Genomic DNA, 72,089 nt, shown 5'->3' on the forward strand with positions numbered 1-72,089 from the left:
AATGTGAGCAAACCGCCGTCTTCTGGTGATATTTATAAGGGACTTGCTCCTCCTCCTTTCCATCCACAGCCAATCAGCCCTACTGTCCCCACCCACCGCACTACCGACCCCGCCCACTGCTTGACTGACACAGTTGTCTGCTCTGCACCGCAATGTCCCACAGCATGGAGGCTTGTGTAGTGAATGCTGAGGGGGAATCGCATGACTGACAAGGTAAGTGACACATTGCTAGTCCCAACCCCCACCACCTCTGCCTCTTACTGATCCCCCCACACCTCCCACCACACATCTCATCCCTATTCCTCCCCCCCCCCCATCACCTCTACAACCGATAGGAATGAGATCTGTGGTTGGGGGGGGGATCAGTAAAAGGCAGAGGTGGTGGGGGTAGGATGACACCTCCGGTGTCACTAATCCCACCCCCTCACCACCTCCGCTGTCACTAATCCCACCCCCTCACCACCTCCGCTGTCACTAATCCCACCCCCCTCACCACCACCGCTGTCACTAATCCCACCCCCTTACCATCACCGCTGTCACTAATCCCACCCCCTCACCACCACCGCTGTCACTAATCCCACCCCCTTACCACCACCGCTGTCACTAATCCCACCCCCTCACCATCACCACTGTCACTAATCCCACCCCCTCACCACCTCCGCTGTCACTAATCCCACCCCCTCACCACCTCCGCTGTCACTAATCCCACCCCCCTCACCACCACCGCTGTCACTAATCCCACCCCCTTACCATCACCGCTGTCACTAATCCCACCCCCTCACCACCACCGCTGTCACTAATCCCACCCCCTTACCACCACCGCTGTCACTAATCCCACCCCCTCACCATCACCACTGTCACTAATCCCACCCCCTCACCACCACGGCTGTCACTAATCCCACCCCCTCACCACCGCTGTCACTAATCCCACCCCCTCACCACCACCGCTGTCACTAATCCCACCCCCTTACCACCACCGCTGTCACTAATCCCACCCCCTCACCACCTCCGCTGTCACTAATCCCACCCCCTTACCACCACCGCTGTCACTAATCCCACCCCCTTACCACCACCGCTGTCACTAATCCCACCCCCTTACCACCACCGCTGTCACTAATTCCACCCCCTGACCACCTCCGCTGTCACTAATCCCACCCCCCTCACCACCACCGCTGTCACTAATCCCACCCCCCTCACCACCACCGCTGTCACTAATCCCACCCCCTCACCATCACCGCTGTCACTAATCCCACCCCCTCACCACCACCGCTGTCACTAATCCCACCCCCTCACCATCACCGCTGTCACTAATCCCACCCCCCTCACCATCACCGCTGTCACTAATCCCACCCCCTCACCACCACCGCTGTCACTAATCCCACCCCCCTCACCACCACCGCTGTCACTAATCCCACCCCCTCACCATCACCGCTGTCACTAATCCCACCCCCTCACCACCACCGCTGTCACTAATCCCACCCCCCTCACCACCACCGCTGTCACTAATCCCACCCCCCTCACCATCACCGCTGTCACTAATCCCACCCCCTCACCACCACCGCTGTCACTAATCCCACCCCCTCACCACCACCGCTGTCACTAATCCCACCCCCTCACCACCACCGCTGTCACTAATCCCACCCCCTGACCACCATCGCTGTCACTAATCCCACCCTCTCACCACCACCGCTGTCACTGATCCCACCCCCCTCACCACTACCACAGATGTCAATGATCCCACCCCCCTCACCATCACCGCTGCCACTGATCCCATCCCACCACCGCTGCTGCCACTGATCTCATCACTCCCACCACCGCTGCCACTTATCCCATCCCATCACCACTGCTGCCACTGATCCATTTCACCACCACCGCTGCCACTGATCCCACCCCCTCACCACCACCGCTGCCACTGATCCCACCCCCTCACCACCACTGCTGCCACTGATCCCATCCCACCACCACCGCTGCCACTGATCCCATCCCACCACCACCGCTGCCACTGATCCCATCCCACCACCGCTCGCTGCCACTGATCCCATCCCACCACCACCGCTGCCACTGATCCCATCCCACCACCACTGCTGCCACTGATCCCATCCCACCACCACCGCTCGCTGCCACTGATCCCATCCCACCACCGCTCGCTGCCACTGATCCCATCCCACCACCACCGCTGCCACTGATCCCATCCCACCACCACCGCTGCCACTGATCCCATCCCACCACCACCGCTCGCTGCCACTGATCCCATCCCACCACCACCGCTCGCTGCCACTGATCCCATCCCACCACCACCGCTCGCTGCCACTGATCCCATCCCCTACCACCACCACTCATCCCATTCCATCTACCCCACCACTACTGCTGCCACTGATCCCATTCTCCCCAACTGCTGCCACTCATGCCATCCCTTTACCGCTGCCACCCCCCCCCCCCATTACTGCTGCCACTCATCCCATTTCATCCCCCCATCACTACCACAACCGCTGCGACTCATTCCTACCCCATGCTCCAGGGGGCCCATGCCTTACCCCTGTACACCTAGATAAGAGGGGCAGCATATAGAGGAAACAATCTCCCCTCCGCTGCAGGAAGAAAATGTAGGGGATCAGTTCCTCTGTATGCCGCCCCTTCTATCCAGATTTACGGGGTTGACGCATGGGGCTGGGTCGCCCCAGGGATCCAGCGGGGCCCTGAAGGTTCTAGTTACGCCTCTGATATCAACACAGAGAACTGTGTTCCTAAATAGCAGGAATACGGGATCTCTGTGTTGATACCATAGAGAACAACGGTCTGCTGTGTTTACAACAGCAGAACGCTTTTCTCTCTTTACGGGGGAGCGATCGCAGGTGCCCAGCGGCAATCATGGCCGCAGGCCGTGCACCTTGGCTCCCCCCCGCTGTGGAGTGGGCCTACAGGAGCGCTTCCGCGAACTGCCGTACAGGTATGGCGATTTGCAGGAACCTTCCGCCGTATAACTGCGGCGGCTGGTCGGCAAGTGGTTAAGTGGTTAAAAATGTGTGCCAAGGTGACAAGTCCTGCTGGAAAATGAAATCCGCATCTCCATAAAGCTGGTCAGCAGAGGGAAGAGGGTTCTCTAGAATTTCCTAGTAGAGGTCTGCGCTGACTTTGGACTTGATAAAACCCAGTGGACCAACACCAGCAGAAGACATGGCTCCCCAAATCATCACTGACTATGGCAAATTTTGCATTTTATTTGGAAATCAAGGTCCCAGAGTCTGGAGGAGAAGTGGAGAGGCACCAAATACAACTCGCAAGAGGTTCAGTGTGAAGTTTTCAGTCAGTGATGATTTGGGGAGCCATGTCATCTGCTGGTGTTGGTCCACTGTGTTTTTAGGGGATCGCCCCTGGTGTTAACCCCTTCCCTGCCAGTGTCATTAGCACAGTAACAGTGCATATTTTTAGCACTGATTATTGTAGTAATGTCACTGGTACCCTAAAAATGTCAAAAGTGTCCGTTAGGGGTCCGATCTGTCCGCCGCAATGTTGCAGTCCTGCTAAAAATCGCTGATCGCCTCCATTACTAGTAAACAAAAAATATAAAAAAATAAAAATGACATAAATTTATCCCATAGTTTGTAGATGCTATAACTTGAAACAAAATACATATTGGCCTAAAATGATGAAACAATTAGATTTTTATTTTTTTTTTTTTTTTATTGGATGTGTTTTTATAGCAGAAAGTAAAAAATATATTTTTTCTGAATTGTCGTTTTTTTTTTTTTGTTTTGTTTATAGCGCAAAAAATTTAAACCGCAGAGGAGATCAAATACCACCAAAAGAAAGCTTTATTTGTGGGATGAAAAGGCATCAGTTTTATTTGGGTACAGCGTCGCACAACCGCGCAATTGTCAGTTAAAATACCGCAGTGCCGTATCGCAAAAAATGTCCTGGTCATTAAGGGGGCAAATCCTTCCGGTCCAGAAGTGGTTAAGACTCAAGGGACACAGGTGGACCTCTGCCCCCGATCACACCAGTGTGACTTATGCTATTTGACAGTTCAAAATCACATGACAAGTCGCACCCCATTGCCGGCAATGGAACAATTTAGAGGCGGGTCTTTTGAAACCTGCGCTGCGCCGCGGCGGCCATCTTTAGTATCGGCATCTTTAACCTATTTTTGGCCGAAATGGAATAAGCCCATTTTCGGCCGAAATTTCGGTGCATCACTAATTTTTATGTAATGTGAAAGATAATGTTACGCTGAGTAAATAGATACCCAACATGTCATGCTTCAAAATTTTGCACGCTCGTGGAATTGCGTCAAACATTGGTACCCTAAAAATCCCTATAGGGGACACTTTAAAAATTTCTACAGGTTACCAGCTTAGAGTTACAAGGGAAGTCTAGGGCTCAAATTATTGCTCTTGCTGTGATGGTTTGAACACCGTTTACATGTGGGTGCGACTTGTGTATGCGTTCGCTTCTGCGTGTGAGATAACGGGGACGGGGCACTTTAATGTTTTTTTTTTTTTTTTTTATATTTTCCCCTATTTATTTTTGCTTTTTTTTTTAAACTGTCCTTTTAAGAAAAATGTTCTTATCACTTTTGTTCCTATTACAATGAATGTAAATATCCCTTGTAATAGAAATAAGCATGACAGGACCTCTTTCATGTGAGATCAGGGGTCAAAAAGACCTCAGATCTCACATCTACACTAAAAAAAAAAATATTTTTTTTTTATAATGAAAAACAATGGGATCTTTAAAGCCTTTGCTAGGAAGCGACGTACGTAAGACGTTGCTCCGGTCCTCCAAGGCCATAGAGTCGAGTGAGGGCCATCTTGCCCTCGTTCGAATTGCTGCCTGAGAGGACAGCGGACCGGATCGTTTTCCCCGCTACCGACGACTCCGGTAAGCTGGGAAAATGACAGGGAAGCGGCGGGGGTGCTCTCCGCCGCCCATAAAAGTGATCCAGCGGCGAATCCGCCAACAGGACAACCCTTATGTTAAAGCGGACGCCACCATTCAAAAAAAAAAATACCAGGGTTATGGCTGCTATTTGCTAAGTACAGACGTAAATAAACAGTTGGCGGTCCATAAGTGGTTAAGAGCTTATTCACACTTGATTTGGTCTCTGAAGAGTGATCTGCGTTCGAATCTCTCTTCAGACAGCACTGGACAGGCAGTGAGGAAGTGTTGTATCGCCTCCTTAAAACCCATTTAATCCCTTGAACCCCAATCTAGCATGCCATATGCGATTGCGGGGTGCTTGCAGAATGGACCCATTAGTTATTCCCACTTTCAACGTAGTTGGTGAAAGTTGAAAATAACTAAATCCCATCCTTGGTGTCAGTGGGATTAACTGAATCCTACCTTTGGTGTCAGTGAGGCTGAATAAATCTCGTTGTTGGTGTCAGTGGGATAAATAAATCCTGCCTTTGGTGTCAGTGAGGTTAAATGAATCCCACCTTTGGTGTCAGTAGGGTTAAATAAATCCCATTGTTGGTGTCAATGGGGTTAAATAAATAAACAAATCATCATTTATTAGTCAATTTCTCTCAGTTTAGAGAGATTTCTTCTCACTTCTGTTGTGCTTCTGGCACAGGAAGTGAAGGAAAGTCTCATCAGGACAAATCAAATAACTGGTTTGAACCATTCCTAAAGCTAGGGTGCTACCTGTGCATTTTTTAGCACATGTCCAGAAGAACAGAAATGCACACAGGGTAGGACTGGGCCAGGGGACAGGGGGGCAATTGCCCCCCGGGCTGCTCTAATGCATCATAAAAAGGCTGCACCGCTTCTGCCACAGACATGCCTAAAGGATTCTTGTTGAAGAGAAGTAAAAAGTCCCCCCTGCTGACCTACTGAGTGCGGGATGAAGACAAGGACAGAGCGCAGGCCTCCCCCCCCCCCCATCACGGATGGTGTAAACTATATCTGAGCAGAGGCCGGTTCCATACACCACTGGAGACTCTCCTTCTCCAGGCAGCCCCGTCCGAGCTTTCCCAGCTCCCCCCAATCAGCCTCCGCTGGCCAGAATGGGAACCCGGATTCTGCTGGTGGGTAGAGAGTACCTGGAGTGGAGCTTCAGCATGGAATGGGGGTCGGGAGGAGGCCGGGAAGAGGGAGAGTGGGGGGGGGACGGGTTGCTGCACCATGGGCCTCTGGTTTGTACTTGGGCCAAAAGTTGCCAGTCTGCCCCTGCATGCATGGCAATCGTTTTTACATGATTTTCTATGGATTCAAGTTTCCTGCAGTGCATTTATGGAAGAGGTCAGGGATGTTTTTTCATGCGATTTTGGCCCCCAGGACCTTAAAGGGAGCACATAAAAAACACATGTACATGACATTTTTTGGTGTGGTTTTGTGTTTAAAGCGGAGTACCACCCTAAAAAACTATTTTTCCACGTCTGCTAGCTTAGATGAACCTGAAAAGGAATTGGATAATTAAAATTTTTTTTTGTTTCACTTACCTTGTTTTTAATGAAAATATACTTACCTTCCTTCCTCTTCCTCCCTCTGCGGCCGCGGCCCATGATGTCACTTCCTCCTTGCATTGACTCCTGGGAGATGAGCATCATCAATCCCAGGAGTCAATACGCCTGCACCGGAGTCACTCGTCACTTCCAGTGCAGGCGCGTCATTCCCTGCTGAACAGCTTCTGGGCATGCCCAGAAGCTGTTCAGGGATGACGTGCCTGCACCGGGAGTGACGAGTAGGGAATTCTGGGACTCCGACATCACCGAAGAGGACACGCTCCGGCTTCAGCTGCCCACACCTGAGATGGCAGCGCTGGACAAGACATTTTCAAAGTAAGGGTTTCTTCTTACAGGTAAGTGAAACAGGGGACAGTTCAGAGGATATCGTTGCTTAAATGCACTAGCCCTGACAGTCCCGGGGGTATTTTTAACCTTTAGAATTTTTTTTAAAGGAAAAGGAATTGGCAGCACTCCAGGTTGAGTCAAAATCCAGATTTATTGACTGGACATCCAAATATGACAATTGTGACAAGGTAGACGCGTTTCACACACTGACTGTGTGCTTAATCATTACCAAATTTTTTAGCCCGGAACTTTGCTTTAACAACCAATCTCCTCCTCCTATAAAAAAAAAAAAAAAAACAGGCTACAAAAATGAAATCACCGCAGAGGTGATCAAATACCACCAAAAGAAAGCTCTATTTGTGGGGGGGAAGGCATCTATTGTATTTGGGTACAGCGTCGCACGAGCGCGGAATTGTCCGTTAAAGTAACGCAGTGCCGAATCACAAAAACATGGTCTGGTCACTAAGGGGGTAAAACCTTCTGGAGCTGAAAAGGTTAAATCGATCCCCCGCTGAGCAGAACGGCTCCGTCGGCGGATGCGGGCCATGTGAAAGGACCCTTACAAGCAATCATTTTTACTCAATGAAATTAATTAATTCAGTGTGCATTGTGATTAGCTGTGATTAGTCACAGCTAATCACATGGTACAGGTGTGCTGTGGTTGGCCCAGTCGGTGCCATGTGATAACTGTGACCAATCACAGCTAGCAACAAAATTGTACACAATGAATGGCATAAATCAAGGGCATCCATTGCTTACAATGGTCATGTGATCTGCTGTGATTGGTCACAGCAATCACATCATATCGGTAGCGGTCCGCTGGACACAGCCGGTAAAAGATCGCGCAGAGCGAGGTTGGTCCCAGGAGATCGTCATATGATGTTCACCTGGAAAGACAAATGTCCCACCCAGCCGTCATTTGTCTATAGTGCAGGAACTGGGTAATTTAAATACATGCATTGTATTAATAGCTTGTTGAATGGTTTCACTTGGCGGAGAGACCGAGAGTCATCCTTGTCTGCTTCACTGCACAGGTCAGAGCCCAAAATACTACAGACACAGCTCTGTATATATTTTGCATGTGTCCGGGGGGGGGGGGGGGCAGTGCCGGGGATGCTCTGTGTCCCCACTGAGGAGACTTTTCTGTCAGTAAATGTGCTCTGTGACCCCACTGAGGAGACTTCTGTCAGTAAATGTGCTCTGTGACCCTGCTGAGGAGACATTAGTCAGTAATCGAGCTCTGTGACCCCACTGAGGACTCTTTTCTGTCAGTAAACATGCTCTGACTGTGACCCCACTGAGGAGAATTTTCTGTCAGTAAATGTGTTTGGTGATCCCACTGAGGAGACTTTTCTGTCAGTAAATGTGCTCTGTAACCCCGCTGAGGAGACTTTTCTGTCAGTAAATGTGCTCTGTAACCCCGCTGAGGAGACTTTTCTGTCAGTAAATGTGCTTTATGACCCAACTGAGGAAACATTTCTGCCATAAATGTGCTCTGTGACCCCGCTGAGGAGACATTAGTAAATGAGCTCTGTGACCCCGCTAAGGAGACTTTTCTGGCAGTAAATGTGCTCTTTGACCCCACTGAGGAGACATTAGTCAGTAAATCTGCTCTATGATCCCGCTGAGGAGACTTTTCTATCAGTAAGTGTGCTCTGTGACCCCGCTGAGGAGACATTAGTCAGTAAATGTGCTCTGTGACCCCACTGAGGAGGCTTTATAGGCCATGAATTTGGTCTGTGACCTCGCTCCGCTGAGGAGACTTTTCTGTCAGTAAGTGTGCTCTGTAACCCCCGCTGAGGAGACTTTTCTGTCAATAAATGTGGTCAGTGACCCCGCTGAGGAGACATTAGTAAATGAGCTCTGTGACCCCGCTGAGGAGACTTTTCTGTGAGGAAATGTGCTCTGTGACCCCACTGAGGAGACTTTTCTGTCAGGAAATGTGCTGTGACCCCGCTAAGGAGACTTTTCTGGCAGTAAATGTGCTCTTTGACCCCACTGAGGAGACATTAGTCAGTAAATCTGCTCTATGATCCCGCTGAGGAGACTTTTCTATCAGTAAGTGTGCTCTGTGACCCCGCTGAGGAGACATTAGTCAGTAAATGTGCTCTGTGACCCAACTGAGAAGGCTTTATAGGCCACAAATTTGGTCTGTGACCCCGCTGAAGAGACTTTTCTGCTGAGAAGAACAAAATAGACCATGCCAAACATAAGTAAATATGCTAGTGGTCTAGAACATATAGTTTGTCTCAGATAGTAGGAGATCGAACAAATCGTAGTTCATATAGATATCCCGACATGTTTCGAAATCTGAGATGATTTCTTCTTCAGGGGAAGATCAGAGCAAAAATATTCTTCTACAAAAGCAATATACATGTATTAGTATTGTACATAAAGGCGTGTAAAGGCAGGCATCCCAATATTTTTGATAATATGGTGTATGTGCTCAGAGACTGCGAGAAGGAGTTTCCTGTCAGTAAATGTGGGGACACTTGTCAGGTGGGGGCAATGTTCATGGACCGGGCCTGCCCCCCAGCACTACACTGATTACAGATCACTAGATTGAAGTCAGCTTTTGTGAGGAGAGCAGAATTCTGGGTACACAGGACCTCACAGGGTGGGGGGGGGGAGAGATTATTTACTAAACAGACCTCTTCCCCTGGGGAAGACAATGACCAGAAAATCTTCTTTTTTTTTCTTTTGCAGATTTGTATTTCCTTTTCTATACAATGGTGAGGGATGTCAGGATTCCAATGCTGTGTCCAGAAAGGGAGGGACAGTCTCCTCCATACAGACATGGACAGTAGTAAAAACCTGATGGAGGTCTAACCCCTCACTATTGTATCTGAAACAAATAAAAAGGTCTATCAATATTGAAGATATAAGAACCAACCCAAATAACTTCTTCTCTATTGAGGCCCAGTAAGCCAAGGACTGTTCTACCTTCTAGGCTCCAGAACAATCTGTGCACTGTGGAGTCCCCTTCCTTTCAAGGACCAAAAGGTGAATATGTGTGTAGTAACCACACCAGGAACCTTCTCATTAGTCTTAGTGTTGTGGAATGATCTTATATTCAGTTCTTGTACTTCACAACTTATCTAGAATCTTCTGCCCATACACTGTGCATTCTCCTTCTCTTCCAGGGTTAGATCATCTTAAGTACAGCGAGGCTTCAACCATCATGGCTTCCATTCCATCTAGTTGTTCAATCATTGCAACCCACAGGATACCTACTACTACCGGCTACCGTTGTGCGTGAGTATCTTCCACCCGGTGAGTGCAGGGTATAGAAGACAATCCCACAGCATATTCTGAGTCTCATCATCCCTCTTTGGTCAATATTGGGGTGGCTTTATAGAAAGGCAGCCAAAACAATTTTTACCACCCCTACAAGATCTGCAATCCAAAGAGGCCTTCAGCCAACCAAAGAAGGCGGTTGATGGCAATTAAAACTCAAGAAGAACACTATGATAGAAAGAATTTTTTAAAGTGGAACCCCAGACAAAATCTTTTTTTTTTTTCTAGTTGTGTATACAGTGCTGAAGGGTTTGAACCGATGTCAGGTCTTTATCATTGTCTGTGTCTCCAGTCCCTGCAGGGGGTACTGTGATAGTGCAGATGACCTACAGGGGACACTGTGCTAGGATAGATGATCTATAGGGAGACACTGTGATAGGACAGATGATCTATAGGGGAACACTGTGATAGGACAGATGATCTATAGGGGAACACTGTGATAGGACAGATGCTCTATAGGGTGGACACTGTGATAGGATAGATGATCTATAGGGAGACACTGTGATAGGACAGATGATCTATAGGGGGACACTGTGATAGGACAGATGCTCTATAGGGGGGACACTGTGATAGGACAGATGATCTTCAGGGGATGACTGTGAGATGGCTGGAGGAAGATGTGGTTCAGCCCAACAGAATCTACTCATAACAAACATATTTCGTTTTTGGTGGAGTGGGACATCTCGTGGTGTCACCTCTCCTTTTTAGACAAATGTTGGCTCCGGCCTTGGATAGAGGTGAAGTATTTATTCTTTGTCTCCACCAGAACTTGTACTTTCTAAAGGAAAAAAACCTCAGTGTGCTCAGGCTTTGTTTATCCAATCAGGTACATCGAGTTATATAAGAAGACCAGAGGGGGAAGAGTCCACCCCAAACTGATACTTCAGATACTGGTGGAGTCTTCTGGGCCCGAGTCACCCAGAGCTTTCCTCTATATCTCAGAGATCCGAGCAACCAGATCTTCCCGTCCCAGTTCCTGGCTCTGATCAGCACAGGGATGGTAGGAACCCCTCATAAATGGACACCACAGTTGTACAGATCCAGGAACTCAGCACAGGGATGGTGGGAATCCTTCATAATGGGCACAGTAGGTGTACAGACCCAGGAATTCAGCACAGGGATGGTGGGAACCCCTCATAATGGGCACAAAAGGTGTACAGACCCGGGAACTCAGCACAGGGATGGTGGGAACCCCTCATAATCGGCACAGCAGGTGTACAAACCTGGGAACTTAGCACAGAGATAGTGGGAACCATTCATAATGGGCACGGCAGGTGTACATACCCGGGACACTATCAACAGGGATGGTGGGAACCTCTTATAATGGGCACAGCAGGTGTACAGACCTGGGAACTCAGCAGAGGGATGATGGGAACCCCTCATAATGGGCACAGCAGGTGTACAGACCCAGGAACTCAGCACAGGGATGGTAGGAACCCCTCATAATGGGCACAGCAGGTGTACAGACCCAGGAACTCAGCTATGTAGCCCCCTCTGTCCTGCATCTACTGAACATGGAGGAATCAGTTTTAGGTGGAGTGATCCTTTAATTTAAATACATAGATGGTATTAATAGCTCATGGAATGGTTCCACTTGGTGGCCTTGAGAAGCTCCGAAAAATGAGTTCCGCCATATAATCCTAACTATATACAGAGGCAGCCAAATCTCAGCCCTTAGCGGCTGCACTTTACTTCTCCTCCCACTCAGTGCAAGATTGTGGGTGCAATCAGATGCACTCTGAAGGTCTATGCGTGCGGTCAGATGCTCTCAGTGCAGGTCTATGTGTACAGTCAGATGCTCTCAGTGCAGGTCTATGTGTACAGTCAGATGCTCTCAGTGCAGGTCTATGTGTACAGTCAGATGCTCTCAGTGCAGGTCTATGCGTGCGGTCAGATGCTCTCAGTGCAGGTCTATGTGTGTGGGCAGATGCTGTCAGTGCAGGTCTATGTGTGCGGTCAGATGCTCTCAGTGCAGGTCTATGTGTACAGTCAGATGCTCTTAGTGCAGGTCTATGTGTGCGGTCAGATGCTCTCAGTGCAGGTCTATGTGTGTGGGCAGATGCTGTCAGTGCAGGTCTATGTGTGCGGTCAGATGCACTCAGTCATCAGGAAGGATGAACATTACATTACAGTAAAATACAGAAAGCCACTAAATAAAATTAATAAGTGCTTATAATATGATAACAGCAATATGGTACAGCAAGCATTTGATAATCAGATACACCAGATCAGGATAAAGGAAGCTCACTAATTCTCTAAGGAACCTCAATGCCACCCCACACATACAGTTGTGCTCATAAGTTTACATACCCTGGCAGAATTTTGGATTTCTTGGCCAATTTTCCGAGAATATGAATGATAACACAAACTTTTCTTTCACTCATGGTTAGTGTTTGGCTGAAGCCATTTATTATCAATCAACTGTGATTACTCTTTTTAAATCATATTGACAACACAAACTACCCAAATGACCCTGATCAAAAGTTTACATACCTCAGTTCCTAATACCGTGTTTTGCCCCCTTTAACGTAAATGACAGCTTGAAGTCTTTTGTGGTATTTGTGGATGAGGCTCTTTATCTTCTCAGATGGTAAAGCTGCCCATTCTTCCTGGCATAAAGCCTCCAGTTCCTGTAAATTCTTGGGCTGTCTTGCATGAACGGCACGTTTGAGATCTCCCCAGAGTGGCTCAATGATATTGAGGTCAGGAGACTGAGATGGCCACTCCAAAACCTTCACTTTATTCTGCTGTAGCCAATGACAGGTCGGCTTGGCTTTGTGTTTAGGATCATTGTCATGTTGGAATGTCCAAGTACGTCCCATGCACAGCTTCCAGGCTGATGAATGCAAATTTTCCTCACATACTGCATTCATCTTGCCATCAATTCTGACCACATTTCCTTTGCCTTTGTAGCTTGCACATCCCCAAAACATCAGCGATCCACCTCCGTGTTTCACAGTAGGAATGGTGTACCTTTCATCATAGGCCTTGTTGACTCCTCTCCAAATGTAGCCTTTATGGTTGTGGCCAAAAAGCTCAATTTTGGTCTCATCACTCCAAATGACTTTGTGCCAGAAGGTTTGAGGCTTGTCTCTGTGCTGTTCGGAGTATTGTAAGTGGGATACTTTGTGGCATTTGCGTAGTAATGGCTTTCTTCTGGCGACTCCACCATGCAGCCCATCTTTCTTCAAGTGCCTCCTTATTGTGCATTTTGAAACAGCCACACCACATGTTTTCAGGGAGTCCTGTATGTAGCAGAATTCCCAGCATAGATGCTGGCTGTGGGTCACCGGGTGCAACAAAAGTACCTTTGAACATGTTTCTCCAAGTGTGAGCACTGAGACAAGAACCAGTCCAGTATCTTTGGGTTTTTAGGTTTATTTAGGAACTTGGATGAGAGAAGGGATGAGTGGGATACTCCTACAACTGAACTATTCACAACTTGATGGGGACTCTCGATTAATGCTGCTTGACGCTGATAAGCACTGGCTTGACGCTGGCCGCATGCCGGTTATCGCTGACTTGAGGCTGTAACATCCCTTTCTGCTGCGGAAGTCCCTTTTAGCTTCCTGAGGTACTCTCGCCTGAGGTAGCTACTTGTACACCTTTACTGCACTGCTGAACACTTCAGGGCCCACACCGGCTCCCCCTTTCACTTCCCTATCTTAAGGGCTTTGAGCATTTGGCACCCCCTTTCACTGCCAATACTACTGGTTAGCTGGCTCCTTGATCCCCTTGACCTTCTAGAGTGGTCCCCTTTCCTGAAGACTTCTGCCCAGCAGCTCCACTCGGTCAGCAACGCTCTGGATCCCTCTCTGCAGCACAGCTCAACCTCTGGTCCCCTTAAGCCGACTGCCTGGACCACCTTCACTCTCTGACAGGAGGAGAGAGAGCCATCACCTCCTCCTGGGACTGATGCTTCTGCCAAAAGACACTCTGTCACATGCTCCCCACAGATTTATATCCAATCCCAGGGTGCATTGCGGTAGACCCCGCCCACTGAGACAGTCATAAACCCTGGTGTGCCATTGGCTAGCCACTTGCTGACTGCCGCACGACTATTTACGTCGGCAGTCAGCCCCTCACAGGCAGAGTGACGTAGATCTACGTTGCTAGCCTGTGAGGGTCTAGGGAGTGAGCGCGCGCCCTCGGAGTCGCGCTCCCGCGCGGTCACGGACCCCCCCCCCCCTACGCGTGTGACCGGCGGACCCGATATCCGCCGGTCACTCGGCGGTCGTCGGTGCAGAGGGAGAAAGGCAGGCGGCTGATGTAAACAAGCCGCCTGTCATTCTCCCCTGTGTAGAAACAGTGATCATAAGGTTCTACTATGTAGGACCGTTGATCATTGTTCCTAGACCTCAAGCCACAGCCAATCACAGTTAGAATCACGCCCCTAGGGACACACACCACCCCTCCCTCGCAAAAAAAGTTAACCCCTTCACTGCCAGTGTAATTTTACAGTAACAGTGCATATGTATAGCACTGATTACTGTAGAAATGTCACTGGTAACCCCAAAAGTGTCAAAAATGTCAGTCAAGGGTCCAATCTGTCAGCCGCAATGTCGCAGTACCGCAAAAAATATCGCAGATCGCCGCCATTACGCGTTAAAAAAAAAAACAACAAAAATCTTTCCCTTTGTTAGTAAACGCGATAACTTTTGCGCAAACCAATCAAAATACGCTTTTTGCTATTTTTTTTACCAAACATATGTAGCATAAAACAAATTGGCCGAAAATGTAAAAAAATTTTGATTTTTACCTTTTTTTGGGGAATTTCATATAAAAAAATATGAAAAATATTGCTATTTTTGCAAAATTGACGCTCTTTTTTTGTTTTTTTAGCGCATGATCAAAAAATCGCACAGGTGATCAAATACCACCAAAAGAAAGCTCTGTTTGTGGGAAAAAAAGGACGTCAAATTCGTTTAGGTACAGCGTCGCACGACCGCGCAATTGTCCGTTAAAGTCACGCAGTGCCGAATCGCAAAATAGGCCCTGGTCAGGAAGAGGGTAAAATCTTCCGGGGCTTAAGTGGTTAGGTTTCCTCCCTCATTGGACACAGTAGGGAGACTCCCTAGACCAGAGATTTGTGGATTTTTCTTTGCATCCCGAACAATTTTCCTGGCAGTTGGGGCTGAAATTTTAGTTGGTCTACCTGACCGTGGTTTGGTTTCAACAGAACCCCTCATTTTCCACTTCTTGATTAGAGTTTGAACACTGCTGATTGGCATTCTCGGTTCATTGGATATCTTTTTATATCCCTTTCCTGTTTTATACAGATCAACTAACTTTTCCCGCAGATCCTTTGACAATTCTTTTCCTTTCCCCATGACTCAGAATCCAGAAACGTCAGTGCAGCACTGGATGAAAGATGCAAGGGTCTGTCAGGAGTCCAGAAACTCATTCACCTTTTATACACACACACTAATTACAGGTAAACAGATCACAGGTGAGGATGGGTACCTTTAATAGTCATTCAAACCCCTTTGTTTCAACTTGTGAGCATATTATCAGGCCAAAATCACCAGGGTATGTAAACTTTTGATCAGGGTCATTTGGGTAGTTTCTGTTGTCATTATGATTTAAAAAGAGTAATCACAGTTGATTGATAATAAATGGCTTCAGCCAAACACTAACCATGAGCGAAAGAAACGTTTTTATGTTCTCATTCATATTCTCTGAAAGATGGCCAAGAAATCATAAATTCTGCCAGGGTGTGTAAACTTATGAGCACAACTGTAAGCCAAATCATTATTTTCTGGAGGACTCACCTTTGCCTGTATTTCTCCAGGAAGAAAATGGAAGACTATTTTTCACAGTGGGAGTAATAATCACACACAGCTCCTCATATCACTCATTCTATAGACACCAATACTGAAATATTAATACTTGTTCCTGACACATGACCCTTTCCTAATGTGTATCTATAGGAAGTGTTCCATGTTTGGATGGAGTGTGCAAGGGTTACATCCTCTGTCACGTTATTATTGCTGTCTGTTTGTGTGTCCCCAATGGGAAGATTCACCCTGTCTACTAATCCTGGTGACCAGTGTCTCCGGGACTAAAAGTGACGCCAAATGCACAATTCAGAAATGTCACCAGAACAGGGACAAATGGGGTAATCTTACAAAGGGGACATTGGCTCTGGTGACAACTGATTGGGAGGGGATTTCCTCTAACTTTCATTTCTTTTCCTCTCACTTCCTGTTGTGTTTCTGAAACAGGAAGTGAGAGGAATCCCCCCCCCCCCCCCCCAATGAGATGAAAAAACAAACCTGACAGGGGTTTAACCCTTCCCTGTGCAAAACACGTTTTGGCTTTAGGAAGATGTAAAACTGAACTCCATGCTTAGCAAATATTGTCTGCATACAAGGGCCCTGTGTGTTCTTCAATGAATCTTGGGGTGCTTTGTATATTGTGTCTCTGCTGTGGCGATTTCCCTTCACTTCCTGTCCTGGTGACATAACAGGAAGTGATAGAAAATCCTTTTAAAGGGAGGGGAAAATCCTCTCAACTGTCACCACAACGGGAAGTTTTCCCCTCGCCTCATGTTGTAATGTTGTCAGTAAAATGCTGAGTTTTCAATCACTTCCTGTCCAAGTGACACCAGGACAAATAGAGGTGAATCCTCAGAGCGCAGACACAGACAGCAATAAAAATGAATGGAAGGAAGAAGGAAATGCTGGATACACATGGCTCAGTCACTCCATCAGAAGCTGTGTGTGTAAATATATATATATATATATATATATATATATATATATATATATATATATATATACACACACACATATATACATACATACATACATACATACATACATACACTATATTCCCAAAAGTATTGGGACGCCTGACTTTACACGCACATGAACTTTAATGGCATCCCAGTCTTAGTCCGTAGGGTTCAATATTGAGTTGGCCCACCCTTTGCAGCTATAACAGCTTCAACTCCCCTGGGAAGGCTGTCCACAAGGTTTAGGAGTGTGTCTATGGGAATGTTTGACCATTCTTCCAGTAGCACGTTTGTGAAATAAGGCACTGATGTGGATGAGAAGGCCTGGCTCGCAGTCTCCGCTCTAATTTATACCAAAGTTGTTCTGTCGGGTTGAGGTCAGGACTCTGTGCAGGCCAGTCAAGTTCCTCCCTCCCAAACTCGCTCATCCATGTCTTTATGGACCTTGCTTTGTGCACTGGTCCAAATAATTTGGTGGAGGGGATTATGGTGTGGGGTTGTTTTTAGGGGTTGGGCTTGGCACCTTAATTCCAGAGAAGGGAACTCTTAAAGCGTCAGCATACCAAGACATTTTGGACCATTTCATGCTCCCAACTTTGTGGGAACAGTTTGGGAATGGCCCCTTCCTGTTCCAACATGACTGTGCACCAGTGCACAGAGCAAGGTTCATAAAGACATGGATGAGCGAGTTTAGGGTGGAGGAACTTGACTGGCCTGCACAGTCTTGACCTCAACCCGATAGAACACCTTTGGGATGAATTACAGCAAACTGTGAGCCAGGCCTTCTCATCCAACATCAGTGCCTGACCTCACAAATGCACTTCTAGAAGAATGGTCAAACAATCCCATAGACACACTCCTAAACCTTGTGGACCGCCTTCCAGAAGAGTTGAAGCTGTTATAGCTGCAAAGGGTGGTCCAACTCAATATTGAACCCTATGGACTAAGACTGGGATGCCATTAAGGTTCATGTGTGTGTAAAGGCAGGTGCAGACATCCCAAGTCTCCGGCATTTGGGCTGCGGCTCCCTGTCACCCGCAAGTGCCGCACTATATCTCGGCTGTCAGCCGCAGCAGCCCTTACTGTGAAGAACAGAGCTGATGCTCCCTGTATAGTTCCAGCTCCTGTCACTGGCGGAGTGATATCAAATGTACTCCACCTGTGACAGGAGCGATATAGGAAACATCGGCTCTGCTCTCTACTGCAGCCACATGCTTCCTCCAGCGCTACTCCTGTCACACTCCATTTTGTGTCTCAGAGGAGCCAGCAGTTCCTGCCAGCAGCTCTTGAGGAAGGGGCATGCATGTCCCGAACGTGAGCACCTCCCCGCTTCCGCCGGATCTGATGAAGGAGTAGCTGTGATGCCGCAAGGATACCAGGAAGTGCCAGAAGCCACTGATACAGCCGGAATCAAGGGCTGTCCTCACCACTCCAACCTCGTTCACAGCGGATCGGATGACACATGACTAAAAGCCTGTTTTCCACACATCTATCCATCAATTTTAACCATCTTCCCTGTCACTGCTGAAGAAAAGCAGGCCCAAACCATGATGCTGCCACCACCATGTTTGACATAACGTTTTGCATTGTTGCCAAAAAGTTTCATTTTGGTTTCATCTGACCAGAGCACCTTCTTCCACATGTTTGGTGTGTCTCCCAGGTGGCTTGTGGCAAACTTTAAACGACACTTTTTATGGATATCTTTAAGAAATGGCTTTTTTCTTGCCACTCTTCCATAAAGGCCAGATTTGTGCAGTATACGACTGATTGTTGTCCTATGGACAGAGTCTCCCACCTCAGCTGTAGATCTCTGCAGTTCATCCAGAGTGATCATGGGCCTCTTGGCTGCATCTCTGATCAGTCTTCTCCTTGTATGAGCTGAAAGTTTATAGGGACGGCCAAGTCTTTGTAGATTTGCAGTGGTCTGATACTCCTTCCATTTCAATATTTATTATCGCTTGCACAGTGCTCCTTGGGATGTTTAAAGCTTGGGAAATCTTTTTGTATCCAAATCCGGCTTTAAACTTCTCCACAACAGTATCTCGGACCTGCCTGGTGTGTTCCTTGTTCTTCATGATGCGCTCTGCGCTTTAAACGGACCTCTGAGACTATCACAGTGCAGGTGCATTTATACGGAGACTTGATTACACACAGGTGGATTCTATTTATCATCATTAGTCATTTAGGTCAACATTAGATCATTCAGAGATCCTCACTGAACTTCTGGAGAGAGTTTGCTGCACTGAAAGTAAAGGGGCTGAATAATTTTGCACGCCCAATTTTTCAGTTTTTTATTTGTTAACAAAGTTTGAAATATCCAATAAATTATTTTCCACTTCATGATTGTGTCCCACTTGTTGTTGATTCTTCACAAAAAATTACAGTTTTATATCTTTATGTTTGAAACCTGAAATGTGGCAAAATGTTGCAAAGTTCAAGAGGCCGAATACTTTCGCAAGGCACTGTATGTGAGTGCATTACTGTTTATGGAAATAAACGACTGTTTTAATACTACACTTAGGTGGCACTGCTCTGTTCTTCCCTCCTTCTTCCCGCCAGCAGTACCAGCCAGCAGTTCCCACCAGCAGTTCCCACCAGCAAAACCAGCCAGAAGTTCCTGCCTGTAGTACCAGCCAGCAGTACCAGCCCTGGAGGACAGCCAGCAGCAGCCACCAGCTATACTGACCTGGAGGACAGCAGCAGGCAGCAATACCTGCAGGAATCCTGAGGAAGAAGTGAAGATTGATGTCCATTGAGGTGCAGGTAAACCGCAGTGCAGCCTTAGGCCCCTATCACACGATCGGTCTGTGCATTAGTGTGTGTAAATTGTTGCAATATGTTTTTTAATACCTAGTTGTGTTCTGTCTTAATAAAATGTCATCTCCGTGTTCATACATGTATGAAGAAGGACATTTTCTGGCTGCCTAAGTCACATGTGCTAGGGGTGCAACTAGCCCCCAGCACATAATTGTAAATATCCCAGCATGTGCAGTGTTTCTGACTCCTACCACCATGACCACTGCAAATCACTGAAGTGGTCATGATGGTTCGAGTGTTCCTTTAATATCTCTCAGAAGAAGTATACTGATTCCATTTAATTTGATCGTCCTCTAGTTGTGTTAAATTGGTGGGGCGGGGGCGCGGCCTGCAACCTCCCTGCAATTAGATTTTGCAGGTTGGGATGTCTGCAGGTGTCCCAATACTTTTGGTGATAGTATATATATATATATATACACAGTTTATATAAAATAAATGATTGTAAACTGCTGTATAATCGCCTGTAATTCTGCTGCATTCAAATATACTCCACACCAACTGAAATTTCTTATCAGCCTGACAGCTGCTGTGCCTGAACTGGCTCCTGAATGAAATGCAGTACAGCCAGATGAGCCAAAGCCCCATCTTCCATGTAAGGATGAAGCCAAGGGTCCGGCCAGCAATGCGAGGGCTCCGTGCCTGTCATACACACCAACCGTGATGCTCACTTTAGGGCCCATTCAACGCATGCTAAAATACACGCCTTACCACAATGAGCGGAGCGTTGCGGTGCCAATCATTGTGAACAGCACCCCAATGCATAGCACAGTACAGCACAACGAGCCGCATCGCATGTACCATGCTTTGTGATACGCTGCGTCTTTAAAAAAAAGAGCATTGGCTCCCATTCATCATGAATGCAATAACTCAGCGAGATGCATAGGTGTGACTGGGCCTTAAAGGGGCGGGGTCAGGACACAGAATTACAGGCTCGGGAAATGTCATTACGCTCCGGTCTGGATGCAGAAGGAAAATTCATAGTCAGGTAATAGTTATTCTAGATGCTTGAAGGGAAGCGGTCTTTTCTTTTTCAACGGAGTTGCCCTTTAATTAAAGTGTCCATGTAGAGTCCTGAGATTTTTTTTTTCCTGTCCTGCCATTGGTCAGCGGCCATTCTTCTTCAGAATGGCCATGAGGCCTTTGGGCTTGATGGGTTTGGGGGACTCCTCTGACGGCTCGTAGTTGGCCAGGTTGTCTATGGTGATCTTCAAGTCTCCGAACGTCGGCCTCTTCTGCGGGTTGGCGTTCCAGCATTCCAGCATGACCTTGTAGATCTTTTCCGAGCAGTTCTCCGGAATGCTCATCCTTTTGCCTTTCTTGAGGTACTGAAGCAGTTCGGAGTTGGGGATACCTGTGGGGAAGAAAAGGGAGGTTGGTTAAGGGGCGGAGCCTAAGCAGTCAATATCCTTCCCTTCAGCAGATACATGAAGAGTGCCGATGTACGGAGCCTGAACTACTTTCCCACTTTCCTCACATGGATCACATTACTGACAATGCCTTCACTTGTCTTCTTCTCCAGAGGGAAAGCGCCATCTTTGTTCAGGCTTTCTCCAGGGTCACCATCTATTTCCCGGACTACAAATCTTTTCCCCTTTATGTCAATCCTCTTAATTGTGATACCTGTCTCCCAGTCCTGGGACAAGATCATCTAGAGCCCAAGGTGACCATGCCAAATTGCGCCCCCCCCCCCCCCCAAGATGTATGAGCATTATATGGCAGCAAAAATCCCCCCCCCCAAAAAAAAATGAAGCGCTAATCTGCATGCTTACCCCCTAACTCCCCCTGCTCCAAATATTAATCTAGATGGAAACAACTGCGCTAGTCCAAATATGTGTAAAAAGCAGCAACCTCAAGTGTGACCAACACCCCAAAAGTCCAATATTAATCTGCCCCCTTTCTGAAACCCCCCCCTTCCAGCACAAATCTTCTCCCCATTCACCAAATGCCCCCCCATCCAAAAAAAATCCCTCTCTTAGCACAAATCCTCCCCCCTTGCAAAAATCCCTGCTCTGTATCCCCTCATAGCACAAATCTCATCCCTAGTCATCCCTGCTAGCACAACCCCCCCCCCCAAAAAAAAAGGAATTTCCCCTCCCAGCACACAATTCACATCCCTAGTCATCCATACTAGAACAAATATCCCCCCCCCCAAGAACAATATAATAACTTCTCTCCTAGCACAATTCCCATCCCTATCTACCATATCACCTCTTATAGCACAAACACCCCCCTGATCCCTGCTCCTAGCACAAATCCCCTTGCTCCCAATCCAATCTCCTGATTTGTCCCTCTGTTCCTCTTTCCTTCTCATCTGTCCCTCATTTTGGTCTGATCCATATAGTTGTATATAAAATGCACTATTTTTCTTTGAAAAAGTGTTTCCCAGTGCTAAACATTTCATCCAATTTCTGAATTGCTGCATTTGTAAATTTTAAAAGCCAATATAAAGGAATAATAGTGGTGAGAAAAAGCACTTGTGGGTTTAGGTAATCTTTATTTTTATTCTCCTTTAAGGGGGAGTGGCAGGGTGTGTGTCCTATGCCTACATATTTTTGCTAATAGATGTCCCTCGTTCCCATCTCAAAAAGTTGGGAGTTATAAATATATCTGCAGTGTTTACTTATCTCTCTCCAAAGCTCTGAGTCCTGTGTTTTTCTGCTACTCCGTTCCTCTGTTATCAGCATGATAACTTCTGACAAGTTTTCCAACACACCAGATAAATGCAGCTGAAAATCTGTGTCGGGGAGGAAGCTTAGACCTAGATTAGCAGAGAGCTTGTCTTTTCACAGCACAGCTCTGCAAGTTCCGTCATTCCTCTGCCTATGTGGAAAGAGGGGGGGGGGGGGGGGGTGCTCACACACACACAGTGTATGCCCAGACTCAACACCCAGTGCTGGAACAGGAAGAAACATTTTCTAAATAGTATAGCAAGCTGAAAACAGCAGATATACAAATAAAACTTATGTAGGGAGACTTTTGTTCTATCTCTGTGTGTCATCTGAGGCTTTTCACTTCACTGGGTATATGTGAAGGTTTACATCCACTTTAACCACTTGATGGCCAGCCACTGATTCCCACGAATTGCCATACCTGTATGCGCCTCCATTCGCCAGCGGGGGAAGCTGATTCACGGGGCCGGCGGCCGCTATTGCTCCTGGGCACCCGCGATCACTCCACGTGGAGAGAGAATGGCGATCTGCTGTTGTAAGCGCAGCAAACCATTGTTCTCTCAGAGCTCCTGTGTTCCTCCTATTTAGGATCACAGGTCCCTGTGTTGATTCCATAAGCCCATCCACCACACAGTTAGAAAACACCCTCTATAGCAGTGATGGTGAACCTTGGCACCCCAGATGTATTGGAACTACATTTCCCTTGATGCTCATGCACTCTGCAGTGTAGATGAGCATCATGGGATATGCAGTTCCAAAACATCTGGGGGTGCCAAGGTTCACCATTACTGCCCTAGGCTCACATTTAACCCTCTGATCGCCCCTGGTGTTAACCCCTTCCCTGCCAGTGTCATTATAGTAACAGTGCATATTTTAGCACTGATTACTGTAGTAATTCTCTGATCCCCCCCTCCCCCCCAAAGTGTCAAAAATGTCAGGGGTCCAATCTGTCCACCACAATGTCACAGTCCCGCTAAAAATCGCAGATCGCCGCTATTACTAGTAAAAAAATAGATAAAAAAGACGCTTATTGGGATTTTTTTTTACCAAAAATACGTAGCAGAATACAAATTGGCCTAAAACTATGAAAAAAATTTGATTTTTTTTTTTTTGGGGGGAATGTTATATAGCAGAATGTAATTTTTTTTTTTCCCAGAATTGTCGCTTTTTTTTTCTTGCGTTTTATAGCGCAAAAAATAAAAAATCACACTGGTGATAAAATACCACCAAAAGAAAGCTCTATTTGTGGGGAACAAAGGACGTCAATTTTATTTGGCTACAGCGCCGCACGACCGCCCAATTGTCAGGTAAAGTAACGCATTGCCGAATCGCAAAAAATGGCCTGGTCATTAAGGGGGAAAATCTTCCGGTCCAGAAGTGGTTAATAACTACTTCAAATTAGCAGAATATATGGGGTGCTCCCAGGTTCACCCTCCCGGTGGTGGCGGTGGTGTGTTAGCAAAGCACAGGTTCACTCTGTTCCTCTTTCCTTCTCATCTGTCCCTCATTTTGGTCTGATCCATATAGCTGTATATAAAATGCACTATTTTTCTCTGAAAAAGTGTTTCCCAGTGCTAAACATTTCATCTAGTTTCTGAATTGCTGCATTTGTAAATTTCAAAAGCCAAAATAAAGGAATAATAGTGGTGAGAAAAAAGCACTCTGTGGGTTTAGGTAATCTTTATTTTTATTCTATAAGGGGGAGTGGCAGGGGGTGTGTCCTATGCCTACATATTTTTGCTAATAGGTGTCCCTCGTTCCCATCTCAAAAAGTTGTGAGGTATGTATATATCTGTAGTGTTTTCTTATCTCTCTCCAAAGCTCCTGTGTCCTGTGGCACAGAGTCCTGTGTCTTTCTGCTACTCCGTTCCTCTGTTATCAGCATGATAACTTCTGACAAGTTTTCCAACACACCAGATAAATGCAGCTGAAAATCTGTGTCGGGGAGGGAGCTTAGACCTAGATTAGCAGAGAGCTTGTCTATTCACAGCACAGCAAGTTTCTTCATTCCTCTGCCTATGTGGAAAGGGGGGGGGGGGGCTCACACACACACAGTGTATGCCCAGACTCCACACCCAGTGCTGGAACAGGAAGAAACATTTTCTAAACAGTATAGCAAGCTGAAAACAGCAGATATACAAATAAAACGTATGTAGGGAGTTTTGTTCTATCTCTGTGTGTCATCTGAGGCTTTTCACTTCACTAGGTATATGTGAAGGTTTACATCCACTGTAACCACTTGCCGACCAGCCAACGGCGGCAGGTTGGCAGGTTCCCATGAATCGCCATACCTGTATGCGCCTCCATTCGCCAGCGGGGAAGCTGATCCATGGGGCCGGCGGCCGCGATTGCTCCTGGGCACCCGCGATCACTCCTCGTGGAGAGAGAATGGCGATCTGCTGTTGTAAGCACAGCAAACCATTGCTCTCTCAGGAATCAATGCAGAGCTCCTGTGTTCCCCCTATTTAGGATCACAGGTCCCTGTGTTGATTCCATAAGCCCATCCCCCACACAGTTAGAAAATACCCCCTAGGACAGTGATGGTGAACCTTGGCACCCCAGATGTATCGGAACTACATTTCCCTTGATGCTCATGCACACTGCAGTGTAGATGAGCATCATGGGAAATGCAGTTCCAAAACATCTGGGGGTGCCAAGGTTCACCATCACTGCCCTAGGCTCACATTTAACCCTCTGATCGCCCCTGGTGTTAACCCCTTCCCTGCCAGTGTCGTTATTACAGTAACAGTGCATATTTTTAGCACTGATTACTGTAGTAATTCTCTGATCCCCCCCCCAAAGTGTCGAAAATGCCAGGGGTCCAATCTGTCCACCACAATGTCACAGTCCCGCTAAAAATCGCAGATCGCCGCCATTACTAGTAAAAAAAAAAAAGACATACACGCGATAACTTTTGCGCAAACCAAACAAAATACGCTTATTGGGATTTTTGTTACCAAAAATACGTAGCAAAATACAAATTGGCCTAAAACTATGAAAAAATTTTTTTTTTTTTTTTTTTTGGGAATGTTATATAGCAGAATGTAATTTTTTATTTTTTTTCCAGAATTGTCGCTTTTTTTTTCTTGTGTTTTATAGCGCAAAAAATAAAAAATCACACTGGTGATAAAATACCACCAAAAGAAAGCTCTATTTGTGGGGAACAAAGGACGTCAATTTTATTTGGCTACAGCGCCGCACGACCGCCCAATTGTCAGGTAAAGTAACGCATTGCCGAATCGCAAAAAATGGCCTGGTCATTAAGGGGGAAAATCTTCCGGTCCAGAAGTGGTTAATAACTACTTCAAATTAGCAGAATATATGGGGTGCTCCCAGGTTCACCCTCCCGATGGTGGCGGTGGTGTGTTAGCAAAGCACGGGTTCACTTTAAGGCTCTCTATTTACAATAGTACGACTCCAAAGTAGCACGACTTTGATGCAACTTTGGATGGGTGCAACTAAGCTGTGACTTTGGCTTCGACCAATGATAATGGAAGACCGTTGCACAACTGTTGCATGAATAACAATGAGGTATGACTTTCATGCGACTTTTGAGGGTTTACATTGCAGTCTATGGCACTCAAGTCGCATGACCAAAGTAGTGTATGAACTACTTTTGAAGTTGCTGCGAATTTAAGTCACACATATATGAATGGTTATCATTGGAAAACATCGGGTATGACTTGTCATGCAACTTTGATGTCTGAAGTCGCATAATAATTTACACAAGTGTGAATGGGGACTGATGAGGACCTAAAGTGAAAATGATGTCACCCCCAGACCTCTCGTTCATCCTAAATTTGACTATTGTTAGAGAACCCCCTACAGTCCTTGCGTGAGAGAAGCCACTGACCTTATACACATGAAGGCTGGTCATGTGACTGAATGTCGGGGCATTTAGTCATGTGATCTGTGATGATGGGAAGAGGGAGGTGGATAATTACCTGGATAGGGGTTCATCCCCCGGGACATGATCTCATGTAAAAGAACACCAAAGGACCAGACATCAGACTTTAGGGTGAAGCGTCCAAACTCCAGGGCCTCGGGGGCGGTCCACTTGTATGGGACCTCCTTAGAGTGGGACATATAGAAGTCATCCTTGAAGGAGAAAATACAGAAATATTTAGAGGGGGGCTTCAAACAGGATAAGGAGGTTATCAATTTTCTTATTTCAGCCAAACGTGACACCATCATAGGATCAGTTAGACGTGTGGTTTGTTTTATTACCATTTGAAATTCGGACAAATTTTTCGTCATTCAGAAATTTAAATGTATCCGAATTTTCGAATTACAATAGTAAACAAATTTAAACGAATCTTAAATAACAAAAACTAAATTCGTCTGAAATTCAAAATCGAAAAAGCAGGAATAGAATGGAATAGAAAAGAAAGGATTAGAATCAAATAGAATATAAAAGAAAAGTAAAAAGAATAGAAAAGATCGGAATAGACTAAAACAGAACAAAATAGAATAAAAGAATAAAATACAATAGAAAAATAGAAAATAAAATAGAATAGAAAAGAATAGAATAAAACAGAATAGAAAATAAAAGAATAGACTAAAACAGAATAGAAAATAAAAGAATAGACTAAAACAGAACAGAAATGAAAATAATAGAATAAAATAGAAATTATATAAATTGAAAAAATTTACTAAATAAATAGAAAAAAATGGAGTAAAACAGAACAAAATCAAATAGAAAATAAAAGCATAGAATACAATAGAAAATAATAGAATAGAAAATAAAATAGAATGGAAAAGAATAGACTAAAACAGAATAGAATAGAAAAGAAAATAATAGACTAAAATAGATTAGAAAATAAGGGAGGAGAATATAAACAAAAGAATAGAATAGAAAAGAAAATAATAGAATACAATAGATATTAAATAAATAAAAAAAATTGAATAAATAGAAAAGAATGGAGTAAAACAGAACAAAATCAAATAGAAAATAAAAGAATAGAACAGATTATAATGAAATAGAAAAGAAGAGAAGAGAAAAAAACAGAATGGAAAAGAATAAAGAAGAAAGAATATAACCGCCTTCTGAAATTCGATAGAAGAGATTAGAATAGAATAGGAAAAAAAACAATAGAATAGATTTCACAAGAATGGAATAGAATAAAATAGAAAGATTATAGCCATCTTCAGAATATCGAATAGAAAAAGAATAGAACAGAAAAAACAATAGAATAGAAAAAACAATAGAATAGAATAGCAAGTAGCCTTCTTTCTCACCGGGATAATCCTGGCTAAGCCAAAGTCGGCGACTTTGCAGATGTTGTTCTGGCCAATCAGCACATTTCGGGCGGCCAAGTCACGGTGGATACAATTCTTGGATTCTAGGTAATGCATTCCGTCTGTGACTTGTCCTGCGATATCCAGGAGGCCATCCAAGTTCACCTCATTCCCTTCACCATCTGAGGAAGGACAAAGAAGGTGAGTGATTGGCAGGAAAGATCGGAGACCTTCTGAAAAGGTGATACCAATAAAGCAACATGCCAATTGCCTGGCTGTTACGCCGGTCTCTTGGCTTCAATCGTTTCTGAGATAGTGACACCGGACGTGTATGCAGATATGCAGATAAAATGTGAGAGGAAGACATAACTCTTCATCTGCATACTGGCTCTGTGTTAGAGATTGTCACTTAAATATTTCTGTTAATTTTTATTATAAAATTATAACGAAAAAAACAATAAACACTCCCCCTACCCAAAAAAAACAGTAAAATATTAATGCAAAATTATAAAATAAATTGTTTCTGATGCTAAGATACAGTATAGTTCCACTTTAAAAAGCAAAAAACAATCATAGCAATAAAATACCCCCAACAATACAAAACAACAAAATGTCCCAAAAAAATAAATAAATAAACACCCAGAACAATTTAAAAAAAAAAACAAAACAAAAAAGAAAACACAAAATACCATTAGACCCCGTTCACACTGGGGCGACGCTACTTGCCGGGGCGCAGGTCGCGGTGCGCAGCCGGAGCGGCCGGCACGGACTTCATATCATTGAAGTCAATGCAGGTCGCTCCAGGTCGCCCCCAAAGAAGCTCCGGACCCTTTTTCTAAGTCGGAGCGACTTGTGTCGCTCCTATTAGAACGGGTCCACAGCTTCTCTATGCCAGGCGACCTGTCAGGCGACCAGTGTGAACGGGGTCTTAAAAAACAAAATAATAAGATACAAAAAAATAAATAAATAAAAATCCAAAATAAAAGCTCAAAACAATAAAATCTAAAAAAATAAAAATTATTTTTATTTAAAAAAAAAACACAAACCAAAAAATCGAAACAGTATTGTAAAAAATAAAAACAAACAAAACACTAAAAAAAAAAACAAAAAAAAAACACACACAAGCCAAAAAAGAAACAAAATGCAATGCAAAATAAACTTAAAAAAAATGATAAGATAAAAACCTCCCCCCCAAAACAAAAAATAAATAACATTAAAATAAAAAAATACAAAACAAAAATTTACCTGAGAAAAAATAAATAAAAAAACACCATAAAGAAAATTTGAGGTTCATTTTAAGGAACTTTTGATGAAGGCAGTGAAATTAATTTAGCCAAAATCTCTCGCTGGTGGAAAGTGATTACATTCCACAACACATGATCAGCACAGCAGAAAATCTAGTTTATTTTGTCAGCTCAGCATAGAGTACACTATAAGGCCTCTTTCACACGGAGCGGACCGTATTGCGATCTGCTCCGGCACTTTTTTTTTATGGACACGGGTGACACTTGTGTCATCCGGTCCGTATGTCCGCATATCATTCCATCCGTTTGCGGATGATATACGGACATAATGTATGTCTATGGGATTGCGGATGTCAGCTGATGACACCGCTGACATCCGATTTTGTGTCCTTTCCGTTTTTTAACCGGAAGAAAAAATAGGGTTCTGTTCCGTTCCAAAAAACGGAACAGAACTGAAAGGACGCAAATCGGATGTCAGCGGATGGTCATCCGCTGACATCCGCAATCCCATTGACATTTATTATGTCCGTATATCACCCGCAAACGGATGGGGTGATATACGGACTTACGGAACGCCCGTGTGAAAGAGGCCTATTACAAATGTATTCGGACACCTGCCTTTACACACACATGAACAGTCTCTGCTTTAGTTCATCCCAAAGGTGTTCTATCGGGATGAGGTCAGGACTCTGTGCAGGCCAGTCAAGTTCCTCCACCCCAAACTCACTCATCCATGTCTTTACGGACCATGCTTTATGCACTGGTGCGCAGTCATATGGTGAAACAGGAAGGGGTCATCCCCAAACTGTTCTCAGAAAGTTGGGAGCATGAAATTGTCCAAAATGTCCTGGTATACTGACACCTTAAGAGTTCCCTTCACTGGAACTAAGGCCAAGCCCAACCCCTGAAAAACAACCCCACACCATAATTCCCCCTCCACCAAATGATTTGGACCAGTGCACAAAGCAAGGTCTATAAAGATGAGCAAGTTTGGGGTGGAGGAACTTGACTGGCCTGCACAGAGCCCTGACCTCAACCCGATAGAACACCTTTAGGATGAGTTAAAGCGGAGACTGCGAGGCAGGTTGTCTCTCCAACATCTGTGCCTGACCTCACAAATACGCTTCTGGAAGAATGGTCAAAAATTCCCATAGACACACTCCTAAACCTTGTGGACAGCCTTCCTAGAAGAGTTGAAGCTGTTATAGCTGCAAAGGGTGGGCCAACTCAATATTGAACCCTACGGACTAATACTTTTGGTAATATAGTGTATGTGCTGCTAAAATGAACTACATGCAATGGGAAGGGCAGGGTTAACTTACTTGAACATGACAGGTTTAAGCTGGCTATACATGGATTGAAATTCAGTTGGTTCAGCAGGGACCGGTCAACTTCTGTACAACCAGCCTGTTGGGTTTTTCCCAAACGATTAGTGCCGCTGGCTGTAACTGTTACCACTGATCATTGTATTCTGACAGCAGGGAAGGCTCCTCACTATCAGAATACTTTTCCACAGCAGGAGGGATGCCCCCATCTATATCACATGTGTGGATGGGGGAATCAAGGAACCTTCAACCCACTAGGTATGGGCTGCCTTGGACATTGCTCACAGCTGACAACATTAAATCTGCCCATACACGTGGTAGTTTTCTGCCAATTCCAAGCCTGGTTCACCTTAGGTTTATCCAATACGTTTTCATTGTTGTACACACCAGAAAGTGAAGGTCCCACTCACCTCTTAGGAAGTCCAGGAGGTCCCCTTTAGTGAGGAGCTCCGTCACTATATAATACGGATCCCCCACGGAGCACACGGCATACAGGGAGAGCAGGTTCCGGTGCCGTAGCGTCTTCAGAAACGCGGTTTCCTTTCGGAAGATTTCACGGTTGGTCATATCTAAGGTGTGAGGGAAGAAGGCCGTGTTAGAATATTTCACGAAGGCCAAACATGAACATGATTGCACACTAAGGTTTGCAGGACACACACTGAACAACAAATGCAAAGCAAGGCTCAGCCAAAATGTTTTTTTTTTTTTTCTGTGTGGAATAGGGTGGGAAAAAGTTAGAACCCTCGCCACTGGGTACACGGGTCAAAGCAAAGACAATTACAACCATATTTTTCCTGTCACTGTGATGGAAAGTGAAGGGAATGCCACAATTTTACAGCGGTCATCAGAACAAGAATACATGGTAAATCTTCTAATGGGGACACTTGTTCTGTTGACAGCTGTAAGTGTAGACTTGGGACCCCTAAATAGGAAAAAAATGGACCCTAAAGCAAAAAATAGCTTTGAGTTCCACCAACATTAGTACATTTACAAGAATATCAGGTTCTCACAATTTTTTCATGTTCGAAAACTTTGACTAACGATGGTGAAGGAGAAGGTCTGCAGAGACATCACTAAGCACTGCCTACCATCTGGTGGTCAGAAGCTGCAGCAGTTAGGAACAAGTAAGCAGTTACTTTTGGTAGTACTGCCCTCTAATGGTCATTAGTATAAAGGACATCCTTCAAAAAAATTAGTGCCATCATACCAAGTCCCTCTATGTGGTCTCTAGTAAAGCTCAATACATATGCACAAGAAAAAACAAGCGCTCCAGGTTTAAGCTGGTAAGGATGGTAACTATATGCTAAACTAGAACCAGAAGTACTGCTCTACTGCAGGTGATAGGGGACAAGAGCAATCTGTGGACTAAATACAAAGGGATAATAAGTCCAGAAAATGTCCAACAGGTGAAGATCAAAGTAAAACCAGTTGCTGCTGTAAGGGCTGCTCCATAAAACACAGTGAAGTCGGTGCGGTGGGACAATGCAAGAGAAAACTGTTTGTTTTCTTTTCCAATACATATGCACAGATTGGCCTTTACTTTCCTGTGATTAAGCTCTGGTGGGCGGAGCGAAACATGTTGGGAGCGTGGCCTTGCTTGAGCCCAGGCTAAGAGTGCCACATACTGTGCATCCGGAAAGTATTCACAGTGCTTCACTTTTTCCACATTTTCTTATGTTACAGCCTTAATTTAAAATGGAATACATTCATTCTTTTCCTAAAAATTCTTCAAACAATACCCCATAATAATAATAACGTGAAAGAAGTTTGTTTGAAATCTTTGCAAACCTTTTTAAATATAAAAAATGAAAAAAATCCCATGTACATAAGTATCACAGCCTTTGCTCAATACTTTGTTGAAGCATCTTTGGCACCAATTACATCCTCAAGTCTTTTTGAGTATAATGTTTCAAGCTTGGCACACCTATTTTTGGGCAGTTTCTCCCATTCTTCTTTGCAGGGCCTATCAAGCTCCATCAGGTTGGATGGGGAGCATCAATGCACAGCCATTTTCAATTCTCTCCAGAGATGTTTAAGCGGGTTCGAGTCTGGGCTCTGGCTGGGCCACTCAAGGACATTCACAGAGTTGTCCCGTAGCCACTCCTTTGTTATCTTGGCTGTGTGCTTAGGGTTGTTGTCGTGTTGGAAGATGAACCTTCGCCCCAGTCTGGGGTCTAGAGTGCGCTGGAGCAGGTTTTCATCAAGGATGCCTCTGTACATTGCTGCATTCATCTTTCCCTCACTCCTGACTAGTCTCCCAGTTCACACAGCATGATGCTGCCACCACCATGCTTCACTGTAGGGATGGTATTGGCCAGGTGATGAGCGGTGCCTTTTTTCCTCCAGACATGATGCTTGCCATTCAGGACGAAGAGTTCAATCTGCGTTTCATCAGACCAGAGAATTTGGTTTCTCATGGTCTGAGAGTCCTTCAGATGCCTTTTGAGAAACTCCAGACTGGCTGCCATGTGCCTTTTACTAAGGAGTGGCTTCCATCTGGCCACTCTACAATACAGGTCTGATTGGTGGAGTGCTGCAGAGATGGTTGTTCTTCTGGGAGGTTCTCCTCTCTCCACAGAGAAACGCTGGAGCCCTGTCAGAGTGACCATCGGGTTCTTGGTCACCTCCCTGACTAAGGTCCTTCTCCCCCGATCGCTCAGTTTGGCCGGGCGACCTGCTCTAGGAAAAGTCATGGTGGTTCCAAACTTCTTCCATTTATGGATGATGGAAGCCACTGTGCTCATTGAGACCTTCAATGCTGCAGAATGTTTTCCGTCCCCTTCCCCAGATCTGTGCCTCCATACAATCCTGTTTCGGAGGTCTACAAACAATTCCTTGGACTTCATGGCTTGGTTTGTGCTCTGACATGCGCTATTAACTGTGGGACCTTATATAGACAGGTGTGTGCCTTTCCAAATCATGTCCAATAAACTGAATTTACCACAGGTGGACTCCAATCAAGTTGTAGAAACATCTCAAGGATGATGAGTGGAAACAGGATGCACCTGAGCTCAATTTTGAGTGCCATGGCAAAGGCTGTGAATACTTATGTACATGGGATTTTTTCATTTTTATGCAAAGGTTTCAAACAAACATCTTTCACATTGTCATTATGGGGTATTGTTTGTAGAATTTTGAGGAAAATAATAAACCTTATCTATTTTACAATAAGTCTGTAACATAGCAAATCGTGGAAAAAGTGAAGCGCGGTGAATACTTTCCGGATGCCCTGTACTTCTCCATTAGTGGATCTGCAGCGATGCGCGGCTTTAGGGACCTCTCCTTCACTACATGCTGTAGTAAAGCTCAATACATATGCACAGATTGGTTCTCACTTTCTGTACCAGTAACCACCCACCCAGACAGTGATGGGGAATCATCCACAGCAATAGAAACCAGATTGAGCTTGTCAAGTTGCTAAAAAGAATTGTTTTCTTGCTCTGTGCCCCTGTTGAAGAGATTTCCCGTATCTTTCTGTCTTTGTGGCACAACAGGAAGTGAGGGCAAATCTTCCAGCCAGCAATAAAACTATGACAGAGGTTCTAACTGTTACCCACGCAGTTAAAAAAAAGAGAAACATGATCTTTAGTTTCTCCAGATCTTAATCACCTACAGCTCCCATGTATAGAATTTGGATGCTAGCCTCTCTGGGACTCACGTCTTCTGACCCCCCCCTCTTTTTTTTTCCTACGTGCCCCCCTTTTTCTTTGCTTGGGTCCTGCTTGTCCTCCTTTATAGTACTCTTTTATACCTTGTCTCTTAATTTTCTATTGTTTTTTCAATGTGATCGTACTCTAGGCTTTGCCTATTTTTTGCCCGTTCTAAAAGGAATGGAAGGGAAACATTGCCAGTTATCTGTAGTCACCAGATAAATGTGGCCCACAACAAAAATGGCAGGCGCCGCTCAAGTCTCCACCAGGTCCTCTTGCATGACAAACTGCTAGGAGCGCTGACAAGGACAGAGCTTGTCCCAGCTCAAAGCATCTAGCAGGAAAAGGAAGTCCTAAAAGTCACCCATCACAGGAAAGTCCTATAAGGAGGTGCATGACAGCCTCAGCCCGGGCTCCAACCAGGCCACGCCCCCCTCCCCAACACATTTCACTCTGCCCCTGGAGCTTAATCATGAGGATTATTTAGGCTCCGGGGGCAGAGTGAAACGTGTTGGGGGGGGGGCGTGGCCTGGTTGGGCTGTCATACTCCTCCCTACAGGGTTTTGCTGTGATGTGCTACTTATAGGACTTCCTTTCCCCGCCAGATAGATGTGTGGTATTTTGGGGGGATCGGTTGACTCTCTCCATGAGGATAGAAGGATATTTTTAGAACTATAACTTGTTGGTGGAAATGGCCAATGCAGAATGGGTTTAGATTTTGAAACTCCTCAAGTCCAAGCAATGGACAGCAAAAAGCAAATGAGCATTCACTAGAGTAACTCCACCTTCTGGTAAGACCTACCAATGTTGAATTTTTATGCAAACACTTGAAGTTTTACCAGCCTTGGAGAATATCTCGACTCAACATCCTTTTGCCCCTTCCCATGATGGAGATAATGGCTAACAAGTCCATAGAGGGGGCTGGAGGCAGTCCTGTGTTCTTGAGAGGTGGGAGAGCCCGGGGTGCTGAGAGAACCTTATCCAGAAACCAGGAGTGGGGACTGTGCACTGAGTGGCTGCAATCATAGACTGAGTGTGCCTGAGGAGCCCACGGCTTGGGAGACCGAAGCTAAATATTCCCCATATCACAACCTTCATTATGCCCCCTTGATTGGCCAACTTAGAGTGAAAGGCTTGTTTGGCTTACCTTGCTTTATGGTTTTAATGGCCACTTTAATCTTCACCCGCCCCTTCCAGTAGCCTTCATAGACCTGCGCAAAATTTCCCGAACCTAGCTTCTTTCCAAGAATGAACTCTTCTCTGGGCCTCTCCCACTCATCTAAGGGTAGAGGATTCAGGTCGGTGGTCGTTGGCTCATCCTGCGCTCAGGAGATAAAGATATATAGAGTTACATGCAAAGTATAAAAAGGACGCGCCATTCTAAACTGTCTCTAATGGATTCCAGTGGCAAAATTCCCCTTAGAAGTATTCCAAAAAGCCTCAGTCTTCCTGCTGAAGCCACTCTAAAGACTATGACTATTTCAACATAACTATTTATACTACAGGCTAGCATAGTGTGTGTTGTTGGGGGCATGTAATTGGTCAAGGGTAGGCTGCCTAATGCCCCATACACACGTGCAGATTATCTGCAGACTTTTGTCTGCAGACTTACCAAAACCATATAATATGAGGTCAAACCTAAACACTTTCAATTTGTATGCAATCCGGCAGGCCCTTGCACTACATAGAAAAGGTAAGTCTGCAGACAAAAGTCTGCAGATAATCTGCACGTGTGTATGGGGCATAACACTTGGCTCCCCTCATGGGTTGGCCTTATATGTACTTTAGGTTTGTCATGTGACTCGTCACTTTGCAGAGGCCACTTCTGGGAAAGGCCTGCTGTGTCCTCACTATACTTTTTGTATCAGCTGTTTTATCACACCTTGATATTATTGTTATATTATCGCAATCGTTTATTTAGCCAGCACGGAAGAAGGCTGCAAGTCCTTGACTTTTGTTTGTCTTGGCTCGGGGAACTGTGTCTTGGCACTGATTGGTGCACCATGTCCTTGGCAATGGAATTTTCCTTTTAACTTCCTCCTTCATTTGCAACCTCCCTCCACCCCATTATACTGTATAAAGAGGACATGGTCAGGGGGTGAGTGTGTTTCTTGTGGGTTCTATTATGTTTTTTAGTAAAGTTTCATGGAGATCCTGAAGCAGATTAAGCTAATCTACGGTCTAAAACCTTCACTAACTAGGTGAATAATGTTAGTTATTCCCAGAGAGAGGGTTTGGGAAAGTCATTGTCCTCTTGCGATTCAAACGACTGTAAAAAAACATCCTCTGTACTGCAATTAGCTAAAGTAAAATAATTGCATTTGATTCAACTGAAGAGTTAATCTGCTTGTGGATGATGCTGAGTCAGCAGGTGACCATACCATCGAGACTGACTGGGTCTAATGGGGTTTATCAATGCATAAAGCGGCACTTGAAACAGAACAAGAACACCTTTGTGCGGTTGTCAGCCCTTCAATGCCTTCTTTTGTTGGGGAGGGTAGGGCAAGGGAAGCTGTGCAGTCAGTCATTGGCCTGGTATGATCTGAAGATTGCAGGCCCATACTCCTAAAAGCTTAACCTCTTGAGCCATTTAGCTGAATAAATTGGGGGAGGTTGGGCAACAGGCAAAAGCAATGAACACATAGGGTGTCTTTATAAAAAAAATACAAAGTGCACAAAGCTCTTTGTCTACAGTACATTCAGTCTGTGTGAACAGGGGCAAAACAGAATGTTCTCAGGCTATGTTATCTCCCGCCACTAGATGGTGCTGATGATCACTGTAAATAAGTACTTGTTCATCAGCGCCATCTAGTGGCAATAATGCAGTATTTCCCTGAATTACACATTCAACCTGGAGAGAAAATAGGCGGCGATTATTCCATTTTGCCCCCCCTTCAAGTTTATATTTGTATATACACTATAATGTCAAGAGTATTGGCACCCCTGCCTTTACACGCACATGAACTTTAATGGCATTTCAGTCTTAGTCCACAGGGTTCAATCTTGAGTTGGCCCACCCTTTGCAGCTATAACAGCTTCAACTCTTCTGGGAAGGCTCTCCACAAGGTTTGGGAGTGTGTCTATGGGAATGTTTGACCATTCTTCCAGAAGCACATTTGTGAGGTCAGGCACTGTTTTTGGATGAGAAGGCCTGGCCCGCAGTCTCCACTCTAATTCATCCCAAAGGTGTTCTATCAGGTTGAGGTGCAGACCAGTCAGGTTCCTCCACCCAAAACTCGCTCATCCATGTCTTTATGGACCTTGCTTTGTGCACTGGTCCAAATCATTTGGTGGAGGGGGGATTATGGTGTGGGGTTGTTTTTCAGGTGTTGGGCTTGGCCCCTTAGTTCTAGTAAAGGGAAGTCTTAAGGACTTTTTAGACAATTTCATGCACCCAACTTTGTGGGAACAGTCCTGACCTCAACCCAATAGAACACCTTTGGGATGAATCCGAGCCAGGCCTTCTTGTCCAACATCAGCACCAAACCTTACAAATGCGCTTCTGGAAGAATGGTCAAACGTTCCTATAGACACCCTCCTAAACCTTGTGGACAGCCTTCCCAGAAGAGTTGAAGCTGTTATAGCTGCAATGGGTGGGCCAACTCAATATTGAACCCTACGGACTAAGACTGGGATGCCATTAAAGTTCATGTGCGTGTAAAGGCAGGCGTCCCAATACTTTTGACAATATAGTCTATACAGTATGTATATCTAATCACTGTATGAAGCAGCAGAGCAGGGAAAGCATCTACTGTATATCTAAGTAGCCTGGCACCCCAACGCTCCTGCGTTGCATTGTGCAATAATGCGTTGGGTTGCGTTACAAAAGGGGTCATGTGGAATTGATATCACATTCATTTTAAATGGGCTGCCTTATTGCAGTGAGCGTTAATGTGTAACATAAAGCGTGTTTACACATCTGGGTTAATACACCGCAAAGAAGTAAATGGGCCCCTACCGTTTGCTTTATATGTTGGGTCACAGGATATATAAAAAATGGCATTTAGGCCCCTCCTTCTTTACCCCCTAAAGCCCCAACTCTAAGGTTGGCGAAGGTAACCACATACAGGGCTATGGAAGCTGCGGTGGGAATAGACACTATTTTATTCTGGGGAAATTGGACACACACACACGCATTAAAGTGCAACAGCGTATACAGGTGCATCTCATAAAATTATAATACCATCAAAAAATTCATTTATTTCAGTAATTTAATTCAAAAAGTGAAACTCTTATATTTTATATAGATGCGTCACACACGTGTATACAGTATCTCACAAAAGTGAGTACACCCCCATTTTTGTAAATATTTTATTATAACTTTTCCTGTGACAACACTGAAGAAATGACACTTTGCTACAATGTAAAGTAGTGAGTGTACAGCTTGTATAACAGTGTAAATTTGCTGTCCCCTCAAAATAACTCAACACACAGCCATTATTGTCTAAAATGCTGGCAACAAAAGTAAGTACACCCCTAAGTGAAAATGTCCAAATTGGGCCCAATTAGCCATTTTCCTGTGTGTTGAGTTATTTTGAGGGGGCAGCTAATTTACACTGTTATACAAGCTGTACACTCACTACTTTACATTGTAGCAAAGTGTCATTTCTTCAGTGTTGTCACATTAAGTGCCCATTCACACTACCGCGACTTGTCAGGCGACTGGTCAGCCTGACATGTCGCGGTCCATGCAGTGCTACGGGAACCGTTCTAACAGGAGCGACTCAAGTCGCTCTGACTTAGAAAATAGTTCCTGTACTACTTCGGGGCGACATCGGAGCGACTTGCATTGACATTCATTATATGAAGTCCGTGCAAGTCGCGCCAAAGTTGCGGTGCACGCGACTTCACAGGTCGCCCCCGAAGTCGTGCTGCGGTAGTGTGAACCGGCACGAAAAGTTATAATAAAATATTTACAAAAACATGAGGGGTGTACCCACTTTTGTGAGATACTGTGTGTGTGTATATATATATATATATATATATATATATATATATATATATCTCAACCATTTATTTTAATGTTGATGATTATGGCTTACAGCTAGTGAAAACCCAAAATTCAGTATCTCAGAAAATTAGAATATTACATAAGACCAATTAAAAATAAAAAAGGAATTTTTTATACAGAAATGTTGGCTTAGTGAAAAGTCTTTCCATGTACAGTATAGTATGCACTCATTACTTGGTTGGGGCTCCTTTTGCATAAATTACTGCCTCAATGCGGTGTGGCATGGAGGCGATCAGCCAGTGGCACTGCTGAGGTGTTATGGAAGCCCAGGTTGCTTTGATAGCGACCTTCAGCTCATCTGCATTGTTGGGTCTGGTGTCTCTCATCTTCCTCTTGACAATACCCCACAGATTCTCTATGGGGTTTAGGTCAGGCAGGTTTGTTGGCCAGTCAAGCACAGTGATACCATCATCATGTGACCAGGTATTGGTACTTTTGGTAGTTTGGGCAGGTGCCAAGTCCTGCTGGAAAATGAAATCAGAATCTCCATGAAGCTGGTCAGCAGAGAGAAGCATGAAGTGCTCTAAAATTTCCTGCTAGAGGGCTGCAGTGACTTTGGACTTGATAAAACACAGTGGACCAACACCAGCAGGTGACATGGCTCCCCAAATCATCACTGACTGTGGAAACATCACACTGGACCTCATGCAACTCTGATTCTGTACCTCTCCACTCTTCCTCCAGACTCGGGGACCTTGATTTCCAAATTAAATGCAAAATTTTCCACAGTCAGTGAAGATTTGGGGAGCCGTGTCATCTGCTGGTGTTGGTCCACTGTGTTTTATGAATTGAATTACTGAAATAAATTAACTTTCGGATGATATTCTAATTTTTTTGAGATGCACCTGTATATAAGGTCCTTAATGCTGTCTCACCTTCAGGCAAGGTTTGGTCAGCGTCAGCCCCTTCATGACCGGCTTCCCATGGTAATAATCGATGAGCTTGTTCAGATCCGGAAAGAACGAGCTGGTATTTAAGTGGTAATCTCCCACCGAGTCCCGCAGGATCTTAAAGTGCTTCACTGTGTCGTTGTTTCGCACTGCGACAGAGAAATTTGCAACTTTGTTAACAAGAAAGGGCAAAGTAACCGCCATTGTTCTCTCATGACATTTCCTTACGGTTCTGCATGTTATGGTAATGCACTCTATAGGGAAATTCCCCTCTAAGGCTCTCTTCATACTATGCAGGTGCGACTTTTCCACACATGAAGGGCAACTCATTCATTTCATTAGGCTGCCCTATGCACAAAAAGAAAAAAAAAAAACCCCTTTGCAAAATCCCACTGAACTGCATTAGCAGATGCATGGGGGTGCTACTAAGAGTTAACCGCTTGCCGACCGCCGCACGACTATTTACTGCGGCGAGCAGCCCCTCACAGGCAAAGTGACATAGTACTACGTCGCTCACCTGTGAGGCTCTAGGGGGCGAGCGGGCGCCGCCGGAGGCGCGCTCCCACCCCCGCTCGTTCCCTAGGCAGTCCGCGCGTTTGACCAGCGGACCCGATGTCTGCCGGTCACTCGCGATCTCCCCATGGAGAGGGAGAAAGGCAGGCGGCTAATGTAAACAAAGCCGCCTGTCATTCTCCCTGGTGTAATAACAGAGATTATACGGTCCTGCTATGTAGGATCATATGTCTCTGTTGTTACACCACTAGCCACACCCCTTTACAGTTAGAAGCACGCCCCTAGGGACACACTTAACCCCTTGCTCTCTAATAAAGTTAACCCCTTCCCTGCCAGTGTCATTTTTACAGTAACAGTGCATATGTATAGCACTGATTACTGAAGTAATGTCACTGGTAACCCCAAAGTGTCAAAAACTTCAGTCAAGGGTCCGATCTGTCCGCCGCAATGTCGCAGTCCCGCAAAACAAATCGCAGATCGCTGCCATTACTCGTTTAAAAAAAAAAACACCAAAAATGACAGAAATCTTTCCCTTAGTTAGTAAACGCAATAACTTTTGCGCAAACCAATCAAAATACGCTTATTGCGATTTTTTTTACCAAACATATGTAGCAGAAAACAAATTGGCCAAAAATGTTAAAAAAATTAGATTTTTACATTTTTTTGGGGGAATTTCATATAAAAAAATTTGAAAAATATTGTTATTTTTTCAAAATGTATGCTCTTTTTTTGTTTATAGTGCAAAAAGTAAAAACCGCACAGGTGATCAAATACCACCAAAAGAAAGCTCTGTTTGTGGGAAAAAAAGGATGTCAATTTCATTTGGGTACAGCGTCGCAAGACCATGCAATTGTCCATTAAAGTCACACAGTGCCGAATCGCAAAATAGGCCCTGGTCAGGAAGAGGGTAAAATCTTCCGGGGCTTAAGTGGTTAATTAGGAATGAATTGCTCCACTAGGCCTCTACTAAAAAGCAGCATGTTTCAATCTGTACTCATCCAGAAAGCTTGACGTTCTGCCCACGTTCTCTGCACACACAGATGTGAACGTAGCCTTATGGTGGCCATACATGCTTCAATCTCCTGGCTGAATGTGTGGATAAGGAGAATGCCGCATTGTGGCCAGTAGATGGCGCCTATGATCATTATAAAAAGTATTTGGTCATCAGCTCCATCTAATGGCAATAATATAATATTTTCCTGATCCACATGTTCAACCTGGAGAGAAAATAGCCGGTGATCAATCCATTTTGCCCCAATTCATGATTTTTTAGAAATATACTTATTAAAGTGTTTGTTACCCCAACACTCTTCTTATTCTTGATATGTGCCTGCTGTACCATGCACTTGTATGTAAAATCTCCCTTCTTTCCTATTAAAGCGGTTGTAAACCGCTGCACATTTTTTTTTCCTTACCTGCAAGGCAAAAGCATAATGTGCTAGTATGCATCGCAAACTAGCACATTATGTTAAACTTATAGATAAAAATAGCTTTGACACATGTTGCCATCATCCATAATGTATAGGCGAAAAAAAAGAATAGAAGAAAGAAATTGGACTTTGCAGGCCAAGATGGAGGGATAATCAAATTTGGGTAAAATACATGTTGTTTATTATATCAAAAAAGTTTTAAAAAACAGTTCATGGTGACAAATTAGTATACAATAAAAATAGATAAAAAATAATTCCTCAATGGAAATGATAAAAGATGCAGTGAGTACTGTATATTGCGCTGGTCTTCAGTGCCGACGCATTTAATCAAATGCTTCCCCCTGGCCGGAGCCGCGATGAGGTCACTCCCACGCCAGTCACGGCACACTGCTCTGAAGAAACGGCACAGGTGGCCGTTCCTTCAGATCGCATCCACCAGTGACGTAACTGGCTTCTAGCTCAGTAAATATCTCCTAAACTGTGCATGTTTAGGAGATATATACACTACCTATAGGTAAGCCTTAATATAGGCGTACCTATGGGTAAAACTTAAAGATGGAAGTTTACTTTCTCTTTAACCACTTGTGGACTGGGCCTATTTCTGACACTTGTTGTTTACAAGTTAAAAATCAGTATTTTTGCTAGAAAATTACTTAAAACCCCAAATGCAGCAGTCCTACAAACGCATTTTTTTGGGAAAAAAATACACTTTTTAAATTAAAAAATAAGGAAACAGTAAAGTTAGCCCAATTTTTTTCTATAATGTGAAAGATAATGTTGCACAGAGTAAATAGATACCCAACATGTCATGCTTCAAAATTGCGCACGCTCGTGGAATAGCGACAAACATTGATACTTAAAATCTCCGTAGGCGACACTTTAAAAATTGTTACATGTTACCTAGTGCAAAAAATGATTGCTCTCGCTCTAGCGATATCTCACATGTGTGGTTTAACTTTGAACAACGTTTACATATGTGGGCGCTACTTGCGTGCGAGCTCGGAGGGACAGGGCGCTTTAAAAAAAATGTTCTTATTATTTATTTTACAGTTTATTTTTACACTGTCCCTTGAAAAAAAATTTTGATCACTTTTTTATTCCTATTACAAGGACTGTAAAACTCCCTTGTAATAGAAATAAGCAGGACAGGTCCTCTTTAATGTGAGATCTGGGGTCCATAAAGACATGGGTGAGGGAGTTTGGGGTGGAGGAACTTGACTGGCCTGCACAGAGTCCTGACCTCAACCCGATAGAACAACGGGGCGAGGTCAGGACTCTGTGCAGGCCAGTCAAGCTCATTCATGTCTTTATGGACCTTGCTTTGTGCACTGGTCCAAATCATTTGGTGGAGGGGGGATTATAGTGTGGGGTTGTTTTTCAGGGGTTGGGCTTGGCCCCTTAGTTCCAGTGAAGGGAACTCTACCGCGGCACGACTTCGGGGGCGACCTGTGAAGTCGCGTGCACGGACTTCATATAATGAATGTCAAAGCAAGTCGCTCCGATGTCGCCCCGAAGTAGTACAGGAACTATTTTCTTACTTGAGTCGCTCCTATTAGAACGGTTCCCGTAGCACTGCATGGACCGCGACTTGTCAGGCTGACCAGTCGCCTGACAAGTCGCGGTAGTGTGAATGGGCACTTAAGGTGTCAGCATACCAAGACATTTTGGACAATTTCAGGCTCCCAACTTTGTGGGAACAGTTTGGGGATGGCCCCTTCCTGTTCCAACATGGCTGCGCACCAGTGCACAAAGCAAGGTCCATAAAGACATGGATGAGCGAGTTTGGGGTGGAGGAACTTGACTGGCCTGCACAGAGTCCTGACCTCAACCCGATAGAACACCTTTGGGATGAATTAGAGTGGAGACTGAGAGCCAGGCCTTCTCATCCAGCATCAGTGCCTGACCTCACAAGTGCGCTCCTGGAAAAATGGTCAAACATTCCCATAGACACACTCCTAAACCTTGTGGACAGCCTTCCTAGAAAAGTTGAAGCTGTTTTAGCTGCAAAGGGTGGGCCAACTCAATATTGAACCCTACGGACTAAGACTGGGATGCCATTATAGATCATGTGCGTTGAAAGGCAGGCGTCCCAATCCCAATGGTAATACAGTGTACATACCACAGTGTGATGGGTTACGGGCACTCCAACGCACTGATTCAACCCTCCTGCACTGCAGTGCCCATTGTACCCGGTTGTTGTGGTGTCTAAAAGGTAACCGGTCAGATTTCGGCCTCATGTACGCTTAGCAGCTCCTGTTTGCTGAGACCTAAAATTCCCGGTCAGGGAACCGCACGTGCCACATACAGCCTCCTATGCAAGTAATCTTATGTATGCGGCCGTGCTTGGGTGAACGCGATGGCTTCTGCGTTAACAAGTTTAGGAAGAAGCCATCTGCGTTTATCTGAGCACAGCCACCTATAGACATTTACTGGCATTGGCTCCTGTAAGTGACAACATGTGACAGTACCGGGGATTTTCATCCTCAGCACACAGGAGCTGCTGGGCATGCATGAGGCCTTAGGGCTCTTTCACACACTGAGTCCGTTGGACAGACTCCATTTTTCTCTGCGGGGGATTGATCCGCCGATCCCCCGCTGAGCAGGAGGATGACAGCTGTGTCTCTGCGCTGTGTGCGGGAGACACAGCTGTCAGTTCCCCATACATCTCTATGGGGGAAATCGGATGGGAACCGTTCTCATCCGATCCCATCCGATCCGAAATAAAATATGGTTTCCATCCGTCCAGATTTGACGGATCGGGTGTCAGCGGACATGTCTCCGCTGACATCCGATGCCCCATAGGGATGCATGGGGGGACCGTTCAGACGCGCCAAAAAAATGGACAGGCGGATCTGAACGGTCCTTCTGTGTGAAAGACTCAAATCACGCCAATGTGAGCTCGTTGACGCGCCACAACAAAGTGAAAAAATGTGAACGAGCCCTCGATGTTGTGGGGATTTCCTCTCACTTCCTGTTGTGACTCTGGAACAGGAAGTAAAGCAAAATATCCCCTGATGGGGTTCTAACACACTGATCCCAGAAAGGCAAGAACAAGACGTGAAGGGTGGGCCACCGTGACCAGGTCACATGATATGGAGAGCGACGAGCAATGCTAAAGCATGATCACAGTGGAGTTCAGATATAAATTATTTGTATGTTCTATTACTGGGGGTAATGATACATCAGACAGAGAAAGTTCATTTATGACCATGGTAAAGAGCACCTGTCAGTAAGATTACAAGTCTGCATTATTAACATCACAATATACAATAACAGTCAGTGTCTAGGTTGAAATAATGTCATCAGTCTACTGCAGGCCGATGGAGGCATTTCTTCAATCCCCCTCCCCCAGTGATCACTCAGACTGTACATTGTAACTTTGCAAGTTACAAGAGGAGACAAGACAGCAGGGGCTGATCTGTGCAAACATTTGTAAACACAGCCATGAACTACACAGGCACTAGAAATGATATAATTGTGTAATCCTTGAGACGACATTTCAGTACAGGAAGTAGATGGTGACCATGAATGACGCCTGAACAAAAATGGCGCTGTCCTTCTGGAGAGAAAAGCAATGTCAAGAGGAGTACTGTAATCCCTGTGAAAGGTAATAATACCTGGAATTGTTGCACTGACTTGTTACTCAGCATGCTGTATTTAAAGCGGTGTTCCACTCAAAAGTGGAACTTCCGCTTATCTGTCTACTCCCCCTTCCGGTGCCACATTTGGCACCTTTCCGGGGGGGGGGGGGGAGCGAGTACCCAGTTTTGACAAGTACCCTGTTCCCACTTCCTTCGGACCTCGCCGTGGCGAAGTACGTCAAAGGTTCGGCCCCTCCTCCTCCCTCCGTTTCAAGGCCAGTTCCTGCATGCGCAGTAGGGACCCGACCGTGAAGCCGCAAGGCTTTACTGCCGGGGTCCCTTACCAGCAATGGCGGCGGCGGCACCCAACAGCCAATGGAAACATCGGCTGCGGTGCCGACATCACTGGACTCCAGGACAGGTAAGTGTCCTAATATTAAATGTCAGCAGCTACAGTATGTCTACAGTATGTGTAGCTGCTGACTTTTAATTTTTTTTTTGGGGGGGGGGGGGCGGAACTCTACTTTAACATAAAAGCATATTTCTTCTCACCTTGTGACTTGCTATAAAGTAACGATTGGCTCAGGTGTGTTCGGATTGAGCCCGTCAGGAAGCCGTCATTGCACTCCACCAATCATAGGCAGGGAGGCATTTCCCGACCGGCAGCTGCACATACATGCGCTGCCTATGATTGGCAGTGTGTAGTGCCACCTTCCTAGTGAGCTCAATCGGAACACGCCCGAGCCCATTGCTACTACTACAAAGTTACACTGTGCAGTCTAAAGGGCCATACACACTATAAGATTTTCTGAAGACTTTTTCCTTCAGATTTACTGGCCTGCCTGATTGCATACAAATGGAAAGTGTTTAGGTGTGACCTCATATTATATGGTTTTGGTAAATCTAAAGGAAAAAGTCTTCAGGAAATCTTATAGTGTGTATGGCCCATAAGTGCTCACTGAGGGGGGAGGAGACTGAGGAAATGCTTCCTCCTGCCTGCAGCAAACTGATGACATCATCTCAGCCTAGGCACAGCCACTGAAGCTGAAGTGATAAAACAATGGTGTTGTTTTATGATGGGACATGTTGGGAGTTCGTAGAATTACTGACAGATCTACATTAATCATATCCATTTTTGTCTCTATATTCCCACAGGAAGATGAAACGTCAGAACCGTCATGGCTGCTGCCGTCACCTTCCTTCCCATGATCCTCTGCCCCCCCCCCCCACCTCCCCCTAGCGGATTACCTGAGAGGGCGTAGACGAAGTCCTGCTTGTCGCTTTGGCGGACCAGGAAGGATCCGGTGGTGTTCCCGCCTTTCATCAGCAGATTGATGGCCTCCGTCCGCGAGAGTTCTCCGAAGAACCACCTGGGGAGACAGGTACCCTTATTATACAGCAGTATCTGCATTACACAGAGCAACCAATCAGATCCTGTCCCTCTTTCTGCGACACTGGGCTGAGAACATGAGACGTATTATATACTTTGGATTTCTCAAAATTGTGTAGTTCCTGGGACTACCTGAAGGTGGCAACACCTATCAATAGGATCATTCAGCCAAATATATAACCACTTCAGGACCGGAAGGATTTGCCCCCTTAATGACCACGCCATTTTTTTGCGATTCGGCACTGCGCTACTTTAACGGACAATTGCGCCGTCGTGCGACGCTGTACCTAAATAAAATTGATGTCCTTTTTTTCCCACAACCAGAGCTTTCTTTTGGTGGTATTTGATCACCTCTGCGATTTTTATTTTTTGCGCTATAAACAAAAAAATGAGCGACAATTTTGAAAACAAAACAATATTTTTCACATTCTACTATATGAATTCCCAAAAAAAAACAAAACTTAGAAAACAAAATTTTTTAACATTTTAGGCCAATTTGTTTTCTGCTACATATTTTTGGTTAAAAAAAAAAAAAAATCACTATAAGCGTGTTTTGATTGGTTTGCGCAAAATTTGTCACCTCTACTAACTACGGGAAAGATTTATGTCATTTTTATTTTTTTTTTTTTTACAAGTAAAAAGATTTTTTTGCAGGACTGCAACATTGCGGCGGACAGATCGGACCCTTGACTGACATTTTTTACACTTTTGGGGGTACCAGTGACATTACTACAGTAATCAGTGCTAAAAATATGCACTGTTACTGTAATATTGACACTGGCAGGGAAGGGGTAAACCCTGTGGGTGATCAAGGGGTTAAATGTGAGCCTAGGGGAGTTATTCTAACTGTGGGGGGGGGGGGGGGGGCGTGGCTTCTAAAATGACCATAGAGACATGTGTTCCTATATAGAAGGATCACAGGAGCTCTATGATCATTCCAGGGAGAACGGTCAGCTGTGTTTACAACAGCTGACCGTCCTTCTCTCTCAGTGGGGAGTGATAGCAGGTGTCAGGTGGCAATCAGAGCCGCCTGACACACACATTGGCTTCCCCTCTGCCGAGCGCACGACCGACGTACCCCTACGTCGGTTTGCGCAGGAGAGCCACCCTGCCGCAGTAAAAAGGAGGCGGGTGGTCGGGAAGTGGTTAATGCAACTAAAGCTGGCCATACACTATACAATCTGATTATACAATCACCTTTAGATTGATCAGATCTGTGTAATATGAGAGCCCAGCTGAACAATCCCTGACAATTTTCTTACAATCAGGGAGGCCATTATACTGCACAACAGGCAGTAGATCTCATGAAGATTGAACAATGACATTGTAATGTGGATGACCGGCTCTTTAGATTGCGCTGGGTGTAGATTGTTCTGGGTGTGTCCAGTATTAGAGGGAGGGGGGGTGCACCCCCATGGCTGGCAAACTCTTAAACTCAGACTTTGCCCTCTTCTCCTGCAGGGGAATTTAAGATGATTGAGTAATGTAAGACAGGAGGACAAAGTCTCCTCTGCTGTGCAAACACCTCCCCGATAATTGCAGCCTCTGAGCCTGGTGTACAGTACAGGCCTGTGTGTATGAAGAGCTTATTGTAAGCCTATACTCTGCCTTTATAAAGGGGTAAGCTGAAATATGAGACTGTCAGAGCTGCGAGGAAAGTACAGGTCCTCTTTAAGCTATTCGTCCACATTATATCTGCTGTGACACAGCGGATGTTGATTTAAAGAAGGATAACCAATAATCACATATCGTACAGTGACACCTCTGTAATCTGTGTTTTAGGGTCACGCACTGTACATCCATGGACTTTCCTACTCTTCTCACCGGGTAAACATTTGCTCGGAGGCCCCCTTTACTATGTAATCACCCACAGAAGAAAGAGGTTCGGGAGTTTTCGTTTTGTCTTTTGTCCTCCGCTCTCAGGCTTAAAAAGATTGCGGATATCCAATTTAAAGGACCAACCCACCCAACGTGATCTTTCAGTTCTAGATGGAATTCGGTGTCCCGCAGGGCCGCTGATGAGGCAGTACAGCCGGCCCTCCTGTACTGGGCCCCGGCCCCATCAGCTCAAAAGGGGGGAGGGGGGGCACCTGCTGAGCAGGAGGGCCGGCTGTACTGTCTTATTACAGACACCGATCCTCTTCTGCCTCACCCTTGCAGTGCTGCCAGCTTCTCCTCCTCTTTCTCCCTCCGGCTGCACTGCAGGGGGGTTGGTCCTAGCACATGCACCCCTTCCATCTGCTGTCCAGGCCTCCGATTGCCCCTTTCCCCTGCAGCGCTGCCAGCTTCTCCTCTCCCTCCCTCTGGCTGCACTGCAGGAGGGTTGGTCCTAGCACATGCACCCCTTCCATCTGCTGTCCAGGCCTCCGATTGCCCCTTTCCCCTGCAGCGCTGCCAGCTTCTCCTCTCCCTCCGGCTGCACTGCAGGGGGGTTGGTCCTAGCACATGCACCGCTTCCATCTGCTGTCCAGGCCCCAGATTGCCCCTTTCCCCTGCAGTGCTGCCAGCTTCTCCTCCTCTTTCTCCATATGACTGCACTGCAGGGGGGTTGATCCTAGCACATGCACCCCTTCCATCTGCTGTCCAGGCCTCTGATTGCCCCTTTCCCCTGCAGCGCTGCCAACTTCTCCTCCTCTTTCTCCCTCCGGCTGCACTGCAGGGGGGTTGGTCCTAGCACATGCACCGCTTCCATCTGCTGTCCAGGCCCCCGTTTGCCCCTTTCCCCCTGCAGCGCTGACAGTTTCCCTCCTCTCTTTTGCTCCCAGCAGCTGCTGCAGGCACACAGGGGATGTTTCAGGATGGAAAGTGGGGAAGGGACCGGTAAATATATAATTCATTGGCTCCTTCCCTTCCTGAATGAACACAGTGAGCGATCGGTACCAATCACTCTTGTGTCCATTCATCACTGAGGCACTGTGTTTACTATGCTTCAGTTTGTGAATGAGCAGAAAGCCTCAGAGAGCATTCTATTCATTCATCTGTGGAGTTGAGGTTGCAGAGAAAGGGACTGATAAATCTATGTCCTCAGTCACATTTGGCTCGGGGGGGTCCTGTCAGGTAGGCTGTATGGGACCCCGTGATTTCTAGCAGCAGCCCTGGTGTCCCCATCCCATAATTCCTTCCTGAATTTGACAGGTACCTGCTTCCACTTCCGGGTAAGAATACTGATTGGCGATCTTTGCCATTTTTCGACCCCCCTCCTCCTCCTCCTCCCCCCCCCACCTTCCGGGGGGGGGGGTACACATTGGTCCCAGAAGAAGACAGGACCATTCAGAAAGCTAAGCGTGCCTTGTGCATGCGCAGTAGGGAACCGGCTGTGAAGCCTAAAGTGGCGCCGACACCCGAAGCCAACTGAGGAATCTACAGATAAGTGTCCAAATATTAAAAGTTAGCAGCCACAGTATTTGTAACTGCTGATTTTTAATTTTTTACAGACTGGCGCTTCGCTTTAATAATAACAATAATAATACTACTATTTATTATTTATTATTATTATTATATTAGAAACTATTTTATTGTCATAGTGTATTTTTATTATATCTAATATTAATAATAATAAATAGTACCATTATTATTGTTATTATTATCATCAATATTATTTCCTCTATTATGTTGTTCTTATATATAATAGTAATAATAATCAAAATCTTTTTATTATTGTTATAATTATTAATACTAATATTAATAACATACTGTATATTATTTTTAAAGGATATATTATATATTCCATTATTATTAATATTATTGTATGTCTACTACTAGTACTACTAATATTAACACATCTTTATTATTAATATTATTGTTATTATTTGCAGTAAGAATACAATTATTAATAATATCTAAACCTCTCTCTGTAATCGGAAACATTCTTTGGTGTCTCCACCTACAGGTGCACATATTTCATTGCAAACGACCTTTCTTTTTTTCTCAGTATAATTAGTGCCTCCGTGTTTTCTTGTATGTAGTTGGGAACTTTCTCGGTGACGTCCTCTGACTCATTTGTCACCTTTGTATATCGCTGTCAGTACAGTTCTCCTGCTCCGCCCTGCAGTGTACCTGTATGATCACTTCTCAGCGAGTCACAAAAATTGTTCTCCAGGCTTTGTTCACCACATTTCCTGCTACGCCTTCTTACCAGAACTGATGGAAACTTTGCACACCCACAATTTTAAGGATCACTCCACCAAAATGTGATATATTATTTGTAGGTGGAGACTGTTTGCTGAATCAGCGTCTACTTCTCCTATGCTTTGGATGTAACAGTGAGATCTCCCTGACATCATTCCTGAGCCCATTACATTCTCTAGAATATAAATAGGTACAGCAGGTGTACAAACCTGGCAACTCAGCACAGGGATGGTGGGAACGTTCATAATTGGTACAGCAGGTGTACAGACCTGGGAACTCTGCACAGGGATGGTGGGAACCCCTCATAATGGGCACAGCAGGTGTACAGACCTGGGAACTCAGCACAGTGATGGTGGGAACCCCTCATAATGGGCACAGCAGGTGTACAGACCTGGGAACTCAGCACAGTGATGGTGGGAACCCCTCATAATGGGCACAGCAGGTGTACAGACCCGGGGACTCAGCACAGTGATGGTGGGAACCCCTCATAATGGGCACAGCAGGTGTACAGATCCAGGAACTCAGCACAGGGATGGTGGGAACCCCTCATAATGGGCACAGCAGGTGTACAGATCCCGGAACCCAACACAGGGATGGTGGGAACCCCTCATAATGGGCACAGCAGGTGTACAGATCCGGGAACTCAGCACAGGTATCTCACCAATAGAGTCGCCAAGACAGAGAAGAGTGTGTTAGGGGGTTTAACTCTCAAGCATCCACCTCATAAAAGGGAGTCTGAAATACTACTAGATTCTTAGTTTCTCTTCTACAGTGACTGCGGCAATGGGAATGAGACTGCAAAGCAATGTGGTGGGGAGTTAAGAACATCGGGAAGGGGATGTTTTCTGCTGTTTTAAAAAATCTCATTCATTTTAGTATGATAAATTCTATAAAGTCTTGTATGATAAATTCAATAAAGAGAACCTGTCCCCAGGAAGCTGTCATAGTGTCCTGACTAATTGTGCAATGCAAACGTGTTGAACCCTAATTGGTGGTGCACAGAGCCCCCAACTCCGATACAGCACCACAAAAAAACAAATTGGTAGATTTCCACTGCTGATTACTCAGCAACAACAGCACGCAAGTGTATAAAGGAAAATTGATTGCTACGTTGTTTCAGTCTGCTTTGCACTTTAGCAATCTGGCTTCACCTCTGACAGGTTCACTTTAATCAATGACAAAGCAAAACACTTATGCCCTGTAAACACTATCAGATTATCTGAAGACTTTTGTCTTCAGATTTACCTTTTCTATGTAGTGCAAGGGCCTGCCGGATTGCATACAAATTGAAAGTGTTTAGGTTTGACCTCATATTATATGGTTTTGGTAAGTCTGCAGACAAAAGTCTTCAGATAATCTGATAGTGTGTACAGGGCATTAGGGCTCTTTCACACAGGCAGACCGTTGAGATTCGCCTGTACGTTTTTTTTAGCGGATCTGAATGGTCCCCCCATGCATCCCTATGGGGCATCGGATGTCAACGGAGACATGTCCGCTGACATCCGATCCGTCAAATCTGGACGGATGGAAACCCTATTTTCCATCCGTCCAGCGGATCAGATAGGAACAGACCGACAGTCCGTTCCTATCCGATTCCCCCCATAGAGATGCATGGGGACCTGACAGCTGTGTCTCCGCACACAGCATGGAGACACAGCTGTCATCCTCCTGCTCAGCGGGGGATCGGCGGATCGATCCCCCGCTGAGATAAACGGAGTCCGTCCGACGGACAGACAGTGTGAAAGGGGCTTTAAACACAAATAAAAAGCTGCCCTTAGCAGTGACCCTACTTTTTCACCTGAAGCTTCTCACACAGGCATTTAGCTTTATGGCAGAGAGAGTAATGAGGAGGAGTGCCGTGCTGACCTGAAAATGTTTGTTGCCTGGCTGTCTCTGGCTTCAAGCATGCCACCTGAAAAGTCAGGAGAGAGAACTGGGTACTTGCGTGAAGCTGCTGGATCACCATGACAGCCGGGTAAAGGAGAGGTCAGCAGGGGCTACAGGGAACATGAAAACATTTGCTTTTATACTGCAGATTGCTCAGCAATCACAGCTAATCCGAAAAAATTAAACACAGCTTCAGACCATGCTACAATGCTGCGACCTCCACCACCACCTATCTTTCCACCTCCTTCAATTCCTTTATTTTTAATCCCAATGCTGGCACTTACTCCTGCTCCTCCACCGTCCCTTCCTCCGCTAGGTAATTGGAAGGCACAAATCCCTGTTCGCCGGTTTTGCCACCGATGGCGTTGATCCTGTCCACCAGCCACCAGTCCCCTGTCTTGTCCACGGCTTGGAAGCGGTCGCCGGCCTTGAAGCTGAGTTCGTCCTTCCCGCTGCCATCGAAGTCCCACAAGCTGACATACCTGTGTACCGCCATTGTCATGATCACATAACCGTCCATAACAGAGGATCGGGTCACAATGAGAGTCCTGGCAGCTGCATAGCCAGGAAATTCAGAAGGGAATTTCCAGTGGTGGAATCACTCCTGGAAGAAGTAGGGTGTGGAGGACTTAAAGCCAGGAGAATATGTAAATCTTACCGGCTCGGTCAGTCTTAAGTTATTAACTGGGTCACCACCGACTGAATATTACTTCCTCATTGTCATCGTTACACCTCTCCGCAGAGATCAGAGGAGGAGGGAGGGGAACAAGAATGTCACTGGCTCACCTCACTTTCTTCAGGACAAACTGGATTCAATCTGCGTCTTCTGTATTAAAGTGTATCTAATTTGATAAAGTGTATCAAATTTTTCAGGAAATTTGAAGTTATGGTGAATGGGGATCTGCAATCTACTAAATAACAAATTCCTGGGGGTTGGTTTGTTTACAAACAGAAGCTGGATGAGGATTTATCATTCCTTAAATTCGGTGTATTGAATTAAAATTCATGGAGGTCCGATCAATATAATTTTTTTCCAGCAGAGGTCCAAATCGCATATTTGTGCAATGTCTCCTTCCCATCACAGCCCCCTAATTTTATATCAGAATCCTGTTCTCACATCTGTGTCCTCCAGTCCCTTGCACATCACTTCACATCCATTTCCCCTTCACATTAGAGTCTACTGCCCCCTTTACATCAACAGCACTTCTTCCCCCTTCACATAACTCCCTCCCACCCCCCACAGCACCGCCCCCCTCTTTACATAATCCCCCACAGCACTTGCCCCCTTTACATCAGATCTCCCCACCCACAGCACTGGCCCACTTAAAATCCCCCCCAACCACCGCATTGCCCCCCTTTACATCACATTCCCCCCCACAGCTCTGCCATCTTCACATCACCCTCCCTCACAGCAGTGCCCCACTTTACATCCCCCCCCAAGCACTGCACCCCTTTATATCTCCCTCCCCACAGCACTGCCCCCTTTCAGATCTTCCTCCATAGCACTGCTCCCTTTACATCTGCCCTCCCACAGCACTGCCACCCTTCCTTTACATCTCTCCACCACACACAGCACTTCGCCCTTTACATAACCCCCCCCCCACCACACACAGTACTGCCCCCCTACAAATCGACCTCCCCATCAGCACCACCCTCCCCCTTCACATCACCCCCCACAGCACTGCTCCCTTTAAATCCCCCCCCCTCTTTCCACTTGCCCCCCTTCACATTACTCTCCCCCCCCCACAGCACTGCTCCCCTTTACATCTCCCTCCCCACAGCATTGCCCCCCTTCAAATCTCCCTCCACAGCACTGCCCCCTTTGCATCTCCTCTCCCACAGCACTGCCCCTCTTTACAAGTCCCCCACCACAGCACTTGCCCTTCACCCTAAATCCCCTCCACAGCACTTCCCCCTTTACATCACCCCCACCACACATAGCACTGCCCCCCTACAAATCTACTTCCTCATCAGCACTTGCCCCCTTCACATCACCCCCCACAGCACTGCTCCCTTTAAATCTTCCCCCACTTCCCCCCCCCCCTCACATTATTCTCCCCCACAGCATTGACCCCCTTCAGTTCTCCCTTCACAGCGCTGTCCCCTTTGCATCTCCCCTCCCACAGCACTGCCCCTCTTTACATCTCCTCCACCACAGCACTTGCTGTTAGGAATGTTTCCTGAGCACACTGATGTGCTGTCATGAGTCTGCAATCTAAAGGGTTAACCTAGTGCGGACTAATTGCAGTAATTGGCAAACAGGCTGCCTTATTTAAACACCTCAGCAGCACTGTGTCTTTGCTGTCTTGTCTGTAGCACCTCCGGTGTTCCTGAAACCTGCATCCTGTTACCTGTTTGATACCCGGTTTGACCTTTGGCTTGTTCCTGACCTCGTTGACCTGCTGCCCATCCTGACCCCCGGCATGTTTGACGATTCTCTCGGATCTCCCTTGTCTGCTTATCTGCCTTCGGATCTTGACCGGTTTCTCCCTTGGTGGGGCGACCCTGAGGACCGCGACCTGGTATTCACATGCAGCAAAGTCCATCCTCACCACTAGAGGCTCTGGCGAAAACTGGTGGATACTTAGAATCCGCACCTCAGGTTAGCCTGCGTCACTTACTTTGGGGGTTCCCGTCTAAGCTCCGCCCTCCGGCACGCGTGGGGCCTCCCTCTGCCATCAGGCTACCATTTGTATTTGTATCCCTAACACTTGCCCTTTCATTTACACCCCCCACCCCCCACAGCACTTCTCCCTTTACATCACCCCCCACCACCACACACAGCACTGCCGCCCTACAAATCTACTTCTCCATCAGCACTTGCCCCCCTTCACATCAGTGGCATCTTAAGAGCATTATAGGCCCCCGGGCAATGCAGTGCACTGGGGCCCTGCCTACACAATCGCCCACGAGAATAAAAATGCTAAGTTCACATCACCCCCTACAGCACTGTCCTCTTTAAATCTCAGGTCCAAATCGCATGTTTGTGCGATGTCTCCTTCCCATCACAGCCCCCTCATTTTATATCTCACATCTGTGTCCTCCAGTCCCTCGCACATCACTTCACATCCTTTCCCCTTCACACGAGTCTACTGCCCCCTTTACATCAACTCCCCCCAACAGCACTTCTTACCCCTTCGCATAACTCTCCCCTCCCCCCACAGCACTTGCCCCCTCTTTACATAACCCCCCCCCCACAGTACTTGCCCCCCTTTACATCACATCTCCCTACCCGCAGCACTGCCCCACTTAAAATCCCCCCCCCTCCACCACCGCATTGCCCCCTTTACATTACATCTCTCCACCCACAGCACTGGCCCACTTAAAATCTCTCCACCCCCCACCGCCGCATTGTCCCCCTTTACATCACATCACCACACCCCCCCCCCCCCCACAGCTCTGCCACCTTCACATCACCCCCCCACAGCAGTGCCCCACTTTACATCCCCCCCCAAGCACTGCCCCCCATTACATCTCCCTCCCCACAGAACTGCCCCCCTTCAGATCTCCCTCCATAGCACTGCTCCCTTTACATCTTCCCTCCCACAGCACTGCCCCTCTTTACATCTCCACCACAGCACCTGACCCTCCCTTTACATCTCTCCATGACACACAGCACTTCACCCCCCCCCCCTTTACATCATCCCCCTCACCCCACACAGCACTGCCCCCCTACAAATCTACCTCCCTATCAGCACCGCCCCCCCTTCACATCACCCCCCCCCACAGAACTGCTCCCTTTAAATCCCCCCCCCCATTTGCCCCCTTCACATTACTCTCCACAGCACTGCTCCCCTTTACATCTCCCTCCCCACAGCATTGCCCCCCCCCCCTTCAAATCTCCATCCACAGCACTTGCCCTTAACCCTATATCCCCTCCCTTAACCCTATATCCCCTCCACAGAACTTACCCCCTTTACATCACCCCCTCCCCACCACACACAGCACTTCCCCCCTACAAATCTACTTCCTCATCAGCACTTGCCCCCCTTCACATCACCCCCACAGCACTGCTCCCTTTAAATCTCCCCCCCACTTGCCCCCCTTCACATTACTGTCCCCCGCAGCACTGCTCCCCTTTACATCTTCCCCCTTTACATCTCCCTCCCCACAGGATTGTCCCCCTTCAGATCTCCCTTCGGAGCACTGTCCCCTTTACATCACCCCTCCCACAACATTGCCCCTCTTTACATATCCATCACAGCACTTGCCCCTCACTTTACACCCCCCCCACAGCACTTCCCCTTTTACATCATCCCCCCCCACCACACACAGCACTGCCGCCCTACAAATCTATCTATCTAACTTGCCCCCCTTCACATCACCCCCACCACAGTACTTGCCCCTCCCTTTATATCCCCCCCACAGCACTTCCCTCCTTTACAACACCCCCCCACCACCACACATAGCACTACCCCCCCCCCTACAAATCTTCCTCCCTACCAGCACTTGCCCCCTTCACATAATTCCCCACAGCACTGCTACCTTTAAATATCCCCCCCCTACTTGCCCCCCTTAACATTACGCTCCCCCACACAGTACTGGTCCCCTCCTCCCATCACAATAATGTGCTCTGCCCCCTTCACATCTACCACCCGCTTCATATCACCCCCCCCACACACACACAGTACTGCTGCGACCCCCCCCTCACCTTGGGAACAACTCCTCCACCAAAGATGGGGGCAAGGTTACAGGAAAGAAAAGGCAGATACTGGTGGTAGGGGATTCAATTATCAGAGGAACAGAGAGGGCAATCTGTCATAAAGACCGTTACCGCCGAACAGTATGTCGTTTACCGGGCTCTCGGGTTCGGGACATTGAAGACTGTATGGACAGATTGTTGGATGGGGCTGAGGAGCACCCAGCTGTCATGGTACATATTTGTACTAAAGATCAAGTTAGAGGAAGTTGGAACATCCTTCAAAGTGATTTCAGAGACTTAGGAGCTATATTGAAGAAAAGGATCTCCAAGGCAATATTTTCAGAAATACTGCCTGTACCTCGAGCCACACCAGAAAGGCAGCAGGAGCTTAATAAGTGACTGAGGAACTGGTGCAGGCTTTGGCTTCATGGAGAACTTGGCTGACTTTTCAGTTGATTACCGTCTTCATGGCCATGATGGAATGCACTTAAATGGAAGGGGTGCACCTTTTTTGGGAGTGAAGATTGCCAATACGTTGGAAGAAATGTTAAATTAGGTGTCAGGGCCTGAACTTGAACCTTACACCTCTGCTGTGTCGGACAACTACCATTCCTTACCGACTTTTGGCTTGTTCCTCGATTACACTTCTGCAAGATCCCAACCTGCAACCACTTGTTACCAACCTTTGGCTTGTTCCCTGACTACGCTTCTGCCTAATCCCAACGTGCAACCACTTGTTACCGACCCTTTGGCCTGATTACCAACTATGGTTCTGTTTAAACTTTACCTGCTATATATGTTACCTGACACCGGCTTGCTCACCTCCTGGTGGGGCAATCCTGAAAACCGCGACCTGGTACTAACATGCAGCAAAACCCATCTCCACCATCTGGAAAAGATTTGTTAATACTTAGACTCCGCACCTCAGGTGAGCCCACGTCATCGGCCAGGGTGACCTGCTTCTATACCTATCCTGCTGGTCGGTGGGAACCCAACTACTGCTATAGCTACTGGTCTCTGAGCCTGACCCCTGATCATGATATAATAATCTGGCCGTAAACATGGAGACCCCTATAGCAAATACATGTATGGTGTGTGTGTTGTCTGTGTGTAGTGTGTTGTGCTGTGTTGTATGTTGAGTGGTGTAGTGTTTTGTGGTGTGTTGTGTGCTGTTTGGTGTGCTGTGTGTTCTTTTCTGCTGTGTGGTGTGTTGTGTGGTATTTAAAATAAAAAAATTGATCCTATTAACTTAAAGCATGAATAACAGCACAATGCTTGTGCTGTGTAATTTGGCCCCTTGTATAATCTAAAATACCTGGTTGATCCTGCTTGGTTTGGCCCTTCCCTCTGTAAACTGACCATGGTTTATCGTGGCTGCTGAGCCCTGACACCGTGGTCAGTTTACGTGCCTCTGTTATCAGCAGCTCTCCTCTGTCATCTCTCCTCCTCCCCTGCCTGTCAGCTCGTGTCAGGGCTACTCCACTCCCTGCCCCTTCCCTTCCTGCTGCTATCATAGTTTAGTTATATTGCTTCAATCGCCTCTGTTGGATAATGTTATGTACCCACTGTATATGCTGTAACAAATAGGCAGATCTCTACCTTATTTCAGAGCGACGCTCACCTGACCGCCGCCTCTCCTCTCCCGACTGACATCAGCCGAGGATTCTCAGCCCCTCCCTCTGTAGGAGAGGAGTGCGGCGACCAGTCACGTGAGTGCCGGGAGGTGCTCTGAAACATAGTAGAAATTGGCATATTTTTTATACATCAGTACAGTGGGCATATAACATTATCTAACAGGGGCGATTGTAGCAATATAACCAAGTGGCTTTACAACCACTTTAAATTATTGCAGATGCGTGTTGAACCAGCTGTAAGGGGAGGTTGGAGGCCGGTATTTTTTTCAGGTTTGTGTTGGACGGGCTATAAGGGGAGGTTACGTTTGGTGTTATCGCTCTCATACTGGTCACTGGAAGTTCAATATGGCACCTCATGGCAAATAACACTCGGAGGATCTGAAAAAAAAAGAATTGTTGCTCTACTTAAAGATGGCCTAGGCTATAAAAAGACTGCCAAGATCCTGAAAATGAGCTGCAGCATGGTGGCCAAGACCACACAGTGGTTTAACAGTACAGGTTCCACTCAGAACAGGCCTGGTCCACCAAAGAAGTTGAGTCCACGTGCTCAGCATCATATCCAGAGGTTTTCTTTGAGAAATAGACATATAAGTGCTGCCAGCATTGCTTCAGAGGTTGAAGGGGTAGGGGGTCAGCCTGTCAGTGCTCAGACCATACGCCGCACACTTCATCAAATTGGACTGGATGGCTGTTGTCCCAGAAGGAAGCCTCTTCTAAAGATTGTGCACAAGAAAGCCAGCAAACAGTTTGCTGAAGACAAGCAGACTCAGGATATGGATTACTGGAACCATGTCCTGTGGTCTGATGAGACCAAGATAAACATATTTGTTTATAAGTGTGTGTTGCCTACAGTCAAGCATGGTGGTGGAAGTGTCATGATCTGGGGCTGCATGAGTGCTGCCGGCACTGGGGAGTTACAGTTCATTGAGGGAACCATGAATGCCAACATGTATTGTGACATACTGAAGCAGAGCAGGATCCCCTCCCTTCGGAGACTGGGTTGCAGGGCAGTATTCCAACATAATGACCCCAAACACACCTCCAAGACGACCACTGCCTTGCTTAAGAAGCTGAGGGTAAAGGTGATGGACTGGCCAAGCATGTCTTTAGACCTAAACCATATTGAGCATCTGTGGGGCATCCTCAAACGAAAGGTGGAGGAGTGCAAGGTCTCTAACATCCACCAGCTCTGTGATGTCATCATGGAGGAGTGGAAGAGGACTCCAGTGGCAACCTGTGAAGCTCTGGGGAACTCAATGCCCAAGAGGGTTAAGGCAGTGCTGGAAAATAATGGTGGCCACACAAAATATTGACAATTTGGGCCCAATTTGTACATTTTCACTTAGGGGTGTACTCACTTTTGTTGCCAGCGGTTTAGACATTAATGGCTGTATGTTGAGTTATTTTGAGGGAACAGCAAATTTACACTGTTATAAAAGCTGTACACTCACTACTTTACATTGTAGCAAAGTGTAATTTCTTCAGTGTTGTCACATAAAAAGATATAATAAAATATTTACAAAATGTGAGGGGTGTACTCACTTTTGTGAGATACTGTATTGAACTAGTTTAGACTCCGAATGTATTTCTTACTCTGGATGTCATAATTTGGAAATGACATTAGAGGAGAGTTAGGGACCGCGCTTTGCAGAGGGGCCTTGACGTGGCAGTGAGGCTTCACATATATTTGCAAATGTATCCAACATAAACCCAACACAAATTGCTGAAACATAGACTTTTTCTTATTTTGCTGGCTGGCAGCCCATGTGCACCTTACTTTAATAACTCAATCACATTTTAGTGTTGTGATAACGTGCATTATTGCAATGTAGGTGGACATGTTCCATACATTAGCATGTGCCATCCATTGTCTATGGTAACCCAACACATTGATCCCGCCTACAGCTGCCTCTCAAACCTCTGGGGTAACACTAGGCTGACTGCATCTCCGCCCACTGCCCCGGAGCCCCAGACACCACCGCAGACAACAGCTCCTTACCCGGACTCTGGCACCACGCGCCCCCAATACATCTACATGCCTTTTTCTTTTCACAACAATGTGAGTGTATTCATATTAAACGTGTATCCCTCATAATATGCTGCACTTAGAGTGGCGCTGCTTTTATTTTTTATCTTCTCATTTCAACAGAGCTGCTTCTAACTCTGATAGCTGTCTGCCCTTCTACCACAGTGCTTCTCATCAGAGCACATGGACTCTCTGTATTGTATTTTATTTTATTTTGAACGTTGATCTACATGTATGAACTGCATATGCCTACATTGGTTTGTTCTGTTTATGTCACCACCCTATGTTTCCTCCTAGGGATAGATCGATATGTTTTTTTCAGGGCCGATACCGATATTTTGGTCACAACGTATCGGTATCGGCCGATATTTTGTACATTTAAAGTTTTGAAAAATAAAGACAATTTCTGATACAAATCCGGTCCTGAACATGTTAATTTTTGTTTAATGCTTAATGGCTGGTTTGCTGGCACCCTGTGGTGGGTGGCTGGCACCCTGTGGTAGGTGGCTGGCTGGCACAGGGGCTGTGGGTGGCTGGCTGGTACAGGGCCTGTGGGCAGCTGGCTGGTACAGTGCCTTTGGCTGGCTGGTACAGGGCCTGCGGGTGGCTGGCTGTCTGTCACCCTGTCTGTGGGTGGCTGACTGTCTGGCACACTGTGGGTGGATGGGTGGCTGGCTGGCACCCTGTGGTGTGTGGGTGGCTGGTACAGTGCCTGTGGCTGGCTCGCTGGTACAGTGCCTGTGGCTGGCTGGCTGGCTGGTACAGGGCCTGTGGATGTGGGTGGCTGGCTGGCACCGGGCTGCTGTGAGTGGGTGTATGGCTGTGATACGATCCAGCACGAGACTAGTCCCGACTCCAGACGAGGCTGTCCAAGGCGAGGGAGGCGGCCTAAGAAGGCAGAATGATGTCACAAAAATATCGGCAATATCGGCCAGTTCCGGGGGGTAATATCGATATATCGGGGAAAGTGCATATCGGCCCTTGATATGTATCGGCCTTGCAGATAATCGGTCTATCCCTAGTTCTTCCCTTCTAAATCACTCAATATTTATTGCTCCCTATTAACCCAACGCACTTCTGACACACAAGCATTGCAGCGCAGCACATTGCACATCCGTTGTGTTGCACTGAGTCAGAAAAAATGGCGCGGTCTTATTTTTTTTGTCTCTTCTGGTGTGTTGGCAGTCCGTTCAATTGGACACAATGCTCCAGAAAAAACAGCTGTGAATCCAGTCTTGTAGGGAGTAATAAATTGATCAGAGGAGGTGCAACTCTGGAAACAGAAAAACATTAAAGTGGAACTTTACTCCCAGTAATTTTGCCTGCTCCCTCCCCCCCCCTCTTCTGCAAGGGGTAAAGTATTTAGAAAGCTGCTGGACTATGGTTGGCTGTTGAGGAACCTTTAAAAAAACACAACATAAATAGGGATGTTCATTTGCAGTTTTGTTTTCAATACGATCTTTCTATTCAATTTAACATTTTTTTTATTGATTTTCATGGTTTATTATTTTTAGTAGTTTAACATTTTATTCCATTTTTATCGATTATTATATTCATAACTGACATTGTTCATTTTATTTGATGTCTATCTTTTGTGGCAATTATACACTGCTCAAAAAATTAAAGGTCAGCCTGCCCATCGCCAACATTAGAGGTTAGATTTGACAACTGCACTCATGAGTCATATATCCTCCCCCCCGTCTTGCCCACCAATTGTTATCCATGTGATGCTGCCATTCTTGCCTTGGCTCCTGTATGCTGCTAATCATGATTTAGAAAATAAATGTGCTATGTTTTAATAATTGGTATCTTTTCAGATTAACTTCTTCCTGAACCTTGCCCTCTGTACAAAAGGTTCAGGAAGAAGTTAATCTGAAAAGATACCAATTATTAAAACAAAGCACACTTATCTTCTAAAATCTTGATTAGCAGCATACAGGAGCCGAGGCAAGAATGGCGGCATCAGATGGATAACAAATGAGTGCAGCCTCGCAGGTCATGCAGCAATGTTAACATTCATCCAGTGCACCCAGGGATTGGTGGGCAAGATGGGGGGGGGCGTATAGCCGCAATGAGAGTGCAATGTTCAGGAGTGCATTACATACAGAATGCAAGGTTCAGGAATGCTTTTCATACAGAGTGCAATGTACAGGAATGCTTTTCATACAGAGTGCAAGGTTCAGGAATGCATTATGTACAGAGTGCAGGGTTCAGGAGTGCGTTTTTTGTAAAGAGTGCAAGGTTCAAGAATGCGTTTCGTAAAGAGTGCAAGGTTCAGGAATGCATTACGAATAGAGTGCAAGGTTCAGGAATGCATTACGAATAGAGTGCAAGGTTCAGAAATGCATTACGTACAGAGTGCAAGGTTCAGGAATGCGTTACATAAAGAGTGCAAGGTTCAGGAATGCGTTACGTACAGGGTGCCCCCCCTGCCCCAAAGCACCCCCCTTATGTTTGGGACATATGGCCTGCCATGGTTCAGAAGGGGGGATGCTCGCTCCCCCCTCCCTTTCCTGGCCTGCAGGGCTGCATGCTTGGATAAGGGTCTGGAGTCCCACGCTTTTTTTTTTCATATTTTATGTATTGCCGGCATTGTGGTTTTTTTTTTTTTCAATCAGCTGTCAGAGGGGAAGCCGGCTGACAGCTGATGACTCATCCGTTGTTAAGTATGCTGCGGCCAGCTTTTGGCCCACTCATTAACAACCAGCTATTCACTGTTTGTTAGGGACGATGGCGGCCTCGCTCCTTAACGCTAAACGTAGGTTACACACTAGGCTAAACACTCCTAAACGCTGGCAAAAAACGCTAAAACATTAGCATTTTTTGGCCAACATTTTTAACAGCAGTTTTTAGCTTTCTAGTGGGCAAAGTTACCCTCTCTATTTGTCCTATTTATTATTATTTCCAAGAGTAAAAAAAAATCCCGTATTTATGGGTTGCCACCAGAACAGTAATAGAAGAATAGAAGGGAAATCTTCTAATGGGGCCACTAGATCTGGTGACAACCAAGAATTCCCTCTTTTCGGAAGGATTTTTCCTCTAACCTGATGGGATTATCTCCACTCAGAGGCCAATATTTATTTGCCATAATTGAGGCACCCGGGGAGTGCAGAAATACAACGCCAGAAACCCCACCCTACAAGAGGCCGAGTTCATTGTGCAGCACTGATGTAGCAAAACCATGTTAAATGCAGAACTTCGTTAAAACAGAGGTTCACCAAAATTGGAAGTGAGGATCCTGAATACCCGCAGAGATTGATCGGTGGATTTATCTGGTGGTCCAGGGAGGGAGACCACTGCAGTGTAAAGGATCAGTTCCTTGAGCTCTCTGGTGATTAGGTGTGTTTTGACCAAGTGGTCTTTCCTGTAATGTGAGCAGTGATTTCACCTGTTGGCGGTGGTTCTGTCCTATTGTCACAATTTTCTAAAGGATTGTTATATATCGCTGGATGAATGAATACAAACAACATTTTGCGGATCCAATAAATGTATGTGAACTTTTGAGCACATTCTGTGGACTTTTTATATATATATATATATATATATATATATATATATATATTACTTTGACTGTCTTTATTGAATGTTTCTTCATATTAAGGGTGTATTGCACTATTGAATATTTATGTGGACCTATTTTATGAACACATATAGGGTTTGTTTATGAACAAGCGCACTCTTTTTGTTTTATATTGTTGTATTGTAGTGTTAGAGGTCACTATTATAACAGTTGCTGCTGTTCTATTTTTTCACTATTAATTTTTCTGCTTTTTGATCACTAGCACTGAGATCTAGATTACTTTTATTATTTTGTGCACATAGCGGCGCATAAGTATTCACACTTTTGTATTATTTAAACAGTAAGAGACAGAATTCTAATCTTTTTGGCTCTATACACCACCACAATGGATTTGAAATGAAACAAACAAGATGTGCTTTAACTGCAGACTTTAAGCCTTAATTTGAGGGTATTTAAATCCAAATCAGGAGAACGGTGTAGGAATTACAACAGTTTGTATATGTGCCTCCCACTTTTTAGGGGCCAAAAGTAATAGGACAATTGGCTGCTCAGCTGTTCCATGGCCAGGTGTGTGTTATTCCCTCATTATCCCATTTACAAGGAGCAGATAAAAGGTCCAGAGTTCATTTCAAGTGTGCTATTTGCATTTGGAATCTGTTGCTGTCAACTCTCAATATGAGATCCAAAGAGCTGTCACTATCAATGAAGCAAGCCATCATTTGGCTGAAAAAAACAAAACAAACCCATCAGAGAGATAGCAAAAACATTAGGTGTGGCCAAATCAACTGTTTGGAACATCCTTAAAAAGAAAGAACGCACCGGTGAGCTCAGCAACACCAAAAGACCCGGAAGACCACGGAAAACAACTGTGGTGGATGACCGAAGAATTCTTTCCCTGGTGAAGAAAACACCCATCACAACAGTTGGCCAGATCAAGAACACTCTCCAGGAGGTAGGTGTATGTTTGTCAAAGTCAACAATCAAGAGAAGACTTCACCAGAGTGAATACAGAGGGTTCACCACAAGATGTAAACCATTGGTGAGCCTTAAAAACAGGAAGGCCAGATTAGAGTTTGCCAAACAACATCTAAAAAAGCCTTCACAGTTCTGGAACAACATCCTATGGACAGATGAGACCAAGATCAACTTGTACCAGAGTGATGGGAAGAGAAGAGTATGGAGAAGGAAAGGAACTGCTCATGATCCAAAGCATACCACCTCATCAGTGAAGCATTGTGGTGGTAGTGTCATGGCATGGGCATGTATGGCTGCCAATGGAACTGGTTCTCTTGTATTTATTGATGATGTGACTGCTGACAAAAGCAGCAGGATGAATTCTGAAGTGTTTCGTGCAATATTATCTGCTCATATTCAGCCAAATGCTTCATAACTCATTGGACGGCGCTTTACAGTGCAGATGGACAATGACCCGAAGCATACTGCGAAAGCAACCAAAGAGTTTATTAAGGGAAAGAAGTGGAATGTTATGCAATGGCCAAGTCAATCACCTGACCTGAATCCGATTGAGTATGCATTTCACTTGCTGAAGACAAAACTGAAGGGAAAATGCCCCAAGAACAAGCAGGAACTGAAGACAGTTGCAGTAGAGGCCTGGCAGAGCATCTCCAGGGATGAAACTCGTCTGGTGATGTCTATGAGTTCCAGACTTCAGGCTGTAATTGACTGCAAGGATCTGCAACCAAGTATTAAAAAGTGAAAGTTTGATTTATGATTGTTAATCTGTCCCCTTACTTTTGGTCCCTTAAAAAGTGGGAGGCACATATACAAACTGTTGTAATTCCTATTTCGTTCACCTGATTTGGATGTAAATACCCTCAAATTAAACGTGAAAGTCTGCAGTTAAAGCACATCTTGTTTGTTTCATTTCAAATCCATTGTTGTGGTGTATAGAGCCAAAAAGATTAGAATTGTGTTGATGTCCCAATATTTATGGCCCTGACTGTAAGTATTTGACCCCTTCGCAAAACATGACTTAGTACTTGGTGGTAGAAGCCTTGTTGGCAATCACAGAGGTTTCTTTAGTTGGCAACCAGGTTTGCACACATCTCAGGAGGGATTTTGTCCCACTCCTCTTTGCAGATCCTCTTCAAGTCATAAGGGTTTCAAGGCTGACTATTGGTAGCTCAGTTCCCTCCACATATTTTGTAGATTAAAGTCTGGAGACTGGCTAGGCCACTCCAGGACCTTAATGTGCTTCTTCTTGAGCCACTCCTTTGTTGCCTTAGCTGTGTGTTTTAGGTCATTGTCATGCTGGAATACCCACCCACGACCAATTTCCAATGCCCTTGCTGAGGTGGAGGTTCTCACCAAAGATTTGACGATACATGGACTCATTCATCGTACCTTTGATGCAGTGAACTTTTCCTGTCCCCTTAGCAGAAGAACACCCCCAAAAGCATAATGTTTCCACCTCCATGTTTGACGGTGGAGATGGTGTTCTTGGGTTCATAGGTTGCATTCCTCCTCCTCCAAACGCTTGATTTTGGTCTCAACACTTTCACCCAGTAATCCTCTGAATCATTCAAATGTTCATTAGCAAACTTTAGACAGGCCTGTACATGTGCTTTCTTGACCTTGGGGGACCTTGCGAGCACTGCAGGATTTTAGTCCTTCACAGCGTAGTGTTTTACTAATTGTTTTCTTGGTGACATTGGTTCCAGCTGCCTTGAGATCATTGACAAGATTCTCCCATGTAGTTCTGGGCTGATTCCTCACCGTTCTCATGATCATTGAAACTCCACGACATGAGATCTTGCATGGAGCCCCAGACCGAGGGAGATTGACAGTTATTTTGTGTTTCTTCTATTTGCCAAAAATCGCATCAACTGTTGTCCCCCTCTCAAAAAGCTGCTTGGCGATGGTCTTGTAGCCCATTCCAGGCATTGTGTAGGTCTCCAATCTTGTCCCTGACATCCTTGGATAGCTCTTTGGTCTTGGCCATGGTTGAGAGATTGGAAACTGATTGATTGCTTCTGTGGACAGGGGTCTTTAATACAGGTAACAAGCTGTGATTAGGAGCACTCTCTTTAACCGCTTGCCGGACGCCCCACGCAAATATACTGCAGCAGGGCGGCTCGGCTGCACAAAATCACGTAGATCTATGTGATTTTGTGCACGCGGCGAGCACCGCCGGACCCGCTCTTCCACTGTGATTAGACACAACAGGAGGCGAGCCGCGGGAGGAGCGGCAGCGATTGCCGCCGGCCTCCCACATTCGTCAGAGAAACTGATAGTAAACAAAGCAAGCGAGTCTTCTGTAACACAGGCAGGGAGAGATCAGGAGTTTCAGCTAAGCTGAAACCCCGATATCTCTGTGCCTGTCACAGAACCTCCCCGCAAAGTGAGTAAGCACAAACAGGCATACTTTAACCCCTTTGCTCACCTCCAGTGTTAACCCCTTCCCTGTCAGTGTCATTTATACAGTAACAGTGCATGTTGTTTAGCACTGATTACTGTATTAGTGTCACTGGTCCCCAAAAAGTGTAAAAAATGTCAGTTAGGGGTCCGATCTGTCTGCCGCAATGTCGCAGTCCCACTAAAAATCGCGGATCGCCGCCATTACTAATAAAAATAAAAAAAAAGTCCAAAAATCTATCCCGTAGTTTGTAAACGCTATAACTTTTGCGCAAGCCAATTAAAATACGCTTTTTGGGATTTTTTTTTTTACCAAAAATATGTAGCAGAATACAAATTGGCCTAAACTGATAAAAAAAATTCGATTTTTTTTTTTAATTTTTTATTGGGAATGTTTTATAGCAGAAAGTAAAAAATATGGTGTTTTATTTCAAAATTCTCGCTCTTTTTTTGTTTATAGCGCAAAATCTAAAAACTGCAGAGGTGATCAAATACAACCAAAAGAAATCTTTATTTGTGGGAAAAAAAAGACATCAATTGTATTTGGGTACAGTGTCGCACGACCGCGCAATTTTTCGTTAAAGTAGCGCAGTGCCCATTCGCAAAAAATGGCCTGGTCATTAAGGGGGCAAATCCTTCCAAAGCTGAAGTGGTTAAGAGCGTGCTCCTAATCTCAGCTCGTTATCTGTATAGAAGACATCTGGGAGCCAGACATCTTGCAGGGTCCTTTCACACAGCGCAAGCTCTGGCGAGGTCCGTTCTGCTCAGCGGGGGATCGCTTTGTGTGCGGAGATGGAGCTGTCAGATTCTCCGCTGTCCTCTATGGGGAGATTGGATGAGAACGGACCGCCTGTCCGTTCTCATCCGATCCGCTGGACAGATGAAAAATAGGGTTTCCATCCGTCCGGATATCACGGACAGGATCGGAAGCGGATAGAAGCGGGTGTCAGCGGAGATGTCTCCACTGACATCCGCTACCCCATAGGGATGCATGGAGCATCCGATCAGGTCCGCCTGAAAAACTGACAGGCGGATCTGATCGGATCGCCCGTGTGAAAGGACCCTGATAGGGGATCAAATACTGCAAATCATTTTATAACTTTTTTGAAATGCGTTTTTCTGGATTTTTTTGTTGTTATTCTGTCTCTCACTGTTAAAATAAATCCACCAATACAATTATAGACTGATCATTTCTCTGTCAGTGGGCAAATGTACAAAATCAGCAGGGACACAAATACTTTTTTCCCTCACTGTAACTTGATCAGAATAAAACATAAGCACGCTTGATACTTAGATCTTTTTTTTTTTTTAAAGACTTTATAAGGTGGAGCTCTTCCTGGGTTTGCTTATATATTTCCCACAGCGCAAATGATAAAATTAATAACTTTTCCTGTAATGGCTAGGTGGCACTGTGCCATTGACTGCAGAGCTACCCCCTAAGTTTTCTACTGTTCCACAGGAGGGCACGATCTCCAGACATATTCTCACCTTCTGTATGGTAGGAAGAGAAAAGAAACGCAATTTAGGAAAGATTTATTTAAAATATAGGCTAGTAGTGCTTCAAAGGAGACCTAGCTGTGATGATTACTATTTAAATATTTTGCTTTCCACAATCTCCTGAAATAAAGGTCGACGATTCATGTTCTTGTGCCAACACCTCAGCATCAAACTGTAGATGTCACCAGTGCACAGGGGAGGCTGGGGCAGTCTGTATCCGGATGTCACCTTTCTATGCACCTCCTCCAAACTTTTAAGTGCTAGGAAGACAAAAAAATATTATTAGGCGTTATTGGCCATACACCCGGGAAGTTGGAAAGATGAAAAAAATTCATAAACAGAGGATTTCTTTACTGAAAACTATGCTTAAAAATGAAATTATAGGCAGACGAAGTTATACGCAAATATCCATTTTCCTGTAAAGGCTGAACTCCTAAAGCCCCGTACACACGCGTTGAAAATTGTCAGGGAATTTTCGTCCGACGACCGATCTGACGATTTTCGGCTTGTTAGTATGATGCTTCCGACAACCAACTCTGACTTTTCGGCCCAAAAAAAACTGGTGTGCAGACTATAAAATTTTTGTTGGCCGTCAACATAACGGCCGATTTTCGTGCAGTCAGTACAGATTTCGACAGGGAAAAATCTGATGAGCAAGTCTGGGCATGCTCAGTGAAGAAAGAACACAAAGAAAGCAAACTAACACATGACATCACTTCTGAAGTAGAATTTTGTTGGGCGAGAAAATTCATGTGCAGTCTAGGCACATTCCAACCAACAAAACACAACTCTGGACAAAAGACGGACGATCGGTTCGGCCGATAATCGTTGCGTGTGTAAGGGGCTTTATGCTATTGGATTACACAATAAATTCCCTTTCTAGTGAGAAAATAACCTTGTGTCCAGGTCCCAAAAAATGGTAGCTCTTTCTTGCAAAGCTGCTGCCACATGGTGTCTCTCCATAGAGCCACATGTTCTGTGTTCCCCGAGGTTTCCCCAGGAGTTTGAGAGAGACTCCAGTCAGTGAAAGCTGCTCCCTTCTCTTTAAAGAGTTATCACAGTGATGGCATAATTGCCTCTGATTTTTTACACACAGCACCCTTTCCTCCTTTACTATTTCTCAGTCTCTCCCACTTCCAATTGTTTGCTGGCTTTTATTTTATCACAACATATACCAACTTCCAGCTACTAAAAGGATACTGTGCTTTTCTTATTCACAACAAACCAACTGGTTCACTTTAGAGCACGAGTAGGCAACCCTGGAGAGGTGGAGACTTACTTGAACAACATGGAAGAGATCATAGATGATCCAGGATGCAGCATGCCCAGAGTTCAGGGGAGAGCAGTGTGTATTGCAGAGTGGAGAGGTCAGTAAGAAGTAACACAGAGTTCAGGGGAGAGTAGTATGTAACACGGAGTGGAGGGGTCAGGAGTAATTAACGCAGAGTTCAGGGCAGAGTAGCATGTAATACATAGTCGAGGGGTTGAGGAGTAATTACCGCAGAGTTCATGGGAGAGTAGTATGTAACACATAGTGGAGAGGTCAGTAGTCTGTAATTCAGAGTTCAGGGGTCAGGACTAAGTAACGCAGGGTTCAGGGGTCAGTAGTCTGTAAAGCAGAGTGGAGAGGATTGGACTAATTAACGCAGAGTTCAGGGGTCAGTAGTATGTAATGCAGAGTGGAGGGGTCTGAACTGAGTATCGCAGATTTCAGACGTCGGCAGTGGGGGGCGGGGGGGGGGGGTTAAGAACTAATTAACACAGAGTTCAGGGTTCACCAGTGTGTTATGCAGAGTGGAGGGGTCAGGAGTAAGTAACGCAGAGTTCAGGGGTCAGAAGTTTGTAACGCAGAGTGGAAGGGTCAGGACTAAGTAATGCTGAGTTCAGGGGGTCAATAATATGTTATGCAGAGTGAAGGGGTCAGGACTAAGTAATGCAGGGTTCAGGGGTCAGTAGTATTTAACACAAAGTGGAGGGGTCAGAACTAAGTAATGCTGGGTTCAGAAGTCAGTAGTATGTAACGCGGATTGGAGGGGTCAGGAAAGAGTAACACGGTGCAAGGGTTAGGAGTAAGTAATGCAGAGGTCAATAGTAAGTATCATAGAGTTCAGAGGTCAGTAGTATGTAATGCAGAGTTTAGAAATTAGTAGTACATAACACAGAAAAGAGGGGCCAGTAGTATTTATTGCACAGTGCAGAGGTCAGTAGTACGTAACACCATGTATAGGTCAGGAGTCACTAACACACATCATTCCCCATATACAAAAATACCCTTCCAGTACAAACATCTACCCCTTTAAGCTAAAATTGTCCATAATTTTCCCCATCTCTATGTACAATTCACTTACCAGACCTCAGATACAGCAGTTCCTGTCAGAGTGAAGGAAGTCCTCCTAGGTACCCCTGGGCTGTGTCTTGTCATAAGAAATGAGGAGTAACCCAGGACTTCCATCAACTCTGCCTATTGCTGTTCTGATCTGAGGTATGAGAGGCAGTAACCACTTCTGACAGAAGGGGGGGGGGGGTATGGCAGGGGTAGTGATCTATCTGTCACATACTTGCACCAACACTCTTTTTACACATATGGACCTTCCAATCCCTCCCCTGCTGCCCTTTGTTCTCCCACTGAAGTTCCAGAAAAACCTGGTGCTCCGGAGTATGGGAGAATACATGGTTCTGTACTTTTTCTTCTTATAAGGCAGAGCTCAGAGCTTAAATGTTCAACCTCCAGGCCAAGAACTGTTACATGGTAATGGTGGAAGGCGTATTATCCCTGAGAAAGCTCGTATTGAATTTGA

The 72,089-nt window shown here is 45.6% G+C and overlaps 1 protein-coding gene and 1 long non-coding RNA gene across 3 annotated transcripts in view; one reads left to right on the forward strand and one right to left on the reverse strand.

Moving 5' to 3' along the window:
- Positions 1-10,017, forward strand: part of LOC309566389 — a 249,249-nt gene extending 239,232 nt beyond the window's left edge. For both annotated transcript variants that reach the window (XR_014225870.1, XR_014225871.1), the window contains exon 3: positions 9,935-10,017. This is a non-coding gene — a long non-coding RNA (uncharacterized lncRNA). The remainder of the gene's footprint in view (positions 1-9,934) is intronic.
- Positions 10,018-20,723: 10,706 nt separating this feature from the next.
- On the reverse strand, positions 20,724-53,296 carry PTK6 (protein tyrosine kinase 6). The gene is made up of 8 exons (XM_082272749.1): positions 52,882-53,296; positions 46,441-46,562; positions 39,654-39,817; positions 34,915-35,086; positions 30,528-30,686; positions 27,549-27,730; positions 26,255-26,408; positions 20,724-20,992 (listed from the first exon to the last, which is right to left on the reverse strand). The coding sequence occupies exons 1-8, from the start codon at positions 53,115-53,117 to the stop codon at positions 20,745-20,747; spliced, it is 1,437 nt and encodes a 478-aa protein (XP_082128875.1). The 5' UTR covers positions 53,118-53,296; the 3' UTR covers positions 20,724-20,744.
- Positions 53,297-72,089: the final 18,793 nt, after the last annotated feature.

This window comes from Pelophylax lessonae (assembly GCF_965119305.1).
Source record: "Pelophylax lessonae genome assembly, chromosome: 11".
In the NCBI taxonomy this organism is placed as follows: Eukaryota; Metazoa; Chordata; class Amphibia; order Anura; family Ranidae; genus Pelophylax; species Pelophylax lessonae.

What these genes read in the sequence shown, in the direction of transcription:
- PTK6 (XM_082272749.1), bottom strand. Translation starts at nt 53,117, where the DNA reads ATGGACGGTTATGTGATCATGACAATGGCGGTACACAGGTATGTCAGC. An exon ending in CCTCCTGGACTTCCTAAGAG is followed by an intron (nt 27,731 to 30,527) that starts GTGAGTGGGACC and finishes GTCCTTCCTCAG; the next exon opens with ATGGTGAAGGGAATGAGGTG. An exon ending in GCTTAGCCAGGATTATCCCG is followed by an intron (nt 26,409 to 27,548) that starts GTGAGAAAGAAG and finishes TTCTCCTTCAAG; the next exon opens with GATGACTTCTATATGTCCCA.